Source organism: Dendrobates tinctorius, unplaced genomic scaffold, assembly GCF_039654945.1.
Source record: "Dendrobates tinctorius isolate UK_male_01 unplaced genomic scaffold, ASM3965494v1 ptg000103l, whole genome shotgun sequence".
Lineage (NCBI taxonomy): Eukaryota > Metazoa > Chordata > Amphibia > Anura > Dendrobatidae > Dendrobates > Dendrobates tinctorius.
The window spans coordinates 37,828,562-37,886,476 of record NW_027361771.1 but is presented as its reverse complement, the minus strand read 5'-3'; the positions used below and the strand labels follow the sequence as shown (position 1 = coordinate 37,886,476).

Here is a 57,915-nt window from a genome sequence, read left to right as displayed (position 1 = left end):
GATGGGGGATACTTATTGTGTTGGGGGATTTGGAGTGGGGATGGGGGTTATTTAATGTGTGTGAGGGATTTGGAGTGGGGATGGGGGGTACTTAATGTGTGTAGGGGATTTGGTGTGGGGATGAGGGGATTTAATGTGTGTGGGGAGATTTGAGAACACAAAATGAAGAGTATGTATGAGGGCATGTTTGAGGAAACAGTATGCGGGATGGGTGCAGACAGTAAGGGGAGCGAACGGGTAAATGTATGTGGACACAGTATGAGTAGCGATGGGAAAAATGTATGTGGACACAGTATGGGAAGTGAGGGGGATGGGATATATGCAGACTCAGTATGGGGAGTCGGGGGTATGTGTGAGCAGTCAGTATAGAGAGTGAGTGGGTAAATATATGTGGAGACAGTATGTTGAACAGGTGGAATGTTAGAGGAGACAGTATGAGGAAGGAGGGGAATAGTGTGAGGCGACAGTATATTGCAGATATTTTTATTTAGGAGCATTATAATGACACTTCTATCTTTAAGGGCATCGTGTGGAGATTTGCTGCCGAAGACCGGAGAAGATGGAAGTCTGCAGAGACGGCTGTGGATGAGAAAACTCATCATGGTGTCTGGACAAGAAGAAGAAAAGGAGAATGACTCCAGAGGCGACGTTATCTACTGTATAAGGTACCTGGATGTAAATGTTATTTGTGATACTGACTAATTCTCATGTTTTTATTTGTTAGGAACATTAAAGGGTTGTCCAGGTTTGTGCTGAGTCTGCAGTCATTCTATGTGACTGCAGACTTCTGAATTCTCACAGTGCTCACTGAACTCTGTTAGAATTCTCTCGTGCCCGTAATTTACATACATGTGGTCACATGCTGACTAGATGTGCCCGGCCTCGCTGTGTTCATTTTCATTGAGTGAGGCCGGGCACGTCTAGTCGGAATGTGGCCAGAAGTATACAAATCACATACTTGTGCTGACATGACGGTACATTGGCAAGGGAGAATCCTAAAAGTGTGCAGTGCATTCGTTGTGAGAATTCAGAAGCCTGCAATGTCAGGATTCAGCTCTGTACTTGGGGGGGGGGGCGCCGAACCAAAATCTTGCCCCGGGTGCCAGAAAGCCTACACAAGCCTATGTCGGACGACCTCAAAATTTTTGATATTAGGGAATATATTACATGTACTACAACACATGTGGTATATTATGCCATATGTAGTTGTAACCTAAGTTAGTTGCGTTCCGTGAGTTGCGTGTTAGAACACGTGAACATTTTAGAGATATTATGTGCGCCCGTGATGTGGATGACGTGGATTCCTTGAAAACAATCCCCAGACACTTTAGACTTAAACATAAATGTAATCCTGGGGATTTAAAATATGGGGCATTGATTGTGTACATATGGGAATTCAAGGTGGTGATAGTAAATGGGTACATATGCAAAAGGAATGCAGATGGATAGCAACTATAGATACAATGGTGCCCGCAGGCAACTCAATTTCTCCTCATTTTTGTAGTTTGTTCTGTGTTATCTCTGGATTGATGATCATGGTTATTTATTTTATGTTTTTAACTATGTGTTTGTCTCTTTTTGTGTCTAGTATTGTACTTGATCAAGGAACTCTGCTTGGGTGTCCCTTTATGAGTCCTATATTTTGGATACTCTTCCAGTCGTTTTCTGGAATGCAACCTCCCATTGGTTGAGCTTTGGAATTTTTTCATGTTGTATATCATATGCACTTTTTATATTATGATGCACGTTATAATTTTTATTTTTTTTTATTTTGCACATTTATGCTGTATTATTATAATATTTTGTTTCACTTGAGTATAAAACTGATGTATTTCACAGATTGTTGCTGGTTTTCCAGCTCACTTATGTTATATAATATTAATATTTTTGTATTTACATTTTATGCACTTGCACCTTAACTTACGGAAATATTCCTTTTTTGGGATATACATTTGTTTATATAAAACATATTAACAACTGATTCATAAGTTGTACCAGTTTTATATGACTGGAATTATTGCCCTGACTTGACATGGCATCTTTGTACATCTTTCAGTATTACAGACTGAGTATCTTATCAGTGCGCATGCTGACGCGGACTATGGCCGGGACACCACTTCCAGCGCCACATAGTGACATGTGTGGGTCATTGACGTCATCGGGGATTTCCCCGTGACCCGCACCGACATCTTGGCACCAGGGATGATGCGGAAAGTGGCATTTGGATGTTCCATTACATGCGCCAAATAAGATGGGTACTCATGGAGGATATATAAGAGGGACACCGGGGACAGTAGCAGTACAGCGGCCCCCCGAGGAAGCTTTAGCGAAACGTGTGTAGGGGCGCGTATTTACATCTATGGACTCAGACATGGGAAAGAATCCTTGATGGAAGCATTCCCTTACTGCATTATAAGATTTTGTGGTCACTGACCTTTTGAAATCCTGATATTATGATATTTATGCAGTAGAAAGGGATTTGGTCACCCCTTATTATGAATAATTGCAATGTCATTGTATATGTTTTTGTTTAAAGGGGTTTGTTTATGATTTTTACAATTGTTTTTCTTCCCATATTGTGTGGTCCTGTGAGGTCTTGGTTATGATAGTATCTGTGGTGCACCTGAGACCCTATTCATGTCTCTCTGTTGTGAGAATTTTAAAACATATGTGATTGATTGCATGCTTTTAATTAATTTTATATTAAAAATAATTGTATGATTTATTTGGTGGTTGCCCAGCTCCATTTTTTTGTATTTGATTTTAGTTAGAAGGTACTACTCAATTTTTTCATCCTGAACTACTATTTTTAGGATGTTATTATACTACTGTATCTGTATCTGAGATTCTGTATCTTTTTCTAAACCTGTGGGTGTATCCTGAAGTATTTTTGCACAGCTTATATAGTTTAATTCCATACCTGGCCCTCAAACTGGGCTGGTGTTGCCGTAATTTGAGCCTTCCCTTGTAATGTATTAGAGATTCATCTACCCAGATGTCCCTTTGGAACGTACACCTCAGCAAACTTGTTGATCAATGACCGGCCGAATTTTGAAAAGTCGGTCAAAGTTGGGGTCATTTGGGGAGGATATTGTGCATTATCGGTGTAATGCAAAAATTTTCGGATAGCTTCAAATCGTGTCTGAGGCCTAGCCATGTGGAACAGCGGAGTGTTACGTAAAACGTTAACACTCCAATACTGCTGAATTTCTGACTTCTTCACTATCCCCATGTGAATATCAAGGGCCCAAAACGTAATAATTTCTACAGCGTCTTCAGGGGTCCAGTTAAGAAATGATGAAGTGGGATTTTTGGATAAAAATTTGTTGGCATACAAATTTGCCTTGGCCACTATGAGATCTACAAAATTGTCAGCGAAAGAAACTTTGAAAAAATCAAATTCTGTGAGGCCGTTAGTGTCAAATTGGATTTCTGTTTGTGCCACAAAATCAGGAATATGTAGTTCATAATTTTCGGGAGGTGAGGTCCATAGGTGTCACTAACAGTGGATGCTGGCTCATTTTCTCTCCTGGAGTGTCTGTGTGGCGGTTCGGTATCACTTGAGGAAGAAGAGGAGGAGGAAAAATAAAGGAAAGTGGCATCCTCTCCCTCACTAAACTTTTAATTAAATTTAAAATAGAAGAAAGGAAAAAAAATAAAAAGAATATAAGAAAAGGATCTAAAAAAGAACAGAAAGAATAGAAGAAAATATTCTAGAAAAAGATTAAAGTAAAACGGAGAATATACACATTTGGTGAAATAAAAAAACCTACTAAACGGACGACAAAAGAATTCCTGAGCGTCCGCCACAGCAGTCTGTGTCTATCAGTTGGGTTTGTGCAACTGATCGCACTGGTATTGAAGCTGAAACGTGCAATCAGCATGATGTAAATATACTTCATGGAGCGCAAAGTCCGGATATGTAGGCCATGTATACTAACGCTAACTTTTGGAGTAGGGGCAACTGCTTTACCATCTATTCGGTGAATTGGTGATAGCGCTCTTATTACTCAGTGTCCCAACAGTTCTATAGATTCCCAAGACCAGTGCACTGAAACACACATGTAGAAGAAGAGGAGCCTTCACAGAGGGGCTACCAGAGATGGCCAACCACTGTACTCAGCTATTTCTGGCAGTGCCATATATAACGTATGAAGCAGGCACTTGGGCTTTTGTGTTTTTTACATGGGGACAAGCAAAGCTGGAGGTGACATGGGTTTTTAGTATAAACATGTAGCGGAGCTGGTTTTATGGACAGCAAGAAGTGTCTCCCATACAATAAATCCCAAAGTACCAGTCTGGTGGTATAGCACATGGACTGAACACCACATGTCTAGGCTGCATTAAACAGGACTGTAATGCTACCATATCACAGTATGGTGATGTTATTCAATAATGAACCAGTATGGGTATGTTGGGGCTGTCCATTTGGTGACATTAAGCAGTCACAATATTGTGGTATTATTCAGTCATTGTGTGGTGATGTTACCTAGGCTTGATATGGTGGTGTTACAATTTATGGTTTGATGATATCATCCAGTGACGGTATGATGGTGTTACCCAGTTATGATATGGCGGTGTTATTTAGTGACTGTATGGTGGTATTATGTAGCCTCTATATTCATTATTATTTGAGGATAATGCTCATATATGTATACAGATTCGGGTGCAGCATAGCGTGCACTGTATTCTCCAATAGGGCAAATGAATTTGGAGAGCTCAGCCCATGTTATTAAACAGGACCCGGTTGAACACTAGACAGCCATACCTTGGAGTAGACAGTTGAACAGTAGATAACCATACCTTGGAATAAACTGCACAGAGTGAAACAGTTATCTGCTCTCTTTCCCATGAAGGCAACATCAGATCACATAATTTCTTTGTTTCCAGGTACATTAGCTCTGTGAACTATAACACTTGGTGGTAAAGGAAGATATGACCCGTTACCTGTCTGGCACACCCATAGTTGGAATGCCCCCTCCCCTATATGCTCTGCTACTATCAGTGACTTGACAAAAGTCCATTTCTATATAAACCAGCAGCTCAAAGACAGAGAACAGATGAGTTCAGGTGATACATGAAAGCTTCGTGAGAAGATACACTCACCATAACAAGTAAGAGCAGAAACCTTGTGCAATCATGAAATTCTGTAGGCACGTAGTTGGTACTTTTGCACATTGTAATGGTTTTCATGTTGTCAATGGCTGTTTGTTTTCTAGCATTTTAGATGGGAATCCAAGATTAGTTTTGATCTCTATTTAACAAAAAGTGCCACTTCAGCCTAAAAACTGCATAGTATTCACTTGATTAACATCTTCAAGTCATGGGCAAATGTGGCGCTGCTTCGTGAAAAAAAAGCAGCTTAGCCAATGTATTGAATTTGTGGGATACCTCTAGTCCAGTGCTCGTTGTTTACTTGGCTTCTATCATCTGGTTCCCATTGGAGACAGTTCAGAATGTTTTCCACCACCTCCCATTTTCAGCTTGCATCCTCTTCAGGCAAAGGGGTAAAACAACTCTCAAGCAAGTAGATAATAGCACAAAAAGAGTTAGCTGTGGAAATGTGAGTAACTAACTGTAGCTGGGGTCAGTAAATAGGGCTACTAAATTGAGCCACACTGTTGACACTTAATAATACCGCACCAGCTTTGCTCTCTGCTATATTTTTTTGAGGTTTGAAGGTAATTAATCTTTAAAATCAATTATCCAACATTAATGGTCTCACCATGGGCAGTGCTGCTCATGCTTGTTCAAAAACGCTGCACTAATATTAAAGGGAACCTATCACCATAAATATGCAGTCCAATCTTATGTTATAGAGCAGATATATAGTTTTGTAAGAAAAGATTTAGTATAACATGGCCTTTAGTCATTTAACCCTCTGCTCATTGTGGGATTTTCAATGGGCTATCAGTGACTGACAGCTGTCTTTGTATCTGTGTGCATACAGGGTTAGCTGTCAGTCACTGAACTGAAAATCCACAGGACCGCCCACTGGACTAAAACTCCCAGAAAAAGCAAAGGTTTAATTGACCAAAAACACTAGTTATACTGATTTTTTTCTCTCAAAGCTATATATCAATCTGTTCAGCTCCTCCTGCATATTGGACTGCATTTCCATGGTGACAGGTTCCCTTTAAAGGGTTGATTTATCAAGCAGTTTTTGCCCCAAATTCTGTCATAAAATAGCTCGAAATGTTAGAAAATTTGGGGAGCAACTCGAAGTTGAGGAAAAATTTTATGACTTTTGCCATTCAAATGGCAGTCCCAGCCAACGCCACCAACTTTCCAAAAATGGGCACAGCTAGAGAATGATAGGGTGTGACCAAGCAAACCCGGCAAATTCATAAAAATTTAACCTGGTATAAAAAAAAAGGATGTCCTTTTCTAAATTTTTAGAAATAAAGTGGAAAACACTTCACCATAGTATACAATGACGAGCAAAAGGGCAGCAATGTTTTGAACTGTTGTCTTTCAGGCTCCATACCTCACCATCCACTACTGCTTCAACCATGAGACTGCCATCATTTTATAGACAATCATTTTGGCTACCTCATATATAAATTTGACTTGCAACTATTTAACATAGAATTAGTTATGCAGATTCTTGTCATGTCACTGCATTGTTACTGTTTTGCTCCTGGTCGTGGAAAAATCTTATTCTTCCTGTATATTACAAATTACAACCTGTTCTCACATTCCCTCAGAAGCTCAGTGTGTTATTAGGTTGATTCCCAAGTGAAAGGTAACTGGTTTGAATCGAGGAGCTGTCGTGAAGATTTCCCAAGTAAAGCTAAACAGGATCATCCTGCTCATCAATAGCGCTCTTTCGGCCACGAAAATTGCCAAACTGCATCATGTGAGCGCCATGACAGTTGGAAAAATAAGAAATAGAATCTGTCCATCCATTCAAAAGCAAAGAGGTGGACGTCCAGGCAAAATATAGGAGTTAACAAGTCAGTTCATCTCAAGGTCTATAAGCACTGGCATGACAAACACAGCAGTAGAGGTGGCTTGTGTGCTTCGTAATAGTGGGATCACAAATATCCAGGCAAGCACTGTGCAATGCACATTATATACAAGTATGGAATGATGGCGGGAAAAAGGTGAAGAAGCCAATATCATCATAATAAGTGTCAGCTCAAGTTTGCAAGAAAGTACAAAAAGTTGACAGAAGGTTGTTAACTGGTGATTTTGAATGCTGAGATGAAAGTCAATAGACTAGGCTTTGATGGGTGCAAATGGGTCTGGAAGAAACAAGGGAAAAAATGGCTAACGTATTGAGAATTTGAAGGGAGTGTCAAGTTTAGTGGAGGAAGCCTCATATGAGGTTTTTTTCACAACCAAAGGCATTGAATACTTGACCAGGACTGATGGTGGTCTCAATGCTCAGCTACATGTGAGTGTCCTACAAAATGAAATACTTTGTACACTCGAGTACTATGGGTATGAAAAGGACGACAAAGTGTTCCAGCAGAGCTACGACCCAGAGCATGTGTCAAGATTGGTGATTTAATGGTTCAATGACAATGAAGTAAAGGTGCTGAATTGGCCCCCACAGTCTCCAGACCTCAACCCAATCGAACACTTGTGTGTAGAGTTGCAGAAAAAATTGTGTACATACCCAAGTGAGTCAATTGGGAATGTGTAGAAGATACCTGGGATCATATTTCAGTTGAGACATGTTTTAATTTGATCAAGAGCATGCTTAGAAGGAATCAGGCAGTGTTGAAAGCCAAAGATGGATTATACAAAATAATAAAAATTAAAATTTAGTTTTTTTTAGGGGCAAAACAGTAACAATGCAGTGACATGACAATAATCTGCATAACTAATCATATGCTAAATAGTTGCATGTTAAATTTATGTATGAGATAGTCAAGATTATTGTCTATAAAATTATGGCAGTCTCACATTCAAAGCATAAGTGGATAATGAGCTATGGAGTCAAAAGTTCAAAACATTTTTACGTTTTTACTCGTTAGTGTACATAACCACAAACAGGAAAAAGAAAGGGTAAAAATCATGAAAAAACAAGAAGCTAACACAAGTTTCAGCAATAAAAAACAAACAATTATTTATTAAGTTATAAAACACACAAATGTCATTAAAAGGTATACCTGTTGTAAAATACAGAATACTCAATAAACTGGTAATAAACGCATGAGATTATGGAAAGAAAAACATTATAGAGTGGTATAAAGTAAAATAGAAAGGTTACGTTCCCAACAGCTGCAAAAAAAAGTCAGATAGGCACCGTATCCCTCAACCACGATGCACGTTTCGCTTTGCTTCATCCTGGGGGCGTTTTGGAACTTTTCTTGGGTAATTAACCTTTTGATTTTGCTTTATATCAATTTATGCTGCTTGTGTTTCCATAATCTCATGCATTTATTACCAGTTATTGAGTATCCTACATTTTACAACAGGTACTATTACTGGTTGATGGACTATTAGATTCTGGCTTGTGGCTATATTTTCTCTCTATAGGCCTATACTGTGGACCTTTTTGAGGTACCTTTGTTTTCACATTTGTATCATATTTGTGAGTTTTATAATAATTCAATAAATATTTGTATCTTTTTATGGATGGAACTTGTGTTTACTTCTTTCTTTTTGGGGGATCTTTGCTTATTTTTTCCTGTTTGGTGTACATTTCTGGCAGTGGTACACAGCAGTTGAAAGGTGCATCAAATTCATAAAGATGTGCCTTAGTTTCATGCTCTGATAACTATCCAATTTCTTGCTTTTCATTTCTAGTGTCTGAATTCACACTGACCTACTTCCCAGTTAGAGGTGAGTACCACTTTATGGTCATTTAAAAAGATTTATGGACTTTACAGACTTCTAAGGGCATATGAACATGTGGTCTTTAGATCTGGGCCCACCCACTGAGATTTTCATGCAGAAGACACTTCAGGAAATGCCAGTGTTTTTTTCCTGAAGCCGTTTTTTGTAAAAAAAAAAAAAAATTTATTACATTTTGCAAAGGCTTTTTTTTTCTTGTATGTAGAAAATAGTGGGATTGGTCATATAATTTCTTTTACCTGTCTTGGGAAACCTAAAGCAGTAAACAGAAGCTCAAAAGACTGAAGGTACGCACAGCAAGTCATTTTTACATAGCTACGATTATGTTCATTCTTTCGAGCGTTTCTTTAGTGAACCAGCCTGAAAGACATTGTGTGCACATACTGTAGCAGTGTGTTCACACTGAGTATTTTTTAGTGGTTTTTAGAGTACAAATACAGCAGAAACTCTCAAAACTTTTCCTAAGGCCACTTGCACACATTCAGTATTTGGTCAGTATTTTACATCCGAGTTTCTAAGCCAAAACCAGTAGTGGAAGAATCAGAGGAGAAGTACAATAGAGATACATCACCACTTCTGTATATTTCACCCACTTCTGGTTTTGGCTTACACTTACCAAATGCTCAAAGTGTACATGTGGCCTTAGGCTAGCATCACATTTGCAGATTGAGGAGCTGTGGACATCTGCGGACTTCCACCATGAAGCTCCGCCCATGGCTGCACCTCCTCCGGTCAGCTCCGCCTACGTCTGCATGCGGCCTGTGTACCATATCTTTAACATTGGATATGCAGGTCGTGTGGATGTATGCGGATGCCTCCGCATGCGTCGTTTTGACGATGCAGCGACCCGCGTCAAACACAACATGTTGGAATTTGATGCGGTCGCCGCATCATCAAAACGACACATGTAGAGGCATCCGCATACATCCGCCTGACCTGTGTACCCAATTTTAAAGATAGGGTACGCAGGCTGCATGCAGAAGTATGCAGACGTAGGCAGAGCTGACCGGAGGAAGTGCGGAGACGTCCACAGCTCCTCAATCCGCAAATGTGAAGCTAGCCTAGGAGATTGCTTCAAAAATTCTTGGGAAAAGCAAATTTAATTAATTTCTATAGCAAAACCACAGTTTGAGGAGGAGTTGGAAGAGTTTCTGCTCCAAAAATTCTTTCAAAAAAACTTTGTCAATGCAACTATAGGTGGAATCGACATGAAAAAGTACTGGAAAAAATTAATATAATGCACAGCAATGCCAAAAAGACAAATGCTGTGCACCTGTTCAGCTTTTTATCACTTCTTTTAACGGCTTCAGGGTTCAGAAACTGTGAAACATCTAAAAAGTGACATGCTCACTCGTTATAGTATGAAACCGCCAGGGAAGTTGGTTTAGGAAAAGACTATTGATTTTTTCCTGAAACGGCTTTGCCTAGGAAAATCTTGGCAGGTCTGCCAGCGTTTTAACAATATCATGTGCATACAAGTTGTGTGAAAAAGTGTTTGCCCCTTCCTGATTTCCTATTCTTTTGCATGTTTGTCACACTTAAATGTTTCAGATCACCAAAAAAATTTAAATATTAGACAAAGATAACACAAGTAAACACAAAATGCCGTTTTTAAATTAAGTTCTTTATTATTATGGGAAAAAGAAATTCAAACCTATAGGGCCCTGTGTGAAAAAGTGATTACCCCCTACATCTACAGCTGCAGACATGTTTGTAATGAGACAAAGTTCAGCTCTGCTGTACTAAACCTCCTGCCACATCGGCTGCTGTGACATTAAAGGTGTATGTAATCACACTCAGCTCAGCTCTGCTCCCGGTATTTTGTAATGTCACACAGCTCTTTGGTGAGATCACTGAGGTGACTGTCTGTCATTACATATATTCAAATAAGCGGTAGTTCACAGCACCTCTTGTAGACATTACAAGTCTGACACTGAGAAAGCCTGTTTTATATTATTGTGGGAGTGTGCCCTTTTTTTCCTCCAAGAATGTTGCTACCTTCTTATGGTTGATTATCAACATACAGGAGAAGTACATGCACCCAAAAATAACATCCCATTGGGCTTATCATGAATTATAACCTAAACTTTACAAGCTAATATATCTGCAATGGAGAGAAGAAATTAATAAATGAAAACTAAATTTTCGTCAGCTCGGCAACCACTATTCCATGATGTGGTTTAAAATGCTCAATCTGGTGAAAGGTCTTCTTTAAAGAGTGTCCTTGCTTCTGTAATACTTCACTAATAGCTGTAATAAGTAGGATTGAAGAGTTATCATTTCTATGCTTTGCTTTTTTTCCAGGAAGAGCTGAGGGTATCAGACTCTTGCTAGCTGATCAATGGGTTTCATGGACTGATAATGAGATGCTGATGGGGGCCTGGTTTTCTGGAAAAAGTGATTTAAAGAAAAAAGCAGTGAGTTGCTTTCGATGACATGTCAAATTGCATGACCATACAACACTCTGCTTATACTTAAATAAGTTGAACTCTACTTCTTGGATTAAGCATTTGACGTTGTCTCAAGACCTGGACCCATACCAAACATAGTGGTACAGTGGCTTGCAAAAGTATTCACCCCCTTGACTATTTAACTATTTTCTTACATTACAACCTGTGTTTAAATATTTTTGTAATCCGATTTTGTGTGTGGTGTATGAGCACTTAATTGTCGTAAGTTGCTGAAACGAAGTGAGAAAAATATAGGCATTATTTACATTTCTGGGATCAAATAACTACAAATTGGCATGTGCATATATATTACCCCCCTTTTGATGTGGAACCCCTAAAAATTTCTGGTGCAAGTAATTACCTACATAAGTCACATGCTTAGTGGAAGGTCCACCTTTGTGCAATCTAAGTGTCACATCATAAATCAGATAGAAATATTGCCCAAATAAATAGGTACTTCCAAAAAATGCATAGAAACCCGAAAGAAAAAGGAAGTTTTTACCATAAAAAACAAAGTTTATTTTAAATTGGTATATGCAATAATGCAACTCTTTTTATCATAACAGAGTTTATTAATATACGCGACAATGCAAAAAAGAATAGAAGTGGGGAAACACAAATACAAAAAAATGCTGCAGTGATAATCTTATGGCATAGATGGACTAATTATTTTCATTGCACACATTGATATAAAAAGGCCAGAATAGATGGTTTTCTTAATACAAGGTGCATGAAACGCCTCCCAAATGTATGTCCTATTTAAAGGCCTAAACAGTAGCAAAAGGATCCTTTCATTCTAAATAATAAGTACAGTGCAAATGCATGAATAAAGGAGAGTCTCATATAATAATGGAGCAATATTTGTGCAACAATGAATAAAATTTATGCAAAGACAGAAGTTCCCAGACAAAAACTGTCTATTAAAGAGTTAAATTCCATGGCTCAAAGACCTTAGTATAATGCTCAAATGCAGTGCTACTGTTGCCCAAAAACATCTCATAATATGGTGCCTGAGACTATAGTCCCTAATAGGAAAAACTGATGCTACAACAACCATGCAAGGAAATAAATGTGCTAAATAGAAAGGTCTTGTCATGATCCAGGACAGGGTTTCACTTTGGCCCGTCCTGATCAGATTGGGGGTTAATTGTTCCGCCTCTCTCTGGCAGAAGGCGGCTATTTAATGCTCACTGGACCTAGGTCCGGTGTCAGTTATACTCCTGCCCTCGGCTGAGTTAGTTGACCTTGTGCGTACGTGTGTCTTGTGCCTGATATCTTGCTTGCTTGTTTGGTTTTGATCTGGTTCTGTCCCTGTTACGAGTTCTGCCTGCCCCTCTTGTACTGCGCTACCTCTCGTGTATGACTCTCTGCTTGTGACCCGACTTCTCTCTGCTCATCCCCTTGGTACCACGTAGCCCTCTGGTGTATGACCTTTGGCTTTGTCTGACTACACGTCTGTTTGTCCCTCCTGTGCCTCGTTTGCCCATACTGTTGTGACCTCCGTTTTGCCTGACTCTGAGTTGTTGTATGGTGTCCTGTCATATCTGAAAGCAGGATGCTAAGCCCTGCCCCCTTGCAGTCACCTGACCGTAGGTCCTGTGCCAGCTTGCTAACTTCAGTGTCCGCAGGTCCTGTGCCTCTTTAATTTCCGGCGCTGACACTAATAGTTTGAAGCACGCATTGTAACCTCTGCTGCCCTGCTACACAGGTATTTTTAGCACTGTTTCTGTACTCAGGACATGCGCACTGGCTCTGTGAGCGAGTATAGTGCGGTGTCTCTGACAGGTCTGTATCTATACCTGATGGCAGCAAGCACCCCGATGCACATTTCGCACTTGGCTTTATTCAGGGGAGGTGCATCAGTTTTTCCTATTAGGGACTATAGTCTCAGGCACCATATTATGAGATGTTTTTGGGCAACAGTAGCACTGCATTTGAGCATTATACTAAGGTCTTTGAGCCATGGAATTTAACTCTTTAATAGACAGTTTTTGTCTGGGAACTTCTGTCTTTGCATAAATTTTATTCATTGTTGCACAAATATTGCTCCATTATTATATGAGACTCTCCTTTATTCATGCATTTGCACTTTATATATTATTTAGAATGAAAGGATCCTTTTGCTACTTTTTAGGCCTTGAAAGTTTGACCAGCTTAGAGATGCCCTTAATCTGGTTGACTGGGACAATGTCCTCAGAAATAAGAATACAGAAAATAAATGGGAAATGTTTAAGAACATCCTTAATAGGCACTGTAAGCGGTTTATACCTTGTGGGAATAAAAGGATAATAAATAGGAAAAACCCAATGTGGCTAAACAAAAAAGTAAGAGGGGTAATTAACAGTAAAAAAAAAAAAGCATTTAAACTACTAAAGCAGGATGGCACCATTGAAGCTCTAAAAAACTATAGGGAGAAAAATAATTTATCTAAAAAAATAATTAAAGCTGCCAAAAAGGAAACAGAGAAGCATATTGCTAAGGAGAGTAAAACTAATCCCAAACTGTTCTTCATCTATATCAATAGTAAAAGAATCAAAAGTGAAAGTGTAGGCCCATTAAAAAATTGTGAGGAAAGTATGGTTGTAGATGATGAGGAAAAAGCTAATATATTAAACACCTTCTTCTCCACGGTATTCACGGTGGAAAATGAAATGCTAGGTGAAATGCCGAGAGACAAAGAAAACCCTATATTAAGGGTCACCAGTCTTATCCAAGAAGAGGTGCAAAACCGGCTAAATAAGATTAAAATAGATAAATCTGCGGGTCTGGATGGCATACACCCACGAGTACTAAGAGAACTAAGTAATGTAATAGACAAACCATTATTTCTTATAGTTAGAGACTCTATAGCGATGGGTTCTGTTCCACAGAACTGGCGCATAGCAAATGTGGTACCAATATTCAAAAAGGGCTCTAAAAGTGAACCTGGAAATTATAGGCCAGTAAGTCTAACCTCTATTGTTGGTAAAATATTTGAAGGGTTTCAGAGGGATGTTATTCTGGATTATCTCAATGAGAATAACTGTTTAACGCCATATCAGCATGGGTTTATGAGGAATCGCTCCTGTCAAACCAATCTAATCAGTTTTTATGAAGAGGTAAGCTATAGACTGGACCAAGGTGAGTCATTGGATGTGGTATATCTTGATTTTTCCAAAGCAGTTGATACCGTGCCACACAAGAGGTTGGTACACAAAATGAGAATGCTGGGTCTGGGGGAAAATGTGTGTAAATGGGTAAGTAACTTGCTTAGTGATAGAAAGCAGAGGGTGGTTATAAATGGTATGTTCTCTAACTGGGTCACTGTGACCAGTGGGGTACCACAGGGGTCAGAGTTGGGACCTATTCTCTTCAACATATTTATTAACGATCTGATAGAAGGTTTGCACAGTAAAATATCGATATTTGCAGATGATACAAAACTATGTAAAGCAGTCAATACAAGAGAAGATAGTATTCTGCTACAGATGGATCTGGATAAGTTGGGAACTTGGGCCGAAAGGTGGCAGATGCGGTTTAACAATGATAAATGTAAGGTTATACACTTGGGAAGAAGGAATCAATGTCATCAGTACACACTGAACGGTAAACCACTGGGTAAATCTGACATGGAGAAGGACTTTGGGATCCTAGTTCATGATAAACTTACCTGGAGCAGCCAGTGCCAGGCAGCGGCTGCCAAGGCAAACAGGATCATGGGGTGCATTAAAAGAGGTCTGGATACACATGATGAGAGCATTATACTGCCTCTGTACAAATCCCTGGTTAGACCGCACATGGAGTACTGTGTACAGTTTTGGGCACCGGTGCTCAGGAAGGATATAATGGAACTAGAGCGGGTACAATGGAGGGCAACAAAATTAATAAAGGGGATAAATTAGGATTATTTAGGATTATTTAGTCTAGAAAAAAGACGACTGAGGGGAGATCTAATAACCATGCATAAGTATATAAGGGGACAATACAAATATCTCTCAGAGGATCAGTTTATACCAAGGAAGGTGACGGTCACAAGGGGGCATTCTCTGCGTCTCGAGGAGAAAAGGTTTTTCCACCAACATAGAAGAGGATTCTTTACAGTTAGGGCAGTGAGAATCTGGAATTTCCTGCCTGAGGAGGTGGTGATGGCGAACTCAGTCGAAGGGTTCAAGAGAGGCCTGGATGTCTTCCTGGAGCGTAACAATATTGTATCTTACAGTTATTGTTAGGTTCTTTGGAAAGACGTAGATCTGGGGATTTATTCTGACAGAATTTTATAGGCTGAACTAGAAGGACTAATGTCTTTTTTCGGCCTTAATAACTATGTTACTATGTAAATAGGACATATATTTGGGAGGCTTTTCATGCACCTTCTATTAAGAAAACCATCTATTCTGGCCTTTTTATATCAATGTGTGCAATGAAAATAATTAGTCCATCTATGCCATAAGATTATCACTGCAGCATTGTTTTGTATTTGTGTTTCCCCACTTCTATTCTTTTTTGCATTGTCGCGTATATTAATAAACTCTCTTTGTTATGATAAAAAGAGTTGCATTATTGCATATACCAATTTAAAATAAACTTTGTTTTTTATGGTAAAAAACTTCCTTTTTCTTTCGGGTTTCTAAGTGTCACATCATCTGTCAGTAAATGCACACATTTTCTGAAAGGCAGAGAAGCTGCAACACTATTAAAGGGAATCTGTCACACCATTTTAGACCTATCAGCTGCTGCTACCACCATCAGGGGCATTCTGTAATGCTGTAGGTAAGCCCCCGATGTAACCTGAAAGATTATAAAAACAAGTTAGATTATACTCCCTGTTACAAGTTCTGCCTGTCCCTTTTGTACCGCTCCGCTCTCTCGTGTATGACTCTCTGCTTGTGACTTGACTATTCTCTGCTCGTCCCCCTGTACCGCGCTTGCCCGTACTGTGTATGACCTTTGGCTTTGTCTGACCTCCCATCTGTATATCCCGCCTGTACCTCATTTGCCCGTACGGTGTATGACCTCCGTTTTGCCTAACTCTGAGTTGTTGTATGGTGTCCTGCCATCTCTGAAAGCAGGATGCTAAGCCCCACCCCCTTGCAGTCACATGACCGTAGGTCCTGTGACAGCTTGCTAACTTCAGCGTCCACAGGTCCTGTGCATCTTTACTTTCCGGCTGTACCTGACCCCGGGCCTCCTACAGTGCGGGTGAGTCCTAGCTCAGCGTTGACAGGATCCTGACAGAAACGATCTTGCTTGAAGGTGCTCGAGCAGTTTTGCACTAAGGAAAAGGCAAAAATCCCAGTGGCAGAAGAGGAAAGCTCATAGAGACTTATCCAAAGCTACTTTCTGCTGTAATTGCCATTAAAGGAGGCTCTACATAGTATAGACTATAGGGTGGAGAATAATGATGCACACTGAAGTTTTCAGTTATTTTGTCCTATTTATTGCTTGCTTCACAATAAAAAGTAAACCAAATGATCACAGTTGTAGGCATGTTCTTTACATGATTGCAAACCCTAAAAACCCCAATAAAATTCCAGGTTATGAGGTAACAAAACACAAAAAAAGTCAAGGGGGATGAATATTTTCACAAGCGGACTTTTTGCCAAATTTTTCATGTTGAAATGGACACATGACGTTATAGGAATAAATTGTTTTGGAAATATTAGAAATCAAAGTATTTTGCACCTAATTAATTAACTTTTTAAGTTCAAGTGGGTGTTTTCAGTTTTCACGGTTGGCATGTCGAGCACTCGTCAGGGCCGGGGGGGTTCTCGGTACCGGGCCAGGTTCTTAAGGGGATGTGTCAAGACAGCAGTGACCCGGTCCGTCCAATGAAAATGATGATAAGGGGATGATAAAGTTTATGAAATATAGTTTGTGATGCCATCTGTGGTATTGGGCAATTAGATGTTAGCCGACGATGCTTGAAGAGATTACTGGGGCTGATGATGATGCAGCAGAGTTGTTACAGCTCTCCACAGGTAGAGCTAAGCCCCAGGGCAGTAATAGTGTAAAATGATGGTGATAATGGTTGTAGTGCAGGGCTGAGGTGACGCAGCAAATAAACAGGAGGACACAGCGGGGTGCAGTCTTTGCACTTTTATTCACAGTTTGAGGTGCAGACCAGGGCACTGAGTTCAGATGGTAATGGAGATCCAGGCAGCCTGGAAGCAATGTAGGATCCACTAAGCCAGATGGGTTGGAGGCCTTCTTCCTGCGCTGTCCTATGAGGTCCTTGCTGCCTAAAGCTATGCTTGGTCCCCTGTTCCTTACTGTCCTGTGGTACTTGCCCGTATGGCAGGCAACTTGACCCTATTGCAGGTGTCGCTCCTCTATAGCGGCTCCGGGCTCTGATCTACTGTGCTTTCAGGCGTATGATGGGGCCAGGAGGCCTGCAGTCTCCTGCCCTCTGGATTTGGCTGCTGAGACTGTTGTACCTGTGCAGCCACAAACTCTGGTGTCCAGTTTCAAGCGCTCTGCCCTGAGGTGAGCTTGGTCACAGCTCCAATCCCCAGGGTTCCCTAAACTTCTCTCTTTACTCTGCTCTTGGGACGAGTTCCTCACAGCTCCAGTCCCTTGTACAGACTCTCACAGACTGCAACTAACTAACTCCACCTCCAGCCCAGAACTTATAGGAAAGCTCCCCTGAATTTGGGTTTAGAGCTCCCCCTTGTGGTTTGGAGTAGGAAAAGTGTTGGATGTTGGTATTACCTGGCTAAGGGACTAGAGTTGAGCGAAACGGGTCGGCCAAACTCAGAATCTACCGACTTTGGCTGAAGTCGGGTTTCACCGATCGAAACCCGACCATAGAGTGAGGTCAGCCATGAGGTTGCCGAATTGAGCGCCAAAGTCGCGTTTCCCACAATGCTTCCAGCGCCTTTTCTCAGCCAATCATCAAGGACGCACACTGTGGGCAACGCGATTATGTAGGCAGTGGCCCCCACCATGTTAGAGAAGGGCATTCAAGTGATTGGCTGGCTTTGTGTGGCGTCACAGTGCCTATAAAAGGCCGTGACCGCCAACCACCATCTTACTTCTGCCGATCTTAGCATAGGGAGAGGTTGCTGCTGCTCATTCTCAATAGGGAGAGTGTTTAGGCAGGTGAAAAAGAAAAAATTGCTTCTGCTGATAGCGAATGTCACTGTACAACACAAAAGTGTAGTGTGCAGTGACAGGGGAGGATATATTTGTGTGCAGCGGCTCTGTTGGTTATTAGGCTGCCTTATAAGGCTCCGATAGCTGCATTGCTGTTTGAACACTGCTGTGCAGAGTGTTTTTTTAAAAGCAAAAATATTTTTATTCCTTTTCTCTGCACAGTTACCAAGCGTTCATTTTTTCACACTTTTTTGTGCAGCAGCTCTGAGGGTGATTAGGCTGCCTTATAAGCCCCCTGATAGCTGCATTGCTGTTTGCACACTGCTGTGCAGACTGCTTTTTTAAAAGCAAAAATCCTTTTATTCCTTTTTTTCTGCACAGTAGATACTGAGCATAAATTTTTTCACACACCGTATAGAGGTGTACGCTCCTCACACACTACTGTGTACCGGCTGGTATCACGGACAAATACATGCTATATGTGTGTGACTGCGTAAAAAAATACACAGAGATTAACATTTTTCCATACATACACTGTATAGAGGTGTCCGATTCTCAAACAGTATCGGATATCTGATGTTCTTATTATTGTCACATCTACACAGAGTCAGCGTGTGTGTGTGACACTCCGTAAATACATATACGGACATTTCCATTTTTCCATACACCGTATTGACTGCTGTCCGATTCTCAAACAGTATCGGATATCTGGTGTTCTTATTATGGTCACATCTACACAGAGTCAGTGTGTGTATGTGACACCCCGTAAATACATATACGGACATTTCCATTTCTCCATACACAGTATTGACTGCTGTCCGATTCTCAAACAGTATCGGATATCTGATGTTCTTATTATGGTCACATCTACACAGAGTCAGCGTGTGTGTGTGACACTCCATAAATACATATACGGACATTTCCATTTCTCCAAACACTGTATTGAGCTGTCCGATTCTCAAACAGTATCGGATATCTGGTGTTCTTATTACGGTCACATCTACACAGGGTCAGCGTGTGTGTGTGACACTTCGTAAATACATATACGGAGATTGACATTTTCACCAACAACATATACAGCTGTACACTTCTGATACAGTACCATATATCTGCTTGTTTGATTACGGTGAAATGCATACTGGGTGAGCGTGTGTGACTCACAAAATATATACGGAGATTTCACTTTTTACATACACCTTACACAGCTGTACACTCCTCATACAGTAACATTTCTCTGCTGGTATTTTGGGTACATTTTCCCAAACATGAGGAAGTATGGTGGAAGAGGCCGTGGACGTGGGCGGAGGGGCGCAGCTGGTACTGATAGTGGTGGTGGTGGTGGTGCATCGGCTGGTTCTGGGAAAAGCACAATAGCAGCTTAGGCAGGAGGTGTTGAGCCTGCGTCATCATCTGGCACAAGGAGGCCTTTAACTTTCCCTTTTCTGGGAGTAGGTAAACTGCTTTTAAAGCCGGAGCATCAGGAACAGGTTTTGGCTTACATTGCTGAAGCAGCCTCCAGCTCTATTGCCTCCTCTTCTGAAGTTACAACAACTGCAAGCACAGTGTCCTTCACCCGCACCAAAAGTGAAGGATACCGCAGCACACACTTCAGATTACTCCTTGGAGCTCTTTTCACATACCATGCCTGGGTTACTAAGTCAAATCCTGAATTCCCCAGTCCAAGATGAATCTGACATGGAGTGCACTGATGCACAGCCACTGCTAGATGATTATGCTGGTACAAGCACCCACAGCACTACATTGCCCTAGCAGTCTACTGAGCCCGAATCAGACCCTGATGAAACTCAGGTGCCCCTTCCCGCATACTATACCACCTTACACAGTGACACAGAGGAAGGTACAGAGGAAGGTGCAGATGACATTGAAGACGAGGTCATGGATGACCCAGTTGTTGACCCGGATTGGCATCCATTGGGGGAAGAGGGTGCCGGTGAAAATAGGTCAGAACAGGAGAAGGATCCGCAGCAGGCATCGTCATCGCAGCAGCGGTTATCCGGCAGGCCCGTAGCTGTCAAAAAACTTGGTAAGAAAACTAAAAGAGTTGCAGGACAGCTTGGCCAGACAGCCAAATTATCACAGCGCGCAAGCCCTTAAAATTTGTACCATAGTAGGAAGAGTGCAGTGTGGCACTTTTTTGAACAAAATCCTACTGATGACGCAAAGGTTATCTGTAAGAAGTGCCAAAGGACCTTTAGCAGTGGGAAAAAAATCTAAGAAATTTGAATACCAGTTGCATGCTTAGACATTTAACCAACAAGCACTTGCAAGCGTGGACGGACTACAAAACCTCAGGTAGCACATGTGCACCTGCTCCGACTGAAGGTAGCCGGCAACGCTCCATCGCTTCCCCCACCGTAAGGCCACCGCTAAGCACACCACCATTAAGAAATGTTGAAGTGTCGTCGCTAGGCCAAAGCAGTCAGGGAATCACAATATTTTCGCGAGGAAACACTGAATCTAGGCCATCAACACCCTCACCATCACTAACCCCTTCTCAGTCCGTCCGGTCCAACGCTAGTTTCCCCATATGCAGCTCTCAAGTCCTGCTCACCCTACCAGACACTCTCAGTAGGACAAGAAAATACTCATCCTCTCATCCGCGTACACTGGCTTTGAATGCCTACATTGCCAACCTGATCTCATTAGAGATGATGCCCTTCCGTTTGGTTGAAAGCGAAGCTTTCCGACAGCTCATGGCCTGTCCCACGCTATGACCTACCCAGTCGGCACTTTTTTTCCGAAAAGCCATCCCTGCCCTCCACCGGACAATCAGTGAGTGGAAAGGTGCACCTCACAACAGATGCATGGTCCAGTAGGCATGGCCAGGGCCGTTACGTGTCCGTCACTGCGCACTGGGTTATGTGGTGGATGCAGGCTCCACAGGGGACAGCGGCGGTTGAGCAGTGCTGCCTAGCCCACGGTATAGGAAACAGTTGGCTGTAGGCGCTCGACCCTCCTCCTCCTCTAGAAGCAAAAGCTCGTTGACAGAGCGCAGTCGCACGAGCACTCAATCCACATCTGTCAGTGTTGCACACGAGGTGTCCCACTATCGAACAGCTAGTGGTAAGTGGAAGCAGGCTGTTTTAAAAATGATGTCTTTGGGCGACAGCAGACACACTGCGGCGGTACTGGCCGACTACTTGCATCAACAAACTGAGTCATGGCTGGGCAGTCTACATCTTGAGCCAGGCAAGGTAGTCAGTGATAATGGGCGGAATTTTGTGGCAGCCATAGCCCTTGCAAAACTCACACACATACCTTGCCTGGCTCACACTTTGAACCTGGTGGTGCAGTGCCTCCTAAATAATTATCCTGAGTTAACAGCCCTGCTCCATAAGGTGCGAACACTGTGCTCGCACATCCGTCGCTCGCCTGTACACTCCAGTCGTATGCAGAAGCTGCAGCGAGCACTCCACCTCCCCAAGCACCGCCTAATCATAGACGTTGCTACAAGATGGAACTCCACCATGCACATGGCTGAGAGGCTGTGCGAACAGAGGCAGGCTGTAATGCATTTGTGGGAGGATACACAGGCAGGCAGTTTGAGGGCAGACATGGAGTTGTCGGGTGTGCAGTGGTCAAAGCTGAAAGACCTCTGTAAAGTCCTTCAGTGTTTTGATAATGCACATGGCTGGTAAGCGCAGATGACGCCATCATAAGCATGAGCATTGAGCATTCCACTTATGCGTCTGCTCATGCAAACTTTGATGCACATTAAGGATCAGGCGTCTGCAGCGGAGGAGCAACAGGAGGAGGAGGATGAGGAGGGAAGCCTTGATGACAGTCAGCCATTGTCTGGTCAGGGAACTGTCATGGATGAGGTGGAGGAAGAAGAGGAAGATGAGGAGGAGGATGAGGGGGATGATTATTTTGGGGATGAGGATGCTTCTCAGGGGGCAAGAGAAAATGTGGGCGTGCCAAGGTCAGGTACAGGGTTTGTGCATGACTGGAGGTATGTGGATTTGCCAGAAAGTGCTCCTTCACCCACCACTGGCAGTGCAGCATTGACACCTGGAACATTGGCCCACATGTGTGATTATGCCTTGTGGATCCTAAAAAGGGACCCCCGCATTGCCAAAATGATGAGGGATGATGACTACTGGTTGGCCAGCATCTTCGATCCACGCTATAAAGGCAAACTACACAACATCATGCCAGAGGAGAACCTAGAGCTAATATTGGCTAACAAACAAGCAACTCTGGTAAACTGTTTGTTTGAGGCATTCCCAGCACACAGCAGCGGAGCTGGTTCTCCCACGAGCCATAGTGGGCAAAATGGAAGAGGTGTTTGTGGTGCACACAGCCGAACTGGCGTTGAAGACAGGGGTTTCCTGTCCATGTTGTGGTCTGATTTCTCAAATACCACGCAGACGACAGCTAATACAGAATCGATTGCAAGTGACAGGAGACAGCAGATGTCAACTATGGTTACAAACTACTTCTCCCATATTGAGGTTCTCCCTCACAGGTCATTCCCCTTTGATTATTGGGCCTCAAAACAGGACACATGGCCTGAATTGGCACAATATGCCTCACAGGAGCTCGCTTGCCCTGCTGGTAGTGTGCTATCTGAGTCTTCAGTGCTGCTGGATCAATCCTGACAGAAAAAAGGACCCATCTGTCGACATGTTGATGATCTAACCTTCATTAAAATGAACCATGCATGGGTTTCCAAGGATTTTGTCCCACCTTCCCCTGATAACACATAGGTTGGCAGAAAAAAGGCTCGCTCTTGTCCTCCTCTACATCGGACTTCTCCAATTCCTCCATTTGCAGCTGCTGAAAGTCCAGCCTACACATCAACATATGCCATTTTTTAAACCTCCCTAACTGTGCTGACCCCCCAGGACCAGGGTCACCACCTGGCGCACACGGGCAAGTGCTGTTGCCCTGACCAGGAGTGTGTGCCCACCCTTGGGCGACGGCACTGGCACAGGGCCTCTCATAGTACAATAAAGTGTCTCTGACAGTGGGGGGGCCCACTCGCTGTCAGACACACTGCCGTACTATGAGGGGCCCTGTGCCAGTACCGGCGCCCACGAGTGGGACCACCCTGCTTGCTCAGGGACACAGCACTTGCAATACTTACCTCTCCCTGCTCCACAGCTGTGTAGTCTGGCCAGTTAAATCCTTCACAGGGACGGACACTACAAATTTGGTGTACTGATCGATGATGGTTAAGATGTAGCTATGTCCTGTCCTGCTGGCCTCTACCTTCAGATGATCAATGGCTACCATTTGTAATGGGCGTCAACTCACAATCAGATGCAGTGGTGCTTTATGATCACCTTTCACAGTTTTCATAGTCATAGACGTGTGACATTCCTGCCACCATTTTTCAATGTCTCCTCTCTTGGCAATCCATTAGAATCCCCTATGGCCTGTGGCTTCTGTGTTTTGCACTCCAAAGTGACCAGACAGATAATGATAGGCAGTGAAGACCATGTCTACAGCTCTCCCTGTGATCACAATTTGATGGAGACGAGTACCGGTGATGGGATCGGCGCTACTGCTATACAGCAACCCTTTCTTCACTCATTTCCGTTTTAGCTGTATCCACAGTAAAAGTAATTGAGGGTCAGCATCACCTCTGGTAATTTTCCTGGGAGGTTTTCCCGTGATTAGTAATTCAAACTTTTCTGAAATCACTTGACTTTCCGTCTGTACTTTTATCCATCTAGCTTCCTGTAGCGGAGAGTCTGGACTTGTTTACTGAGACTGAAATATATACGAAGATTTCAAAGTACCCCAACACTGTATGATGGTGTACGTTTCGAATACATTTCCCTTTTTCTCATTTTTATATTCTGGTGTAATCCATACTGAGCCTGTGAACATCTGTCTGTAACTCCAGAAATATATTTGTAGATTTAAGATTACCCCAACACTGTATACAGCTGTACGCTTGTGATACCTTACCCATTTAATGCTTTTTATATGGTGGCCTAATCCATACTGAGCCAGTGAGAGTCTGTTTCTGACTCTGGAAATATATACTGAGATTTACAATGCCCCCTACACTGTATACAGCTGTACGCTTCTGATCCATTATCCTTTTACTGCTTTTTATATTGTGTAATCCATACTGACCCTGAGAGCGTCTGTGTCTGCCTCCTGAAATAAATAGGGAGATTTACAATGTTTAAACAATACTATATCTACCTTGTATCTGGTGAAACAGTATCCTTTTTATATTCTTGGCTAATGCATACTGGGACTGAGAGCGTCTGTGTCTGCCTCCTGAAATGTCTACGGAGATTTAGAATGTTTAAACTATACTATACATATACCTTGTATCTGGTGATACTGTACCCTTTTTCTACTTTTTAGATTGTTGTCGAATCCATACTGGCCATGACAGCGTCTGGGTCTGCCTCCTGAAATATATACGTAGATTTAGAATGTTGAAACTATACTATATATCCCTGGTATCTGTTAAAATGAAACGCTATGCAGGGCTGGGGGTTTACTCAGTACCGGGACTTTCAGGCTCTTTTAAGGGGGAAGTATGTCATGGTGGTGATTGGGACCTGGTCCGTGGACCTGGGTGTCCAATAAAGAAGATGACAGTTCAGATGAGGGGGAAGATGGTATGATAATTAATTTGGAAAAGGGGGATCGTAACGCCATCCGTGGTACTCGGCTAGGGTAGCCGACACTGCAATGCATATCCTCTGGGACGGTGTTAAAACATCCAAGATGATGAAGCTCTCCATGGGCACAGCTGTATCCCAGAGCAGTTGAGATGGTGTTTGTGAGCTGTTGACGGTGATGGTGAGTGTAGCGTGTGTAGCAGGCGAGTTGTAAAAGACACCAAGGACACAGTTGGGTGCAGTTTCTGAGTTTTTCCTCAAAAGTTTTGTGCACAAGATGACCCACTTGGACCTGTGTCCTCCATGGGAGGGGTCCGGCGAACTCCAAGGTAGATCAGGAACACCTGTTCAAGACTCCTCCTTGTGTATCCTTTCTAGGCCGTGTCTCTGCGCTGATCTATCCCTTCCTTCCTGCTGTGCGCCTTCGCAATCAGTGTCCCAAGCCGGCAGCCACGGATCACACCGAACGACGTGGTTCAGGCCCCAGGGTCCTTTATTCCAACTGCTGCCTTTTTGAGTATTGAATGCGGCTGCGACTGAGGCACTTAAAGTTACCTCAGCCTCCGTCTTTCTAGCTGAGCCCTGTATTTCTCCACTACCTTCAGGATCCAACTTCCCGAGCGAGGCCTGGTCCTTCCTTCTCCAGAAACGGGCTTCACAGGTGGCTTATTGCACTTCCCGTGTCCCAAGGACCCCTTTCTTCCAGTCTTGGAGCTTGGACAAGATGTTTCTCTCTTCTCTGACCCTCAGCCCTCTCACAGCAATCCTGCTCTTACTCTGTCCTGTCACCGACTGTCACCTTGCTCTCTCTCATTGGATGGCCACAATCACTCCACTACCTAAGCTCCTCCCACGGTACCTACCTTCAACACTAACCCCCAACACCCTTTCCTAGTCAGTCTGGGATGAGGCCATCCTCCCGCCGGGTACACCCAGAAGCCCTGACTAACTAGTGTGTGTGTTGAGTGCAGGGTTAGGAGTCCTGAGTGGTGATCCCTCCTTACCTGAGGGTGGGATGCCACACCTTTGGATGAGGTGCAGTACCTCTGTGGTGACCGTACCATCAGGGGCGCCATAGTACCCTTTCTCAACTTTCTATATTATTGTCTGATCCATACTGGGCCTGAGAGAGTTTGTGTTTGCCTCCTGAAATGTATACGGATATTCAGTATGTTTAAACTATACTATATATACCTTGTATCTAGTGATACGGTACCCTTTTGCAAATTTTTATATTATTGTCTAATCCATACTGAGCCTGTGACCGTCTGTGTCTGAATCCTGAAATATATACGGAGATTTACAATTATGCCTAGACTGTATAGAGCTGTCCGCTTCTGATACAGTACCATATATCTGCTTGTATTTTGAGTCCATTTTCACAAAAATTATTAAGCATGGTGGAAGAGACCGCGGACGTGGGTGTGGGAGTCAGCTGGTACTGATGGTGGTGGTGCATCTGCTGGTAGTGCCAAAAGCACAATAGCAGCTAAGGCAGGAGGTGTTGAGCCTGTGTCATCGTCTGGCACAAGAAGGCCTTTAAGGCTCCCTTTTCTGGGAGTAGGTAAACTGCTTTTAAAGCCGGAGCATCAGGAACTGGTTTTGCCTTACATTGCCAAAACAGCCTCTAGCTCTATTGCCTCCTCTTTTGAAGTTTACAAAAATGCAAGCTTCTGGTCAGGAACCACCCCTTTCCTTGTCTCCTTCACCCCCACCCAAAGTGCAGGATGCGGAAGCCCACAATTCAGAATACTCAATGGAGCTCTTTTCACATGACATGCCTGTTTTATCAAGTGAAATCCTGAATTCCCCAGTCTGACATGAATCGGAGATGGAGTGCACTGATGCACGGCCACTGCTAGATGATTCCGCTGGTACATTCACCCACAGCACTACATTCCTCTCGCACTCTATAGAACCAGAATGTGACACTGATGAAACTCAGGTGCCCCTTCCCTCATACTATACCACCTTACACGGTGACACAGAGGAAGGTGCAAATAAAAGTGCCGGTTCCCTGAGCAGGTGGGGGGTCCTACTCGAGAGCGACGGCAGTGGCCTCTCATAGCACGCAAAAGTGTCTCTGTCGGTGGGAGGGCCCACTCGCCATCAGACATACCGTCATAATATGAGGGGCCCAGTGCCAGTGCTGTCGCCCACGAGTGGGCCCCCCATGCTTGCTCAGGGCCATAGCACTTGCAATACTTACCTCTCCCTGCTCCACCGCCGTGACGTCTGCCGAGTTTCCTGACAGTGACATTCAGGTAAAAGAGCGCGTTTACATCAAGTCTGTATGCCCTCTACCGAAACAGTACAAGTGCAGAGAGCTTGAAGATGGCAATGCTGAGGAGTCCAGAGTACAGCAGTGCCCAGCGAGGAGAGGTATTTAATTTTTTTAAATGTTGGGAGCATTTTTTGTGGAGCAATATACACTGGAGAATGATATATGGGGCCCATCATACACTGGAGCATTAGAAATGGGGCCCATTATATATGGAGCATTATTTGGGCCCATAACACACTGGACCATCGTCCATGGGGACCAACATATACTGGAGCATTCCAAATGAGGGACATCAGACACTGAAGCAGCATTTACGGGGTCCATTATACACTGGAGCATTAGAAATGGGGCCCATTATATATGGAGAATTATTTTGGCCCATAAGACAGTGGAGCATCATCCATGGGGACCAACATATCCTGTAGCATTATGTGGAGCTCATCATATACTGTATGGAACATTATATGGGACCAATTATTCTGTATGGAGAAATATATGGGGCTCATTATTTTGTATGGCGCACTAGGTGGTGGCCATAATACTGTATGGAGTACTATACTGTCCGTTTTTTGAGCTATTGTAGAATTTAAAATAGATAATATCAGTCATGTCATGTAAGCAGTGAAGTGTTTTTCATTGTACTATACCTATATTTCTGTGCCGTATCGGAGCATTATGAATTGTGGCATGTGTTAAAAGGGTGCACTGACACTCTTTGGCCCAGGGCACACGAAAACCTGGCGCCAGTCCTACCGCCCCCACAACTTTAGCAAAATAACCCCCAGTTTTCAATGCATAACTATTATTATAAAGTAAATTAAGATTGACAAGCTTAAGTAATAAGAATTGATGTCGTTGGCATTGAAATGGGCACTGTTGGTGTGTTTACTGTCCTCCACTCCCTGCTGACTTTGCTTCCCCATTGACTTGCACTGGGTTTCGTGTTTCAGTCGGACCCCGACTTTTCCCTATAGTCGGCCGATTTCGTTTGACCGGACTTTTAAGAAAGTCGGGTTTCATGAAACCTGACTCGACCCGAAAAAATTCCTCCTTGCTTCCAGGCATGTCATCACCCCCCTATGAGGGAGGCATTGCCACTGTGGCAACCGGACTCCTGGGGTGCCACATGTGTACTTCTTCCACTTACAGTATGTGATTCTGACCAATCATAAGCAGGCTCACAGGAAAGAAGAACACAACCCCATCATAGTTTAGAGCAGGTTTCTCAGTGTGTGAGATGTAAGGTTACAGCTTTGATATCCTCATCTAACCTCATGCTTGATGAGAAAGCACCGATGGCTAACATCTTTCAGATAAGGTCCCTTTGGGGTGAGGACCAATGCAGCTGAATTTACCTATGCCACATTGGAAATCCTTCTATTACTTCTACTGTTCTCAAAGTATTGTTAACTCTGATGTAGTACCCATCTCCCACTCGGCTTGTTTGTTTATGAGAGCTCAAAGTGTCAGTATCATACTTCTATCTATTTTGTTAAATTTGTAATAGCTGTTCTGTAAGATCAGGGCTGTCATTACATCTAACACAGGAGTAACCTACCTATCCTGGACTACTCCTGCATGAGATATAATGAATCCCTGCTCTGTTCTAACTGCAGAGTGATTACAAATTGACCGCAATAGACAGAAGAATGATACTGGCACTTTGCCCTCTCATCAATGGACAGATGTTCAAGTTACTTGATCATAGCAGACATAAGTGTGATTACTGACACATTCAGTAGTGAGGAGAGCTAATAGAAGGGTTTGTAATCTGACACAGCTAAGTTCAAATGCACTGACCCTCTCCCCACACTGACTTATGCTGGAGTTTAGACCAGTAGATCGGGCTGTATCATTTCATCTCAACAATGAAAAATCTTTTCTAAGCTATGGTGAGAGCTTCCTTTTTCCTCTGCGTGTCACTACCAGCTTATGATTGGGCAATATCATTCAGGGAAAAGCTGTGCATGCCCCCAGTGAAAACTGTCTGATAACACACACCTGGACTTAAAAAAAGTTAACTCATTGAGTGCCAAATAGTTTGATTGTTAATATCTCTGCAACGGAAAAGTGAAATTAAAAAAAACAAAAATCAAAATGTTTTATTCCACTCTGCAGCCACTATTACATCTTGTGTCCAATTCAACGTGTAAAATTTGGTGAAATGTTCTCTTTAATAACGTGCGCTACCTTAAAGTGAAACACACTTGAACAGATCCCATTGATTGCAGTAAATTCATCTTTAGTGAACTCATAAGCTCCTTCTCGTGAACACCTTGAGCAGCTAAAATTTAAAGGGAACCTGTCAAGTAAAAAAAAAAATATTAAAAGCCTGGGTGCTGGGAGGAATTGAAGTTTTATTCCTCCCAGCAGCCTCTGCCTTTCAGTCATAGTTCATTCCCTCTCAATAGCCGGGCTTTCAGTGCAGCCATGCAACTTTAGAACGCTATTAACCTGTATTGTAGCTGTAGTTACTTATCCTGATTAGTTTCTTACTAAATACTTAATGTGTCCTTCAGGTTTTTGGACAACTACCTCGACTTCAACATGGAGACTTTGTTCTGTATCAGAGCAACGCCATCCTGAGGTACCTGGGCCGCGTGTATGGTGAGATTTCAGTGCAGTGCTCGTTGCACATCGTATGCCAGTGCGTTACTTCTGTTATACATTCCTTCATGTATCACTGCCTAACATGCTCTTATTATTCACAAAGGGATCAATGGCAGCAACAGTCAGGAGAGTGCACTTATCGACATGGTGAATGATGGCGTGGAGGACTTGAGACAGAAATACGGATATCTGATCTTCTTTGAATATGTACGTGCAATATAGGATTTATGTAAAATGAAATTTTTGTCCTAGCACTACAGCCACTTCTAGTAATTGGCATCTAACATTGCTGCATCTAACATTACTGCATATCCTATCAATATGCCCCCAATGTCTATCCTGGCTACTAAAGCCTCCACACAGGGCTCATACCTGTTTTGTCAGAGGCTAGATGCTGAGGATTGCAATTCTGACAGAAGCATAAAGTAAATCATATACACACATCTATTTTACTCCTTCATACAGAGATAATGATGTACTGTATACTGCTATCATTGTCATGGCTTGTTACTTCTCTTCAGCCTTTTTGCGGCTATGGGACTCCCAATAGTGCATGTACTGTAGCCGCAATAAAGTATGCATATCCTGGTAAACACATACTATATTTCATATATACAAAACTCATTGTCCTTTATTTTACAGGAGACGGGTAAGGAAAAATACATAAAGGATTTGCCCAATCATCTTTCAGCATTTGAGAGGATACTTTCTAACAATTCCAATGGAACCAAATTCCTCGTTGGAGATAAGGTAAATACATTAATAGCTGTGATTAAAAATATTCTGTTAGCAGGTTTTTGCTATGTAATTTGAGAACAGCATGATATAGGGGCTCAGATCCTGATTCCAGTGAGGGGTCACTTACTGGGCTGTGTGTTGCTGTTTCAATAAAATCAGTGTTTGATCAGCAGAAGATTCACCACTAAAAGACTAGGTGCCTCGTGCCTCCTAGTCAACTGCTCTATGTAACCCAACCACCACCACTGATTAGCTGCCTTCGGTCAATGTACAGTGTACACAGAAAGCAGTTAATCAGTGGTGTAGGTGGGGTTACATAGAGTAGTTGTCTAGGACAAGGTTCCACAACTCCAGTCTTCAAGGCCCACCAACAGATCATGTTTTCAGGATTTCCTTAGTATTGGTCAGGTGATAATTGCTTCACCTGTGCAATACAAAGGAAATCCTGAAAACATGACCTGTTGGTGGGCCTTGAGGACTGGCGTTGAGGAACCCTGGTCTAGGAGGCATGAGATGCCTAGTTCCTTTGTGATTAATTTTCTGCTGATAAAACACTGATTCAGGTTTTACAAGGCTCAGCATTCAAAGTTCCCCTAGATCTACAGCAGATAAAACAGTGATTGTAACAAAATGACAGCACACAGCCAGCAAGTGATACATCGCTTGAATCATGGTCTCTGCCCCTACATTTTGGTGCTCTAAGATTGCATAGAATATCCCTGGTGACAGATTCCATTTAACTGTCTGAATTAGAGTCATGTGACCCCATGTGTCACATGGATACCGCAATAGAGTGGGGCCAGAAGATCACGGTGTACAGTTTCACAAACTCATGCACTACTGAGAAGTACCTCACCATCTTATTAAACAGTGCAAGTTTTTACTTGCTAGCAGTGCGCCCACAGTCCCAAGGCATTGCATGACACCATGTTTACTGGGGAGTAAGTATTTAGTGGGAAATAAAAGGGTTTAGGAGAAAAATGTAATTGGCCATGAACATAGCTATGCTGAAGTGTCTGCGGGGGAGGATTGTTACAGGGGATACCTGGTATATGCTTCACAATCTGAAGCAAGCATAAAATGTGAACATATACCCTGATTCCAGCACTGTGTCCATTACTGGTATTCTGGCTGTACTTTTGCTATTAACAGTGTTTAGTCTGATAAAGCTCTGCAAATCCTCTCAAAGATGAGCTGCTCATAGGTCCAACTACACCATTGACTACTTTCTGCATACATTGTGTATAAGCAGAAATCTGCCAATCAATGGTGGGGGCTGTAGCAAGACATAGCTCATGAATATGAAGGGGCAGGAGATCACCATTAGGAAGACTAGTAGAGCTATAGAAAATAATATAAAAATTTATAAAAATTACAGCAAGAAGCCTAGTAAGTGACCAAGCTGTTCTACTTTAGCCTGCACTCTTCAAACCTGGTGATAGAGTCTCAGTAAAATGGGTTGTATCAACTTCTTAAATGAGTCTAAGTGCAAAGTGCTGTTTCCATTTCATAGTTTACTGCTCACTGCCTAGGTTACCCACCACCTCTGCAGTCTATCAAAAGTGGCTGATTTAATAGGGAAAGAGTGCACACCTTCAAGCTGTTTGCTATGCAGCTGGATCTGGCCAGCTTCAGAGCCCCTGTCCTCCTCCAATGCTGCAGAGGCAAAGCTGCCTCTTCCTACAGAATGAGAAAGTGCACAGTTCAGGTCATGCTGCTGGACTGAAATGTAAGGCTATGTGCACACGGTGCGGATCCGCAGCGGATTTGGCCCTGCGGATCCGCAGAAGAACTGCAGGTGATGTGTGGCGCCCCTGAGGATTCAGCCGCCACAGAAGTACTGCACCTCCTCCTGAGGTGTGGTGCCCCACCATGCAGGTAAGGTGGAGGCTCCTGACCACACTCCAACACCTGCACCCATCATCACAAAGTAGTGTAGCAAAGCCACATTGCGGCTCCCTGCTTGGAGTGTAGCAGAGCACCTTTGGTGGCTCCCTGCTTGGAGCACAAAACGTGCTGGGAGGTGGGTGAAGTTAGAATACATAAAAGAGTGGGAAGGTTTAGGATTTCAGTTCAGTGTGAGCTGAGTTCAGTGTGAGCTGAGTTCAGTGTGAGCGGAGAGAAGATCCCTGAGAGAGGGATGGAGGAAGGAGGTGCTGCAGCAGGCCACAGTGACCTGGGTCTGCTGGCACGGGAAAGGAAGGAAGGAGAAAGACTTTGAAGGAAAACCTGATATTTCATAAGAAGGAAAGACTAGTACGGAACGTGAGGAGAAAAGGGAATAGAGGACGTGGGTTAGAGGAGAACCCTGCCTAGAAGTTCTAAGTGCAAGGCCGGGGCCCGGTCCCCGAGGTTGTATGGATTATAATGGTCCTACAGCAGACACCGGAGGAGTAGTGGGCTGTAAATGCACTACTCCCATCTAAGACTTGGGGGCACAACAGCAACATTGATAGTGAGCCGGGACTGAGGAGCAAGGGATCCCCGAAGCAGGCTACAGCTGTCTGCCGTACAAGGAAAGTTCATAAGAACATCGGACAGGAGGAACTCCAGTGTAACTCAGTACTGGGAGTACTTCATCTATAGGCGCTATAAGAGGAGACGTTCAGAAAGGCACATGTTGGCGGAGTGTTGGAAAGGAGTATTCCACCTGGCCTGGAGGTTGACTGAGTCCCTGACCCAGAGGACACGGCATGGAGGCAGGCACCTGTTTGCACAACAGACTGAGTAAAGCTTTAGAACTACATGCCCTGGTGTCCTCCACTTATTCCGGCGCCAGCACACCCAGCACTGCTACATCTTGGTGCCCAACACCGCCTCACCTACGTCTCCCCTTGGCCCCCACATTTACACTGCCCTGGGACTACAGCTTCACCTGTGGGAAGCTTTTACATCTTTGCTGCACCATACCCTCAGTCCCAGCGGATCTGCATGCAGCGTCGGCTTAACACCTCCCTTGCTGAACAACACAGGTGGCGTCATAAACTATTCATTCAATTAACCACATTCCACCATTCAATCTCCCTATTACTTGGGCGCCCAGGGCCACGGACCGGGTCACTGCTGCTGTGACACATCCTGCTGATACCGGCCCGGTACCGAGTACCCCACAGCCCTGGGAGGGCGACCCAGATGTACAGTACCATTCTAGCCTATGGAAAATTGAAACCGCTGTGCAGACGGTGCAGATTTTTCCGCACTTTTTTTCAGCGCGGTTTTGCCTGCGGTTTCAATTCCGCAGAAAGAATTGACATGTCATTCTTTTCTGCGGATTCCGCTGCGGTTTGCCATCTCCTCCATTGTGGAGGTCTTTTGACCTGCGGATTGTACAAAATCCACGCGGAAAAATCTGCGGGTGAATCCGCACCGTGTGCACATAGCCTTAATCTTCAGGAGCACACCGCCCAATACAAGCAGGAAGGCAGGAGGCTGAGGATCTGTGCGCTCCTGAAGAAAGAAGATTAGACAGATCCTTTAACCCCTTCATGATCCAGCCTATTTTGACCTTAATGACCAAGACAGTTTTTGCAATTCTGGCCAGTGTCCCTTTATGAGGTAATAACTCAGGAACGATTCAACGCATCCTAGCGAATCTGAGATTGTTTTTTCATGACATAATGGGCTTCATGTTAGTGATAAATTTAGGTCAATAATTTTTGTGTTTTTTGTGAAAAAATCAGAAATTTGGCGAAAATTTTGAAAATTTCGCAATTTTCAAATTTTGAATTTTTATTCTGTTAAGCCAGAGAGTTATGTGACACAAAATAGTTACTAAATAACATTTTTGTTAGGAAGTTATAAGGGTTAAAAGTTGACCAGCGATTTCTCATTTTTACAACAAAATTAACTAAACCATTTTTTTTAGGGACCACCTCACATTTGAAGTCACTTTGAGGGGTCTATATAGCAGAAAATACCTCCCCAAGGAACTTATGTAGATGTGTGGTGAGCACTCTGAACCCCCAAGTGCTTCACAGAAGTTTATAACGCAGAGCCATGAAAATAAAAAATAATTGTTTTCCTCAAAAAATGATTTTTTTAGCCCGCAATATTTTATTTTCCCAAGGGTAACAGGAGAAATTGGACCCCAAAAGTTGTTGTCCAGTTTGTCCTGAGTACACTGGTACCCCTTATGTGGGGGTGAACCACTGTTTGGGCGCACGGCAGGGCTCGGAAGGGAAAGAGCGCCATTTGACTTTTTGAATGGAAAATTAGCTCCAATCGTTAGCGGACACCATCACAGAAGTTTACAACGCAGAGCCGTGAAAATAAAAAATCATTTTTTTCCTCAAAAAATCATTCTTTAGCCCCCAATTTTTTATTTTCCCAAGGGTAACAGGAGAAATGAGACTCCCAAAGTTGTTGTGCAATTTTTCCTGAGTACGCTGGTACCCTATATATTAGGGTAAACCACTGTTTGGGCACACGTCAGGGCTTGGAAGGGAGGGAGGACTGTTTGACTTTTTGAACGCAAAATTGGCTGGAAACAATGGTGGAGCCATATAACGTTTGGAGACTCCCTAATGTGCCTAAATAGTGGAAACCCCTCAATTCTAACTCAACCCTAACCCCAACATACCCCTAACCACAACCCTAACCACAACCCTAACCCAGCACACCCCTAACTCTAATCCCAAACCTAACCCTAACCCTAACCACAAGCCTAACTCTAATCCTAACCCCAACCTCAACACACCCCTAATCATAATCTTAACTCTAATTTCAACCCTAACCCTAATTCCAACCCTAACCCTAACTCTAATTCCAACCCCAACCCTAATCCCAAACCTAATTCCAACCCTAACCCTAATTCCAACCCTAACTAATTCCAACTCTAACCCTAATTGTAACCCTAACCCTAATTCTAACCCTAACCCTAATCCTAACCCTAGCCCTAATGGAAAAATAAAAATAAATATGTTTTCTTTATTTCATTATTTTTGCCTACTTATGGGGGTGATAAATGGGGGGTTTATTTACTTTTTTATTTTGATCACTGTGTTAGGGTTTATCACAATGATCAAAATGTACCTGGAAGGAATGAATGAATCTGCCGGTCGGCAGATTCAGCGGGCACACTGTGCATGCGCCCGCCATTTTGGAAGATGGCGACACCCATGAAGGAGGGAGGGACACCGGGACTCAGGAGGTACCGTGGGGGGTGAGGGGGGATCAGAAGGCGGGGGGAGCGGAGGCTAGGGGAGGGGGAGCAAATACTGATGGCAACGGCAGATCGCCGCCATCAGTCAGTGGCGGGGGAAGATCGCCCCACTCAGCCATGGCCGATGGTATTGCAGCATCGGCCATGGCTGGATTGTAATATTTCACCAAATTTCATTGGTGAAATATTACAATTGCTCTGATTGGCTGGTTCACTTTCAACAGCCAATCAGAGAGATTGTAGCCACGGGGGGCAACACCACCAACCCTGAGGTGAAGTACAAGACCTCATGTACCTGTGGGTTAGGTGACCTTTCATTGACTCCGGTCACCCGACCTGCAGGAACACGATCATTTCATTACACAGCATATGCATCACAGATCGGATTGGCATACACTGTGTCAAAGGTCGGGAAGGGGTTAAAGAGCAGTAGGTGGGTGTTTGAGGGAAATACAGCCTCAGTGACTGGATAGCCTCAGTAAAGGTTGAGTTTAGAGTCAATTTGAGACTTGTTTGTTAAAAACAAAGACTCTTAACTACCCACTCATTTTACATACACAAAGTAATGGAGACAGTACGGACAGCTGGGTACAAATGGACTAAATTTACCCTGGATTAATTTACTAGCAGTATAGGTGTCATGACTATGTTAGAGAAGAAGCTCAATATCTGTTTGTAGAGATCAGAATTAATGTTACCACTCATTTTTATTACAGATCTCGTACGCTGACTACAACCTTCTGGATGCCCTTCACTGCCATCTTGACCTTGATCCAAAATGTTTAGCCTCATTCCCTCTGCTCTCCGAATATGAAGAGCGTGTTGCCTCGCGCCCAAAACTCAGCCAATACTTGAAATCTGAGAAGCGCAATAAGCGACCCATCACCCCGAAACACAAATAGGCCTCAATTATTAGAACTGTAAATACACATTCCTGTAAAAGTGGCTGTAAAGTTTTTGAATTAAAGGGAATCTTTCAGTAGGATTTCATCCCCAAAACTATCTCTATGTCCATGAATCTCTTTGAAAGATAAATCTGCAATACCTTTAAATGGCCAGTATGTTCCTCTGTTACTGAGAAATCAGCATTTGAATTTAATGAGGCTGTATATCTGAAGACTCTGTCACTGCAGCTCTATTCCCTACCCACTGCCACCTCCTCCTGCTTGACTGACAACGCCTTTGCTGTGTAAATTTAAGCAAAGAAGCTATCAAGCAAGAGAATGTGGCATTGGGTGGGGAATAGAGCTGGAGTGACAGAGGCTTGGTAGGAGCTTCCACATGTTAAATGCACTTCAACCTCATGTGCATATCAATTCAAACACTGATTCTTCAGTAATGGAGGAATGGACTTTCTAGTTAAAGGCATGGATGGATTTGTCTTTGACAGAGCTACATGTGGACATAAATCTTTTTGGGGGTGAAATACTGCTGACAAATTCCTTTTGGAAAAAAACTAAATTAAAATGTATTATGGCTTCAAATTGAAAAAAGTGTTGCCCATTCTTTATAATGTAGTAATGAATATTTGTAAAAGGGTTTTTTCTAGAATTAAATTGTATCACCTATACACATGATGAATAGAGTGGGTTCCAACCATTTCAACCTCTACCTACTGAAAAATGAGAGTTTTATATACCACGTTTCAATGGAATGCCAGTTATGTTATAATGTTATATTTCTGTCTATGCCATAGACTTTAAATGAAGGAGTGCACAGATCACTTCTCCATTTGGGAATTGGTTCACAGAACTTTGCATGTTATCAGTGGACATTCATGGGCTTGAGCATGGGTCATTTGTCCCCCCACGATCTGATTCTAAGGAAAACCTTTTAAAACCGTTTTCTATGACTTTAATATTGATGTAATATCTTAGGATAGAATATCAACACTTACTTGATGTCTAGTTCCCAACTGTACTGGGTTCAGTGGGACAGTCCCAGATTTGAGTCTCTGTCTTACTGTCCACAGCGATTAGCGAAATGTCCCACTGTCACGCTTGGTGAGGGAGAAGCTAGGTGCACAACAATGGGAAGAGGGAGGGGGAGCCCAAACACTAGGAAAGGGGGGAGTGGAGACTCCTAGGCAGATGTGACAACACCATGTCTGGCCTAACATCCCTAAATAGGTTCTGCACCTATTGCCAAGCAGGAACCTAATCCCTGACTGCCCCTGGTGTTAGACCCTGGATAGGGAGGGAACAGGGTAAGTGCAAGTCAGCCCCTACTACCACTAAAAACAAAGCAAGAAGACAAATGAGGGAATACACTTAGCTTGAGACGACACAAGAGAGCTCATGCCAGCAATCCTCCAACAGGATCCAAAAAGAAACTAGTTGACTTCTAGCACTTCCAACAGACAGAGGAAAATAGAGCCAACACCAGTACCTTACTGAAGGGAATCAGGGTATTTAAACATCTAGCAAGGGTGTGTCAATAAGCAGCAGAAGGTGGAGGTTGCTGCTAGGACTTAAAGGGAGAAGGATATCATGCCATCCAGAGATGAAAATCAAGAGTATGTTTGTGTACATATATTCCCTTAAAAACTTTTAATTGATAATTTGAATAAAACCACCAATTCCCGTGTAATCCACAAAGACAAGAAAGCCCTATTCAAAGACTGCAATGACCTATCTGGACACCTTCCTAGCCATGGAGGTTGGCACCCTAAAAGAGTTCGATTGTTTGGCGCCCCCACTCGGACGTCGTCTGTCCCTATCTCCCCTAACTCACCCTGGATGCAAAGGTGAGAAAACAATCAATGAAAGGAATGAGGTGAAGGAAGGGAAAAAAGGTCATATGTAGAATAAACATTGATGGGCAAGAAACATATTATATCATATTAGGAGTGACCCTCAAAAAGGTACTAATCTCAGTAAGAGACCAATAATAAACCACATACAGCAATGTTATTGCACCCTAGATATTGCACAATGCGGTTCCTAGACAATGGAAAAAGTCAAAAACATGGCCCACAGTATAATGCTCATACGAGATAACACATGGATATAATTTATCCCAAAAATTGAAAAAGCATGCATGGCCATGCAGTTACTTATCAGAAAGAGTAGAAAATCGCCTCGACGCGTTTCCCCGTTGTTGCGGTTCCTCAGGAGGCCTATAACTTTAGTACTATCGATGCTGGATAGGTTTTATGATGCCCCAGATACCATGATGAAAAAGGCATGCCTTTAAAAGCTCCAAAACATGAAAAAATATAGAAATGGGGTATCGCTGTAATCATACTGACCCGAAGATTAAAGCTTCATTATCAATTATACCACACGAGGAACAACATTAAAAAAAACTCCAAAACAATTCCTGAGTTGCTGTTTTTTTGTTCATTCTGCCCCCAAAAATCTGAATAGAAAGTGATCAAAAATGTCATGTGCCTGAAAATAGTACCAATAAAAATGTTGACTTGTCCTGCAGAAAATAAGCTGTAATATGAAGCTGTTAGCCAAAATATGGATAAATTATAGCTGTCTAAAGATGGGGATGCAAAAACTAATTTTTGCAATAAAAGACATCTTTTCATGTGTGACAGACAAATATAAAGACTTGAAAATTTGATCTATTTGGATAGCCACTTCTACCTTTCTTTGTATACATGTGTTGTGTTGTGAGAAAGAAGTAATCTGAAACGCGTTGAATAAAACCACTTGCTTTTATCTGGATATTTCTGGTTCTACATCACATTCGGCAGTGCGGATTACATTCACAAATCCCCTATTTCATCAAATGTGGAGTAAAGCAAGCATCCGGATTGCTAACTCCTGTGGGAACTGCCGTATGTGTTTTCCCATAGGACGGTGTATGACTGTTTATTTTTATTTGAACTGGACAGGCTGTTTTTCTGTTACCATTTTGTTTTTTTTTGTTTATGAGACAATAAACCAACGAGAGACTTTAACCACCCGTGCGAAGGAGTCTGCGTCGAAGAGCAGCTAAGCCTGTCAACCCCTCACATGCTGTTTTTCAGATGTGTGCAACGTTCCAGGAACACGTGTAGCAGCAGTGGATAAACCGTATATCCTGGGTGAAGGCAGCTACAGGGATGGAACAGCATTTGGACAAAATGGAGGAGCTACTCAAGCACCTGATCCTGAGCCAGCAGCAACAGCACCAGGTACAGCAGGAGACTAATAACTCCTAATACAGCAGTTGCAAAAACAGCAAAGACAGATGGAACTCCTGGTGGGAGATGTCCGCAACAGAGAAACCGCCCTCCTACCACATCAAGGTGATGACTCATGCGTTCGGAAAGTGGTAAGATGAGCCATGCAAAACATGACCCCAGGGGATGACATAGAGGCGTTTTTGACTGTTTTTGAATGGGTTGCAAAGCGGGAGAGGCTGCCCACGGAGCAGTGGGCGGAGGTATTGGCCGCGTATCTGACAGGTGAACCCCAGAAAGCTTATTTTGACTTGACCATGCAGCATGCCCAGGAATATGCCAAGTTGAAAATGGAGATATTGACACGCTCAGGGGTCACTATGTCTGTCAGAGCCTAAAGAGTTCATCACTGGGTGCATCGTGGTGACAAACCTCACCACTCACAAATGTTTGACTTGTTGCATTAGGTCCAGAAATGGTTGCAGCCGGAGTCCTTCACTCCAGCCCAGATGGTCGAGCGGTGTCATCATGGACAGTTTAATTCACTCGCTCCCTAGGCCATGCAGACCTGGGTTGCCCAAGGAGACCCCCGGAATGCGGATCCCTGGTGGGCCTCGTATAAAGGTACCAGGTGGTTGAGAGGTCCCTGAAGAAACCAAGGGGTGGTACATCTCCATACTGGGATACCCAGCAAGAGCCCAAGTCCCCAAAAAGGGGTAGCAGAGCCACCACTGGGGGGAGTCCAAGGTCCCAAGGAGCCGCTGAAGGGCTTCCAAAGGCTGCTGCTAAAGACCTGATCTGCTGGCGGTGTCACGGTCCAGGACACATAGTGGTCCATTGTCTTCTGAGCAGATGGATTGCAGCCTAGGCAGGCACTGCTCGTATTATTCTATACACAGAGAAACACGGAGTGACTGAATCCAAAAGGAATTTTTGTAAAGTATAACAAATTTTATTATAACAATTGTGTACAATAAATATTCATAGCAAAATTGCACATAACTAGCTGACACCAAAAATCAGGGGGAAAGGCAGATGGGGGGGATGACACATAACCCACTGCACCAAAAAATAACACCATACTCTATGGAAAGCCCAGATGGTATATAGATAAAGCTCTGCTGCCTATAATCATTAGAGTGAAGTCACAACCATAATGGGTCTGAGAGGGCAGCAAGCTTAGAAGGCTAACACTAATGAGAAGGAGTAGCGGTAAGCACATCCCATACCCAGCATAATAACGCCATAGTGGCAAAATATAAACCACAGGGAGAGCTTACCGAAGGTGCCCAGGTACCCCAGAGTATGGAGAGATCCCCGACGCGCATTTCGCGCTACCAAGGAGCGCTTTCTCCTTGAGGACAAAGCGCTCCTTGGTAGCGCGAAATGCGCGTTGTGCATCTGTCCACACTCTGGGGTACCTGGGCACCTTCGGTAAGCTCTCCCTGTGGTTTATATTTTGCCACTATGGCGCTATTATGCTGGGTATGGGATGTACTTACCGCTACTCCTTCTCATTAGTGTTAGCCTTCTAAGCTTGCTGCCCTCTCAGACCCATTATGGTTGTGACTTCACTCTAATGATTATAGGCAGTAGTGCTTTATCTATATACCATCTGGGCTTTCCATAGAGTATGGTGTTATTTTTTTTTGCAGTGGGTTATGTGTCATCCCCCCATCCGCCTTTCCCCCTGATTTTTGGTGTCAGCTAGTTATGTGCAATTTTGCTATGAATATTTATTGTACACAATTGTTATAATGAAATTTGTTATACTTTACAGAAATTCCTTTTGGATTCAGTCACTCCGTGTTTCTCTGTGTATACATTTATGCTTATGGAGTGGAACGACTCATTAACATGGTGGGTAATCATTACAATAGGTTACCGCCATTAATGTTGTATAAGGTATTGGGCTTTTTTGTTATAATAACGCTGCTCGTATTATGCCTACCCAGCTTGCAGTGTGGTCTATCAGCCCGGAGAGCGGCCGCAGTCATGTCCCGTGACCATAAACGGAGTACTGGTGTCAGGACTCTTGGACTCTGGGACCTTGGTGGCCCTGATAAGGGCCACGCTTCCCCCCCGTTGATCACAGGGAAACATGTGTGCATCCGCTGTTTACACAGGGATGCCAAAGACTACCCTGTTTCCAGAGTGTTGATTAAAACCAGCCGTGGTACGGAGTTCCACGAGGTCGGGGTATTCAGAGACTTACTACACCCTGTGATAATTGGACAGGACTTCAGCCTGTTCTGGGACTTGTGGGGAAAAGCAGGGGTGCCCAATGTCTCAGGCAGGAGCCAGCGCAACCCTGATGAATCCCCATGGCAGTTGGAAGTGGAGGAGTTCCCCTTGTGTGTCCTAACTGGTGATGAAGATGAACCGGTGTCCAGGGAGGCCGAGGTTCTTAAGCTGGGGGTGTCTGGGGATAATTTTGGGACTGCCAAATGTGGAATCTTACCCTAAAAGGGGTCTTTGAAAATGTATCTGTGATTGATGGGGTTGCTCAAGAGTCGGGGGCTGACATCATGTGCCCACACTTTGCAGTCAATAGCAAATTGTTGTATTGAGTGACTACACTGAGGGGAGGTGAAATAGTGGAACAACTGTTGGTTCCAAGGCTATATCGGCGGAGGGTTCTAGACAAGGCATATTCGCATGTTTTGGGGGGACATGTGGGGGTGGAGAAAACACAGGAGAGAATATTGCAGAGGTTCTATTGGCCAGGATGTTACCCGGAGGTCCGGAACTATTGTAGGTCCTGCCCCACCTGCCAGATAACCGCTCTCTCTTCTCACTTCCGAAGTCCTCTTGTCCCATTACCGGTAATAGAGATCCCATTCGAGCAAATTGCCATGGACCTGGCAGGGCCTTTAGTTAAGTCTACAAAAGGGCAACAATATATTCTAGTGGTCACGGATTATGCGACCCGGTACCCTGAAGCAGTACCCCTAAGGAACTCTTTGGCTAAGAGCAATGCCCAGGAGCTTGTCCATATTTTTGCTAGGACAGGCCTTCCAAAGGAGATATTGACAGACGAAGGAACCCCCTTTATGAGCAGGGTAATGAACTGTGTAGGGTCCTCCAGATTGCCCAGCTGCGAACTTCAGTGTACCATCCAGAGACTGACGGTCTAGTAGAACGCCTCAATAAAACCTTGAAAGCCATGCTCAAAAGGTCATTGAGAAGGACTTTCGAGACTGGGACTACCTGCTTCCGTTTTTGCTCTTTTCCATCAGGGAAGTTCCACAGGCCTCTACTTGCTTCTCGCCATTCGATCTCCTGTATGGTTGACATCCACGAGGGCTACTGGACATCGCCAAGGAAACATGGGAAGCTGAGGTCATGCTACACAGGAGCATCATAGAGCATGTTGCCGAGGTGCAGGAGAGAATGGCAAAAGTGATGCCTATCTTGAAGGAGCATCTTCACCAGGCACAGTGGGCACAGGCAAGGTTGTATAACCGATCAGCAAGGCTAAGGCAGTTCCAGCCCTGGGACCGCATGCTAGTGCTTATCTCCATGGTGGAGAGCAAGATGCTATCCAAGAGGCAAGTCCCATACGAGGTAGTGGAAAAACAAAGTACACCAGCCGGGGCCAAGGAAGCCTCACCAGGTCTATCACGTGAACTTGCTCAAACCCTGGCGAGACTGAGAACCGCTGGACACTCCTTGCTTGGGAGCCAGTCCCAAAGTCACCATGGATGATGTCACCATTGCAGAGACCCTGATGCCAGCCCAGAGACAATAGTGTCGGGAGCTGTTGCAGCGGAACTGGGACCTATTCTCAGAGTTGCCAGGAAAAACGCAGGTGGTCGAACACGACATGTTGATGGAACCGCATGTAAGGGTACACCTCAAGCCCTATAGAATACCTGAAGCATGGAGAGAGGTGATATCAAATGAGGTAAAGAGGATGTTAGACTTTGGGGTTATAGAGGAGTCGAAAAGTGGATGGTCGAGTCCCATTGTCCTCTTACCGAAGGTTGACAGTGAGTGTGTGATGTCCATCTGGTGCGAGTCTGAGCTGCAAGTGAAACAGCACCCAGAGAAACCCCGATACCCTTTACCCCTATACAGGGATCTAGAATTACAGCAGAGTCCAAGAGGTAACTGCCTATAAGAGCAGCGGACCAGAGCAGGACGGTCGCCAGAAAGGGATTAATAAACGAGACCGAAATCGTAGTCAGGAGTCCAAGTCAAAACCAGGCGGGCAGCAGAGGTACAAAATCAACAGGCTGAAGCAGAGTCAAAATCCAGGCCAAGGTTAGAGTCACCGGGAGAGCGGCAGAGGTACAAAATCGGCGGGCTGAAGAGGGGTCAGAAATCCAGGCTAAGGTCAGAGTCAAGAATAGCAAATAACACACTAGCTCACTGGGGAAAGCAAGACTATATCTGGCGGCCTGCAGGACAGGCCCCAAAGTATTTGAAGGAAAAGCCTATCCCTCACAGGCTCACAGTCTGATGACCTCATCTGGACCGCCCCAGAACCAGGCCAGATGGCGATGCACCAACCCCTTCACCTCTGACAGTGGAGCGAAGCCTGCGCCCACCAGATTCCTGCGCAGGAGCCCCTTCTCTGTCACCACCATCACCCACGGGAGAACCACGGCGATGCCCAACGACAGAGGCATGCATCAAAGGAGCGGACCCACATGAGGACATAGCCCTCCCGTCACTGGCACCACCAGTCGAAGGAGTCCGGCGCCTCCCAGTGGCCGAGGTAGGAACAGCAGCCCCCGAGTCTGACGGCGACGTGACAGTCTGGCGCCTCCCAGTGGCCGAGGCCAGAACACCAGCCCCCGAGTCCGACGGCGATGTGAACTTCCGGCGTCTCCCAGTGGCCGAGGCCAGAACACCAGCCCCCGAGTCCGACGGCGACGTGACAGAGTGGCGGTTTTGCAATGACTACCGCAAGCTGAATGAAGTCTCTAGTTTTGACGCTTACCAAGTGCCTCTAGTGGACAAACCCATTGAGAGACTTGGACTCGCAAGATACATTACAACCCTGGACCTAATGATGGGCTATTAGCAGATCCCCATGTCCCAGAGTGCCAAGGAGAAGACAGCCGTCTCAACGCCTGATTGGTGTTTATAGGCCCGAGTAATGCTGGCAAAATGGTGAGGCATCAATCTTCCTCACCCCCCCGAAAAACTGTCTAAGCACCAAGTCATGCAACAGTCTCTTCTGCTCTTTGATCACTCCACTAGCTAGGGTTTTACGGGCCATCCATCTGGCCCTGCCCCACAAGTGGAAGAGTCTGAGTGCACAGTTGGCCAACCACTTGTTATGTTGGAGAATGAGTACATGGGAGGGCCACTGTGCACAGTCAGCAGACCACTGCAGCACATATCTGAGAATGAGGAAACACAGGTGCTAAATCCTGTTTCTTTCTGCAGTGCGCCGACCGGCAAGGAGGACAGTTGTGTGGAATGGGTGGAAGATGATGTGGGGATGATGAGGTCCTAGACTCAACATGAAGCGAAGGCCATCATAGTGACATGCTCAGTTCAGAAGAGGAGGAGGTCAACGTTGCCCAAGCAGCTCAGCAAAAGAGGGAGATGGATGGAAAAGCACAGCGGGCAGGTCCTAGCCAGTACATCAGCTGCTACTGCCCACCATGCCAAGGAAACGAGCACACCCAACCCAGATAAAAGACAGTGGGTTTGCAACTTGTGCCATCAGAGCCCGAAGCAAGGAATAAATCTTTTAAAACTGAGCACCACCTGCATGATGAGGCATCTGAAATCTAAGCACAAGTTGCAAATGTGGTGCCACTGAGGGTCCAGTCGCCAGAGAGGTAGTGCACCTCAGCCAGAGGTGTGGTACTCCACTTGCTCTGTCTCCAACATCTAATTTGTAATCTCTGATTATCTGTTTGTATAAATTTGCAGTAATTTACTAGTAAGAGTATAGAGAAACTTACATATTCATAGACTTTATTTGTTTGCAGTGTTTTGGCTCCCTCTAGTTGCCAGAGTCATGTTCATGGTCCTACTTTCTGTTTTTCTATTTTCTATGTCTGAATCTCCTCCCCTCATTTTGCAATGCATTATGGTAGCTCAGCCTCCATCTCCCTCCACTTTCCTTCAGCTTGTATTCAAGAAGGAGCTCATTCATTGCTGTCCCCTTGCGATTGCATTGTCGGTATGTACTTATGCTTTCTTATAGGTAATTTCTGTCCTAATGTTAGCCGAGCATAGTCAGGTCTATCCCTGGTCAGTTCTAGTTTGTAACCTTCATGCACAATGTATAACATGTATAATATGTATTTCTGCTGTACCATGCACTGATTGTATGTATATGATTGTTTACAGTTTCACTGCATCAATATACTATCACGTTCAATAAAAGCACAGACTCAGCCACAGTCTCTTTATTAGACTTCGGTATAGCGGTTTATCTGCCTATATAGCTACATGAGTCTGCTTCATTTAGTGAGGACAGAACACCGCTCTCAGGTAAGGAGGGGCACTACCTGGTACCCACACATTTGCACCCAAAATCCAGACCTCTCTAGTCCAGGGGGAACTAGGTAGAGGGTGTGGGTGGAGGAAGTAGAGAAGGGGAGGAGTCAGAGAGTGGTCATGGAATCAGGAGTCGGAGGGAGGCAGACAGTTGGTGCTGGGGACTGGAGGAGTGAGAAGCTTGTCCTTAGACTAGAGCAGAGTGAGAGGAGAGAGGAGTGAAGAAGGGGTCCTAGGGGCCAGGGAAGTGAAAAATCCACCCGTGGCGCCCGAATCCACACCGACCGTAGTCGGGTGGAGGGACCAGGTCGTAGTGGGGGACCGGCCCCAGACTAGTGGAAAGACTGCAAGACTCATCTTGCAAACCGGAGGCAGTAGTATCTGTATGTGAGACAGCCAAATCCACAAACATTCGCTGAAAAGGCAGCCACATACAGTAGGATCAAGGGGACCAAGAGGACGTCGCTTGACAGGATCCGAGGCTGCTGGCTTGGGACACTGTGTGAGATGCAGGGCAGGAGAGGCGGGAGCCAGCACAGAGAGACGACCAGAGAAGGAACATAAGAAGGGGGTCCTGGTAAAGTGTACCTCAATTTACCTGAGAGGTGGTTGGACCACTGACCCGGAGGACACAGCACCCCGGCTGGTGATTGTACCTGAAAGACCATGAGTAACAGTGTGAAGACGGCACACTGCTGTGTCCTCAGATTTATTTACTGTGTCACCTACCCTGCACTACAACAGTTACCATCATCTTCAACCCTATAACTGCCCTGGGGCCTAGATCTACCCGTGGAGAGCTGCAATATCTTTGCTGCGTCACCAACTGCCCCAGTGGACCTAAATCGCAGTGTCGGCCATCTTCTTATTGCCGAACACCACGGGTGGTGTCACGACTTAATCCACTATAAACTTTCCCCCCTTTCATTTTATTGGACGCCCAGGGCCACGGACCAGGTCACTGCTGCTGTGACATCCCCTGAAGAACTGACCATCCCAGGACCGAGTACACCCAGCCCTAGCGGGCGCTCCACAGTGAAGTCCACATCTTAAAAAGCATAACAGATGTGAGCCTCCTCCTGCTTTTTCTTCTGCCTCTTTCCCCCTCTCACGATCAACAGGGCCACCTGCCTCTTAGCAAACAGAGGATGAGACAGCAAAACCACCACCAGTGTCACCAAGCATATCCACACCATCCCACACGCCATTTTTTAAAATAATTTAATTAATTGAAAAAATGGCATGATGACCCCTCTAATTTTGATGACCAGCGCAGGTAAAGCTGATGCTTGTGACTGGCGATAACATTTTTACTGCTGTTCACAGCTTCTGGCTTCAAAGCTTCTGTGTGACAGCTTCTGTGTGTAGCAACCACAGCGCTCTGACCGGCAGTAAGATGACAGGGGGGAAATGCTGGATGTTTGGTCCCCCATTCATTTGAATAGGATCTGGGTTCAGGTTCGAATTTGGGTACTGTTCTTGTACCTGAACCAAAAATTTTTTTAATGTTCAGCTGAACCCGTGTAATGTTTTCGGACTTTTATGCTAGATCCGTTATCTTCGCATTTAGTGTGTCGGCCATCTTGTTTCCTGGACTGTGCATTGACTTTTGCCCTCAACCAATATGGAGTCCTCAGCTTGTCGTTGGCCATCTTGTTTCCTGGCATGTGCAGTGACTTTGCCCTCAAATAACATGGAGTACTCAGCTATGATGTCCCTGCCCTGTTTCCTGCCAATTGTCCTTTTAATCAGCTCCAGCTGATTCACCTGTGCTCCTGAATCAGCTCTATTCCCAGTTTGTGACTTGGTCTGTGAAGCCTGGATCTCCTCTGCTTGGAACCATTTGTGGACACAGAACCCTTCTGCTTGCCAGCTACTTCTGACAGGAAAGTAATGGACTCTGAATATCGTTGGTTGTTTGCCTAACTCTGCAACTATCCTGCTACTGCACTACTTGTATGAAGTAATACAAGAAATGCTTAAGAAGCTTATGTCTCATGTGTCTTATTATACCCATGCGTTAGACTCTAGATAGACTGTATACCATATGACAGATTCAGGAGCCATGATAGAGTCTGCTGGGTCTGAGACACCGCTGCAACCTGTATAGAGATTTTTTTTTTTTGGATCTTTGCCATTGGGGAGCCGCTGCAGGCTGTGGATCCAAGATATCGATATATGTGATAGTGGTTGTGGCTTCTCACAACCTTTCCAGGTGAGCACATTCCCTTCTTTTAAGTCAGGAGTGTTACCACAGGTAAACACTATTGTGCTCCTTTTCTTTCTTTCCAGCCTCTCTGCCATACATCTTCGGGGAATATGGAGGACTCTATTAAACATCTGTGCGAAGTAACCAATTCAATCCTTGCCGATCTACAGGCAGTAAAGGACAGCTTTGCAAGTCTGCGGGATCGGAGTGATCATAATCTACAGGTGTTCGGACAGACCACTCAGGACTTACGAACCCGGATTGAGGTTCTGGAGCGACAAGTCCAAACCCAAACTTCCACCCCGGCAATGGGAATCCCCAAGCTACCACCATTCCGCTTTGGCGGTGAACGGGAAAGATTCAGAGGATTCATTAATCAATGCAAACTGTTCTTTGCGGCTCATGCGCCTCAGTTCCTTACTGAGCGATCTAAAGTATTAACAATAATTATGCTGCTCTCCAACAAAGCTCTCGCATGGGCAAACCCTCTAATTGAGACCGACGACTGTCTAAATAACCTTGATGCTTTCATTTCAGCTATGGGGAAGGCATTCGATGATCCGAACCGCGGTGCTACAGCGGAATCAGCTATGTTGACTTTAAGCCAAGGTAAGCGCTCAGTAGCAGAATATGCTCTGGATTTCCGGAGATGGGCCCTCGACACCACTTGGGATAGCTCCGCTAAAAGATCGGTTTTTCGGAGAGGATTATCCTCTGTAATTAAGGACGAACTTGCTCGTGTCGACCCACCTACAGCATTAGGAGATTTTATCAACTACTGTATTCGGATCGATGCTCGGCTTACTGAACGCAGACAAGAGAGGTGGTCGGAGCTAAGGCACTCTAATCATTTATTCTCTCCCTCTCCAGCCAAGGAGTCCTTGAGCAGGATTATACGAGAACCAAAACCCGAGCCTATGCATGTGGACTCTTTACAGAGACGGGTCAGTGATGCACGTAAGGAACAGCGACTAAAGGAAAATCTGTGTTTCTATTGCGGTAAGTCAGGACATTTCATCATCAACTGCCCCAGTCGTTCTCGTAAGACAACTGCAGCCATCATACACTGCGAGTGCTGTGAGAGGGGTTCTGTCAGGTCTGCACTACAGACCCCAGAGGGAGTAGAAGATACAGACATTGATTACTCGGACTTGAACTCTGTTATCTCTGAGCCCGATGCAGGTGTTACTGCAGCAGTTTTTCCGGTCCTCTCAGCGGTTTCCCAGCTGAGCTGCAAGAACAACAATTCTCATTGCTTCATTCCCCTCAAACTCAGGGTTCACTCCGTTTGGGTATCTACCTCCGCTATGATTGATTCAGGGGCAAGAGGCAATTTTATGGACATCTCCTTTGCCCAGAGACATAACGTACATTCAGTAAAGAAGGCTACTCCTGTACAGATGGAGACCGTGGATGGCTCACTGTTAAACTCGGGACCAGTGGACCAGGAGACGGAACCCCTGAAGGTCCTCATGGGTAATGACCATCAAGAGAGTCTGTCCTTTATGCTCATCTCTTCTCATTTCCCTATTATTCTAGGACTGCCTTGGCTGCAGGCTCAGAATCCTACGATTAATTGGGAGACTAAAGAACTGCACTTTCCGAAGACACAGATAAGTCCAGAAGCTTCAGTCTGCTCCATCCCTAAGGGACCACCATCAGTCTCAGAGCTACCAGCAATATACCGTGAGTATGCTGATGTGTGCGACAAAAAGAACGCAGACCTACTACCCCCTCACCGTCCATATGACTGTCCAATAGACCTATTACCAGGTGCAGGGATACCGTTTGGCAAGATTTACCCTTTGGCAGGGCCAGAGCTAAAGGACTATATAGATGAACAGCTAGCCAAGGGCTTCATACGCCATTCTTCATCTCCCGCTGGTGCACCAATCTTCTTTGTGAAGAAGAAAGACGGATCTCTTAGGCCCTGCATAGATTATCGGGAGCTCAATAAGATCACGATCAGAAACCGTTACCCACTACCTTTGATTCCGGAATTATTGGAGAGAGTACGGCATGCAAAGCTCTTTACTAAGTTGGATCTCCGTGGGGCCTATAACTTGGTCCGCATTAGACCTGGGGATGAATGGAAGACTGCTTTCAGGTCACGCTACGGACACTTTGAATACCTGGTAATGCCATTCGGTTTATGTAATGCCCCAGCAACTTTCCAACATTTGGTGAATGACATTTTTAGAGATCTCCTGGATACATTCATTGTAATTTATTTGGATGATATCTTGATTTTTTTTCTAACTCCACAGAGGAACATCACAGACATGTGAAGATGGTCTTAGAACGCCTTCGACAAAGCCATCTGTATATCAAACTAGAAAAGTGCGAATTCCATCGGACGGAGATCCAATTTCTGGGGTATGTAATGACGTCACGAGGAATTAGTATGGATGAGAGTAAGATCCAAGCCATTAAAGACTGGCCGGTCCCCAAGAATGTAAAGGAGGTCCAGCGCTTTATAGGGTTTGCTAATTTTTATAGGCGTTTTATCAGGAACTTTTCTGAGGTAGTGTCTCCCATCACACAGCTTACCCGCAAGAACTCTGCTTTTACCTGGACCCCCCAGGCTCAAGAAGCATTTTCCCGCCTGAAACAGAAATTCACCACGGCACCTATTCTGGTGCATCCTAACCCTGAACGTGCCTTCATAATAGAGGTGGATGCCTCAGACAGTGCCATTGGAGCTATCCTCTCCCAGAGGACAGGCGAGAAAGAAGTCTTACATCCCTGTGCTTTCTTTTCTTGGCGGTTGTCTCCTGCAGAACGAAACTATGACGTGGGTAATAGAGAATTGTTGGCCATCATCGCAGCCTTCAAAGAATGGAGACACCACCTTCAGGGAGCTGCACAGCAGATAATCGTCTTGACTGACCACCGCAATCTCGAGTTTATCAGATCGGCTAAGTGTTTGACTCCTCGCCAGGCTCGTTGGAGTCTTTTTTTTTTTAAACCAATTCAGTTTTGTTATCTCTTATAGACCAGGATCGCGTAATGGAAAGGCCGATGCGTTGTCTAGACTCTACTCAGATGAAACTATCCCACTCACGTTTCATAAGACTGTTATCTCTGATTCCAGGTTCCTGGGGGTGATCCATAATCAAGACTTGCTTAACGATATCAAGGAAGCATACCATACGGATCCCTGGTTGGCACAACCATCTTGTGAAGTAAGTCTTGTATATAAGAATGGTGTGTGGATTCAGGGGCAACGCCTGTATATTCCTGAAGCGGCCAGAGGGAAAGTACTGCAACTCGTCCACGATTCTAAAATAGCGGGGCATAGAGGAGTTCTGAAGACTCAAGAATTCCTGTCTCGCTTCTTTTGGTGGCCCACGTACAGAAGAGACGTTCTGGATTATGTCACTTCTTGTGAAGTCTGTGCTAGATGCAAGACTCCACGTTCGTCGCCTACAGGTCTTTTACAACCCCTACCCATTCCCACCCGTCCATGGGGATCCATATCAATGGACTTCATTGTGGAGCTGCCAACCTCTCAAGGGAAGAACACAGTTCTAGTGGTGGTGGATCGGTTAACAAAGGCAGCCCATTTTATTCCGTGTGTGGGTTTACCCACTGCGAAACACACATCGGACTTGATCATCCAAAATGTGTTTCGTCTGCATGGCGTACCGGATGAGGTTGTATCTGATCGAGGGGTGCAATTCACTTCAAAGTTTTGGCAGCACTTCTGTGCTGCGTTAAACATCAAAGTTAATCTATCTTCTGCCTTTCATCCGCAGACAAATGGACAGACTGAGCGGACTAACCAGACCCTAGAACAGTATCTCCGCTGTTTTATCTGCCACCTACAAGATGACTGGGTGGATTTGCTCCCACTGGCTGAATTCTCTTACAACAATTCGCAGAGCGCTTCCACTAAGTTGCCACCCTTTTATGCCAATTTGGGTTATCATCCTAACATCCTTCCTCGATTTCCCATAGACACACCTCTCCCAGCTGTAGCCGACAGAATCACATCTCTACAACAGAACCTTGATCTACTTAAGAGGAATCTGGAATCCGCTCAGGACAGGTATAAAAAATCGGCAGATAGGTTTCGTAAACCTGCACCAACCTTCAAGGTAGGAGATTTGGTTTGGCTGTCAACTAAGAACCTTAAGATGAGAGTACCATCATCCAAATTGGGTCATAAGTACATCGGGCCTTATAAGATTACTAAGCTTGTCAGTAACGTTGCCTGTCGCCTTCAACTGCCGAGATCTATGAGGATTCACCCTGTTTCATGTTTCTCTACTGAAGGCTGCAACTCCCAATTCTTTCCCTGGTCGTTCTTCTTCCCCTCCTGCTCCGGTCCTCATCGATGGCCAGGAGGAGTTTGTCGTGGAAAGGATCCTGGACTCCAGGTTGCGTAGAAACGGGGTGCAATACCTGGTACAGTGGCAAGGCTATTCTTCTGAGGACAACTCGTGGGAACCAGCCTCCAATCTCCATGCGCCTCGTTTACTCCGCCAGTTCCATCAGAGGTACCCGGGAAAGCCTGGACTGGGGCCATCCGGAGGCTGTCCTTAAGGGGGGAGTAATGTAATGTTTTCGGACTTTTATGCTAGATCCGTTATCTTCGCATTTAGTGTGTCGGCCATCTTGTTTCCTGGACTGTGCATTGACTTTTGCCCTCAACCAATATGGAGTCCTCAGCTTGTCGTTGGCCATCTTGTTTCCTGGCATGTGCAGTGACTTTGCCCTCAAATAACATGGAGTACTCAGCTATGATGTCCCTGCCCTGTTTCCTGCCAATTGTCCTTTTAATCAGCTCCAGCTGATTCACCTGTGCTCCTGAATCAGCTCTATTCCCAGTTTGTGACTTGGTCTGTGAAGCCTGGATCTCCTCTGCTTGGAACCATTTGTGGACACAGAACCCTTCTGCTTGCCAGCTACTTCTGACAGGAAAGTAATGGACTCTGAATATCGTTGGTTGTTTGCCTAACTCTGCAACTATCCTGCTACTGCACTACTTGTATGAAGTAATACAAGAAATGCTTAAGAAGCTTATGTCTCATGTGTCTTATTATACCCATGCGTTAGACTCTAGATAGACTGTATACCATATGACAACCCGATGGATCCGAACATCCAAGGGTCCGCCAATCACTACTTATGACCCCCAGATACTGTGATGGTTTGGAATCACTCCCTGATGACTACCTTTTGAGGTACGTACATTATAAAGGTAATATTTCCTGATCAAAATTTTGACCCCTGGACAAGTGCAGAGAGTATACCTTAATACTCGGGTATTCGGTGCGAATAGCGTGTCCAATGATAGTCAATGGAAAATGCGAGTAATTGTCTGCTGGACCCTACAAAGCGGTCAGGGGCTGAGGAAAAGGCTAAAAAATGTGTAAATGTTAAAAAATGTATGCTGTAAACAAATGTACAGTATATACAGTTGTGGCCAAAAGTATTGACACCCCTGCAATTCTGTCAGATAATACTCAGTTTCTTCCTGAAAATAATTGCAAACACAAATTCTTTGGAATTATTATCTTCATTTAATTTGTCTTAAATGAAAAAACACAAAAGAGAATGAGGCAAAAAGCAAAACATTGATCATTTCACACAAAACTCCAAAAATGGGCCAGACAAAAGTATTGACACCCTCAGCCTAATACTTGGTTGACAACCTTAAGCAAAAATAACTGCGAGCAACCGCTTCCGGTAACCATCAATGAGTTTCTTACAATGCTCTACTGGAATTTTAGACCATTCTTCTTTGGCAAACTGCTCCAGGTCCCTGATATTTGAAGGGTGCCTTCTCCAAACTGCCATTTTTAGATCTCTCCACAGGTGTTCTATGGGATTCATGTCTGGACTCAATGCTGGCCACCTTAGAAGTCTCAAGTGCTTTCTCTCAAACCATTTTCTAGTGCTTTTTGAAGTGTGTTTTGGGTCATTGTCCTGCTGGAAGTCCCATGACCTCTGAGGGAGACCCAGCTTTCTCACACTGGGCCCTACATTATGCTGCAAAATTTGTTGGTAGTCTTGAGACTTCATAATGCATGCACATGGTCAAGCAGTCCAGTGCCAGAGGCAGCAAAACAACCCCAAAACATCAGGGAACCTCTGCCATGTTTGACTGTAGGGACCGTGTTCTTTTCTTTGAATGCCTCTTCTTTTCTCCTGCAAACTCTAGGTTGATGCCTTTGCCCAAAAAGCTCTACTTTTGTCTCAGCTGACCAGAGAACATTCTTCCAAAACGTTTTAGGCTTTTTCAGGTAAGTTTTGGCAAACTCCAGCCTGGCTTTTTTATGTCTTGGGGTAAGAAGTGGGGACTTCCTGGGTCTCCTACCATACAGTCCCTTTTCATTCAGACGCCAACGGATAGTATGGGTTGACACTGTTGTACCCTCGGACTGCAGGGCAGCTTGAACTTGTTTGGATGTTAGTCGAGGTTCTTTATCCAACATCCGCACAATCTTGCGTTGAAATCTCTTGTCAATTTTTCTTTTCCGTCCACATCTAGGGAGGTTAGCCACAGTGCCATGAGCTTTAAACTTCTTGATGACACTGCGCACGGTAGACACAGGAACATTCTGGTCTTTGGAGATGGACTTGTAGCCTTGAGATTGCTCATGCTTCCTCACAATTTGGTTTCTCAAGTCCTCAGACAGTTCTTTGGTCTTCTTTCTTTTCTCCTTGCTCAATGTGGTACACACAAGGACACAGGACAGAGGTTGAGTCAACTTTAATAAATGTCAACTGGCTGCAAGTGTGATTTAGTTATTGCCAACACCTGTTAGGTGCCACAGGTAAGTTACAGGTGCTGTTAATTACACAAATTAGAGAAGCATCACATGATTTTTCAAACAGTGCCAATACTTTTGTCCACCCTCTTTTTTATGTTTGGTGTGGAAGTATATCCAGTTTGGCTTTAGGACAATTCTTTTTGTGTTTTTTCATTTAAGACAAATTAAATTAAGATAATAATACCAAAGAATTTGTGTTTGCAATCATTTTCAGGAAGAAACGGAGTATTATCTGACAGAATTGCAGGGGTGTCAATACTTTTGGCCACAACTGCAACATGGGGGCACCTGGTCAGGGGCTGCACGATTGTTTTTACATCACTGCTTCACTAGAATGTACAAACACTCTTTGAAGTCCTGTGGTTTTTTGCCGGAAGAGCGGGACTCGTACGCCACATATGTGGCGCCCCTGAGGGTTCAGTTGCCACAGAGGTACTGCACCTCCTCCTGAGGTGTGGTACCCCACCATCCACGTAAGTTGGAGGCTCCTAACCTCGCTCCAACACTTGCATCCCACACAACACAGTAGTTCAGCAAAGCCACATTGCGGCTCCCTGCTTGTAGTGTAGCAGAGCACCTTTGGTGGCTTCCTGCTTGGAACACGAAACGTGCTTGGAGGCGGGTGGAGTTAGAATACATAAAAGAGCGGGAAGGTTTAGGATTTCAGTCAGTCAGTCAGTGTACAGAGAGTGAGGAGAGATGATCCCTGGGAGAGGAATGGAGGAAGGAGGTGCTGCAGCAGATCTCAGTGACCTGGGTCTGCTGGCACGGGAAAGCAAAGAAGGAGAAAGACATTGAACAGAAGCCTGATCTTCCATAAGAAGGAAAGACGAGTGCGGAACGTAGGAGAAAAAGGGAACAGAGGACGTGGGTTAGGAGAAAACCCTGCCTAGAAGTTCTAAGCGCAAGGCCGGGGCCCGGTCCCTGAGGTTGTATGGACACTAATGGTTCTGCAGCAGACACCGGTGGAGTAGTGGGCTGTAAATGCACTACTCCCATCTAAGACTTAGGGGCACAACAGCAACATTGATAGTGAGCCAGGACTTAAGAAGCAAGGAGTCCCCAAAGCAGGCTACAGCTGTCTGCCATACAAGGAAAGTTCATAAGAACATCTGTCAGGAGGAACTCCAGTGTAACTCAGTACTAGGAGTACTTCACACTTAAAGGCGCTATAGAGGAGACGTTCAGAAAGGCACATGTTGGCGAAGTCTTGGAAGGGAGCATCCTATCTTGCCTGGAAGTTGACTGGGTCCCTGACCCGGAGGACACAGCACGGAGGCAGGCACCTGTGTGTACTACAAACTGTGAGTAAAGCTTTGGAAATACAAGCCCTGGTGTCCTCCATTTATTCCAGCACCAACACACCTGGTACCGCTACATCTGGGTACCAGCTTCTACACTGCCTGCGCCTCTCCTCTATCCCTACATCTACACTGCCCTGGGACTACAGCTCCACCTGTCTGGAGCTTCACCATCTTGGCTGCAACACACCACCAGTCCCAGAGGATCTGCATGCAGCGTCAGCTTAACATCTCACTTGCCGAACACCACAGATGGCGACACAAACTATTTATTTAATTAACTAGATTTCCACCATTTCATCTCCCTATTACTTGGGCGCCCAGGGCCACGGACCGGGTCACTGCTGCTGTGACACATCCCGCTGATACTGGCCCGGTACCGAGTACCCCACAGCCCAGGGAGGGCGACCCAACTTGGTGTCACGAACAGGATTATGGAGCCCAGTATCCCCGGGTCCTGTGTGCCAGAGACTGATGTGTGTTATAGACTGTGTGCGAAATTGGCGCCATTATCCCGCTGATTGGCGCGCGTGGGAAAACAAAAGAGGTGGGCCTTCGTGGGTGGAGCCTGTTGGAGAGCGTGAAACAGTGAAGTCCCGCGTGGGAAGTGGAAAAAGCGTGCGAGAAGTGGGAGGAGCAGAGGCCTACAGCCCGGAGCATCGAGCCTGTGAAGCGACTGCCGATCAGCTCACACAACCCCTGGCCCTGGGTAACGTTAACTGGGGGGAAGAGAATGTCTGTGCCACGCAGCAATGCAGCGGCGGATGCCACCGCCAACCCCTCAGCGCTGCAAGGAGTAGCGCCCACCGCAGCGGTCCCCATAATGCCACTGTCTATGCCCTACCTTCCGGGAGCCGTGTGGCTACTGCAGTACTAGGGTGAGTCACATACCCTGAGTGAATTCAAAGAAAGACTGCAGTTTGTTTGAAGTATACCCCCTGTCTGAAAGCCAGAAAGTGCACATCCTTATTGGACAGCTAACGGGTGCAGCACAGAGAGAGGTGAAAGCCTGGCAGGACATAGAAGAATCGGACGGTACCAGCGTCAACGCTGGCTGAGTCGCCGACAGCAGCCGAAGTGCCATCGGTGGTAGCGGATATGCCGTCCCCGCAGGCAGTTGACATTTCCATGGCCCTTTCAATTACTCCGACCAGTCCCTATCTCACCCTTTAGGAGGCAGAGTACATACAATTGGCAAGCAACCAGCAACAGGATGAGGACACCCAAAGTTTCTCCCCTGGAAGCAGTTCCAGTAACCAGTTTCCAGAAACCCCAGGAGGGGATCATTAGCCATAACCTTGA

The 57,915-nt window shown here is 44.7% G+C and overlaps 1 protein-coding gene across 1 annotated transcript; it reads left to right on the top strand.

Moving 5' to 3' along the window:
• Positions 1 to 4,494: 4,494 nt before the first annotated feature.
• LOC141100045 (glutathione S-transferase P 1-like) lies at positions 4,495 to 39,378 on the top strand. The gene is made up of 7 exons (XM_073588223.1): positions 4,495 to 5,114; positions 8,761 to 8,796; positions 11,113 to 11,225; positions 29,747 to 29,834; positions 29,941 to 30,044; positions 30,480 to 30,587; positions 36,453 to 39,378. Coding segments are annotated over exons 1-7 (636 nt in total). The 5' UTR covers positions 4,495 to 5,113; the 3' UTR covers positions 36,639 to 39,378.
• Positions 39,379 to 57,915: the final 18,537 nt, after the last annotated feature.

Excerpts from the sequence above, each read along its gene's own strand:
- LOC141100045 (XM_073588223.1), top strand. Across the intron at positions 8,797-11,112 it reads GACCTACTTCCCAGTTAGAG|GAAGAGCTGAGGGTATCAGA; the intron begins GTGAGTACCACT and ends CTTTTTTTCCAG. Across the intron at positions 11,226-29,746 it reads GTGATTTAAAGAAAAAAGCA|GTTTTTGGACAACTACCTCG; the intron begins GTGAGTTGCTTT and ends TGTGTCCTTCAG.